The sequence below is a fragment of the Ochotona princeps genome, chromosome 9 (genome assembly GCF_030435755.1).
Source record: "Ochotona princeps isolate mOchPri1 chromosome 9, mOchPri1.hap1, whole genome shotgun sequence".
Classification (NCBI taxonomy): Eukaryota; Metazoa; Chordata; class Mammalia; order Lagomorpha; family Ochotonidae; genus Ochotona; species Ochotona princeps.
In genome coordinates this window covers 15,318,988-15,391,076 of record NC_080840.1, presented here as the reverse complement: position 1 = coordinate 15,391,076, position 72,089 = coordinate 15,318,988, and the positions used below count along the sequence as shown (strand labels likewise).

Here is a 72,089-nt window from a genome sequence, read left to right as displayed (position 1 = left end):
TTCATTATCTACATGCTTATGTTCTGCGCTAATAATCTAAAAGCTAACAATCTCTCAACCTTTCATTACTCCTTTCTTTCATTGTTTTTATTGTTACCTTATCTCTCAATGTGTCCAACTTGGTCTTATTGAAACTGACATACATGGAATCGAATAAAATAAAATTTAGTAGTATTAAAACCACATTTTGTTTTTTTTCAACTTTTGAGATTTATTTGTTTTACTTAAAAGTCAAAATTACAAAGAAAGAAAAACCAGAGAGGGGGACACACACAAACACACACACACATACACACACACACACACACACACACAGAGAAAGAAGTCTTCCATCCTTTGGTTCTCTCTCCAGATAGCCATAATGGCCAGAGTTGAGTGGATCAGAAGTTGGGAAAAGAAACTTCTTTCAAATCTCCCTTGTGGGTGCACGGACACAGGCTTTGGGCCATCCCTTGTTGCTTTCCCAGGCCAGTAACGGGGGGCTGGGTAGTAAGTGAAGCAACCAGGACTCAAAGTGGAACCCATATGAAATGCCAGCACTGCAGGTAGAGGCTCAGCTTGATTTGCTACTGCACTGGCTCCCAAATCATACCTTCTAAGAGACTCCATGCAATATGGCCACTTTTTCCTCACAGTGCTACTCCAGTTTAAAAATTGATGTCTTCAGATTAGTTACATGCTTGACAGTAAACATAGTTCTTCATCTCTCAGCGTAGTGTAGAACTCTGTTAAAATACTGACTTTGCTCTTCTTGTGTGTTCTGAGCTACCATTTTCCCAGAACTGTCTATTTCAAATGTGTTTCTCAACTCTATCACAATGTATTGCCACAGTCACTTACATTTCTTTTTTTGTCTCAATCTATGACCCACTTTCTGTGGCCTGGCAAGAACTCTTATATTTATATATTCTACTCCTTATTTTTGGTTGGATTCGGTTTTTTGACTGCCTTGTTACACTTAACATAGTGTGGAAATATACTCATAAGCAACATTTTCACCTAGGAAAGCAAGCATGTAGTAAGAAATACAGCTAAATATTATATTTTTTCTAAGAGCTTACAATTTTTCATGAGATTAAAGCATTCTTAATCCCTGTACTGAGATTGAAATACTCTGGTAGTTCTTGTCAGATACCTTAGTCCTTAGAGGCTGCTAAGCAGAAATACCCTCAAATATATTTATCGGCGTGAGCAGAGGATCTTGTATATTCTCAAGAAGTTGATGAAATGCAGTGAGTTGATGAACTGCAAGAGTTGCATGGTCTATGATAAGCGGCTCCTAATTTAGACAACATTGGCAGAATGGATCCAACACACAAATTGTGGGGGTGGGGGAAGAATTGTAACAAAAAGATCTAGGCTGAGTCAGTTTTCAACGTTTCATCTGTGTAACAGACAAGGTGGCAGTCCCCAAAGCTGAGTATGGCACCATTGCATTAGCATTGGCAAGGCTTCAGATTACCTCGTGGAAAGAAAAGCTAAGGAAGCATTTCCAGCAGGAGAAAAAGTTCATGAATACAAATATTAAGCGCCTTATTCTGACTTTAATCAATGAGGTGAAGTGCACATTGTTAAGTGTTAATGTAATTCAAATAAGTAAAGATCACCTTGTAGTGTAAAAATGAAGAAAGCCTGCTAGAAATAAAACCTGTGTCTGTGTATTCCTTGTGTGTGTGTGTGTGTGTGTGTGAGAGAGAGAGAGAGAGAATATGAATGACAGTATCCACACAGTTGTGTTTGTGTGTTTTTAAATGATTATTTATATACATTATTCCTTTTTTCCTAAGTTCTAGTGTCCAGTTGTCATGCCTTTTGTAATGTCATTGTCAGGTTTAAGCTTTTCTTCATCATCTGTAATGAGAAAAATGTGACACCTAGCAATGCATTGTTGTGAGATCATTAAGATGATAAATCATAGCTGTGTAATCAGCATCCCAAAAAAGTCTATTATGCTCTTTGTTTGCCATGTCTGCAGCTTCTGATTCTTTTCATTCCCAAGGAAGAGGGGGAAGCTCACCAGGGAAAGTGATCACAGCAAAGAGCAAACGAAGACATTCTAGCAAGGACAGCCTTTCAGGAGTGTGCCCGGACAGTTTGAGATGAAAGGGAGAACTCACTCTTGTCCTCTTAGAGCAACCCGCAGGCCTTTGCTGCTTTTGTCTCAATCCGTAACCCACTTAATGTGGCTTCAGAGAACATTGGGATTTCCTCAGATGCACCACACAGGAGTTGTTCTTATAGCCAGAAATCACTGGCTCGAATGTCATGGTTGTTACCTTATGGTTCAGTGTTCATTAAACACTGACAAAGGGTTCTGTGTCCTCAAAGTCTATTTCCTCATAAGTGAAGGAGGATATTGGGCCCTCTTACCATACAGGGCTTGATGAGAACCGTATGGAATAGTGCATCTACACTAATTTTGAAATACACACTTTAATGGGGTGAAAGAAATTATGCTTTATACTTCATAAATGTAAACCAATTTGAAATACTTTTCTTTCATTGGTAGTCATTTAATTTTAATAGAAACGTTATAGCTATGCATTTAAGGGGTGCAGTCATAATCTGATACATGTGTATAATGTGTAAATATCAAATCATACTAATTAGCATTTCTATTTCTGAAATATGTAGGTTCTATATGTGTTGGATTCCTGTACTATTTTGAGATTTGGTTCATGTATTTATTTACTTTTTTATATTTAAAAGGTAATGAAAGAGAGACAGGAAGAATGAGACAGGAAGAGAATAGTTCACTAGTTTTTACCCCCTAAATGCCCACAAAATCCAAGGCAGGGCCGGGCAGAAATCAACACGTCAAAACTCCATCCAGGCCTCCCTTAAGGTTGCTAGGGAAACAATGACTTAAGTCACACCTCCTATCTCCCAGAACACACGTTACTGGGAAACTCAATTAGAAATGGAAGTGAGCAATCTTGGGCAACTCAATCCAAAACAGTGGATTAAATTCTATGCCACAGTACCACCACTTCTCCAGATATTTTGAATGAAACCATTTTGCCAAAATGATACCTGAACATGTATGTCTATTTCAACTTTATTCACAATATCCAATCTAAGGAACCAACAGAGGTGTCGTCGATGTGAGAATGGATTAAGAGGATGTGATGTGTATATACATATCCACACAATAGAAGATTAGTTGTAGTAAGGGCTTAAATCTTGTCATTGGCTGCAGTGCAGATGGAATTCGAGAATATCACGTCAGGGAAATAGACCAGACACAAGACAAAGCCTCATGTTCTCACTGTGGAAGCTAAACATTTCAGTCTCACTAAGAAATGCTCTTTTACAACATAAAATGTTTCTATCATGTCAAATTCTTTTTATCCTTCATGCTTATGTTGAAAGTTTTATAATTTTACTTTATAAATCATTGATTGATGTTTAATTCTTGTATATTTCATGAGATATAACTCATGTAATATCTCATCACCTGTAGACAGAATAAACTAATCAAATGTGATTATACTTTCAATTTCCTTACTTTATTCATCATTTGATGAATACCAGATACTTTCTCCCAGTTCTCTATACATATAGTATGCATTATTTTGATCTATAATGCCATTGTGTTGCATAATGCTGGAATTATGGAATTCACTGCTGTGTTCCTGTATTCATTGAGGAATCTTCCTCTATCCACTCCATTCCTTCCCTTCACGGACTCTAGAATCACTCTTTTAACATGAGAGATTGCGTAAAGAGTTCTCTGCTTTTCATGTCTAGAGCAATCTTCTCAGTACTTACTACTTTTCACCACTTAAAGATGATATAAGTCACACAGAAACACGTTTATTTAGCCACATTTATGTGGAAAGCATAGTACCTGAAATTAAAAGCCCATAAAGAATAATTCAATGGTAATTCTTTAATATTTATTTATTTATTTATTTATTTATTTATTTATTTATTTATTTATTTAAGAGTCAGAGAGAAATAAAGAGATCTTCCATCACTGGTTCACTCCCAGATAGCCACATGGAGATGAAAGCCTAAAGCCAGGAGCTTTGTCCAGGTCTCCCATTTGGGTGCCAAGAGCCCAAGTACTTGGACCATTTTCTGCCACTTTCCCCAAACCATCAGTAGGGAGCTGGATTGGAAGTAGATCTGCTAGGCACAAGCTAGCATCTATATTATATGTTGCTGTGGCAAGCAATGACTTTTTCACTATACCCCAATGCTGCTCTCTTTATCATGATTTTTTTTAAACTTTCTCTGTTCATACAGCAAGAACTTTGGAGTAGTTGTAGAATCAATCCAGAGAATGCTTATATCCTTTACACAGTTTTACAAAGTGCTACCATGACAAGCCATAATGTATCGTAAAAACTAAGTTGCCATGTCACAATGCTATTGTCTAAGTTGTAGAACTTATTTGAATTTCAAAAGATTCACATGTATTCTCTTTTTACCTGTAGCTCTGTAAGATTTTATGTCTTTTATGGATCTGTGAAATTAACAGTATAGTCAGTATATAGAATTGTCATTTCACCTCAAAGCAAACCCCTTTGGCCACTCCTTTAATATTCTACTCCCCCACCACGTTGAAAGCCCTAGTAGCCGCTGAGCTGTTGTCTATCATTTTTTAAAAAATAATCTTAGTAATGCTAGTATGAATGAAGTAATTCCATGTTTCATCTTTTTAGCCTGGCTTTTTTCTCCTTCGCCTAATTCCCAAGTTGCTTAAGTCAATGGTTTGCTCGAAGACAGGTAATGCTCCCCTATATGTACATACATCCAGTTGACTCCAGGTTTTGTATTTTGCACATGAAGATGTGTACATACATCCAGTTGACTCCAGGTTTTGTATTTTGCACATGAAGATGATATGGACATTCATTCACAGGTTTTTAGAAGAGCTTAACTTTTACTTCTGACTGAGTCATATGCTAAGTACACAAGGGTACTTAGAAAAGTTTGTGGGAAAACAGAATTAAGAGACAAACTTATTCCAGTACAAAACATTTGGAGATCTATACATACAAAGAGCATTCGAAGACTTCATGGAAAGAGTAAAAATGCATGGACCCCAACATTCTGTGAATGAAAACACACTTATTCTTTGAGGGTTGTATATGAGAGGCAGAGAGAGAGAGAGAGAGAGAGAGAGAGAGAGAGAGAGAGAGAGAGAGAGAGAGAGGCTAGCAGACAATGAAAGTTCCCATTGTTTAATTTATTCCCCAAATGCCAACAATGGCTGTGGTTGGGTCAGTGTCAGACGTACAATCCAGGAAGTCAATTCCAGCTCTCTTATGAGTTTTAGGAACTCATTATTGACCCACCATCACTGCACCTCTGCATTTGTGGGAATTAAGGATCCAGTACTGGGAGTGGAACCCTGGCACTCCAATCAGGATGGGGACGCCATGATCTCTAGGCTACACTCCTACTCCCCGACATTATTCATTAGTTCAATTTTTTCATGAATTTTCACAAATATTCTCACATGCTTAACTTGATAATAGAATTCCAAACTGTTTCCATCCTGTTTATACCCATCTTCCATCCCCAGTAACAGAATAAGAGAGCCAGTTGCCCCACATCCTTAACAGTATTGCTTTCATATTTTTTCAAAATTTCTGTTAGGTTTGGAATAGTGATTCATGATGACCTTATTCATATTTGCATGCTAGTTGATGACATTGGACGCCTCCAGATGTGCTTTATGTCATTCATCTATATCGTTCAGTAACGTGGCATAGTACCGTTCTCACGTTCCAATTTTTTGTTAGTTTTTTTTATGTCATTCGTCTGTATTGTTCAGTAACATGGCATAGTACCATTCTCATGTTCCAATTTTTTGTTAGTTTTTTTATTTTCTTCATTTGGAACTCATATCATAAACCCTATATTGCATCATGTATCCTAGATACATATAATGGAAAACATATAAGTTATCATAAATTCTGGGCATGAATCTTTTGAGATATGTGAACCCTGAAACTATTTTTCTGTCTATGCCTGTATTTTTTACCCTTTTAACCTATTATGCTCTATCCTTCTGTACATGGAACATGTATTAAGACTTCAACCAAACCATAATATACCATGCATAATAACCCTGGAATAAATACTATGTCATTGAAATATCTGAAAAGTTGAAAATGTGGCATTTCATAAGTTAACAGGGACATTTATAGTTCATAGGTTTTGAATTTTGATGAGGTTCAGATCTAACATGTTTACCTTTCTTTTATAGTTATGCCTTTGCTATCAGGTTGAACAATTCAACTTGATCAAAAATATTTTCATCTATGTTTTAGTCTGAAATTATTAATAGTTTTAAGTTTTACATTTGGACCTGCAAACTCTCTCGAGTTTACTTTGCATGAGTGTGAAGTTAAGTGATGTGGACTCATATGCTGCCTAATCAAATAGTTTGTAGAAACTGGAGCGAAGTTTGGGAAATGAAAAAGCAACCTGCCAGAAATCAGTCTGTGAAGTCCAGAACCCAGATCTGGGCACTGTGTAACATGAGAGACATTCAGTTGAACCAGCCTGGCAAAACAATAGCTGCACACAGCATTTTGCTGCATGCTGAAGAGGAATTAATTAAATGAAATTATTAAAAACTTCAGGACCAAATCATCAACAAAGTTCTTATTAATCAGAGAAAGCTGTTATGAACAAAACGCAAAGGCAGGAAAAAATCAGCTCTGAGTTTCTGAATAGATTATAATTCAAATTCAGGTTCAGTTAGTTACACATATGTCTGCTGAAATCCAGTGGTGATGAGACTTCAACTAACGCATCATCCAGCAAGCTCCGGCAAGTGCCTGCCCTTCAGGAATCTGAGGGATTTATTTTTCTCAATATTCAGTTCCACCAATTAAGTGGGTCTCTCTGTCATCTAGCAAATGGTTTTCCCATCACAAATCAGAGGAAACCATACTGTTATGGTGTTTGGTTATTCATTTTTTTGTCACCCAACGTCTAACATTCTATGGCGAGGACAGAGCCTATCCTCCTATAGCCTATTCCCTTGGCATAATGAGTTTGAAGCACAAGCACAGATATTTCAGGGTATGAAAATGTAAGATCATTCTTGAGGCCTCCCCTGTAAACAGCCCTAGGGTACCCCTAGTCAGGTTTAGTTATTTGAAATTGAAATGCTACCCACTTACACAAGAAGCAAAAAATGTGAAGATTTCTCCACCTGTATTGGCAGAATAATAAAAGCTTCTTGGGACAAGTTTTGATGGAGAAAGGCAAAGAGGATACGCAAATCCTGAAAAGAAGGCAGATATTATTCATGACAAGAGAATGAGAAGATACTTGAGTCAATACTAAGGAAAATAATGTAATATTTAAAACCTTTACATCCATCCCCTGTAAAACAATTGACACGAATATCATTCACATCCACCAGCTGAGTTCCAGGGTGTAGTAAAAAATACGGTGCAGTAGTTTCTTAAACCGCTGCTGTGAAATGAATGTTTGTGTCCCCCCAATTCCACACGTTAACATCCTAACCTCCAATGTGACAAAAGGTGGATGCCAACTCTGAAGGTGATCTGGGATGAAGAGCGATGCTCATGAATGGATTACTAGCCCTACTAAAGAGACCACAGAGTTCTTCTCACTTCCAACATGTGAAGATACAGCAAAAGAAAAAAGATGCGTGTGAACCACTAAGTGACATCTCCCCATGTAAATGATCTATCAGAACCTTGCTCTTCAATCCTCTAGCCTCCAAAACTTAATGCATGAAAAAAAAAAGTTTTGGATTTAAATTGTCTAGTTTTGATGTTTTGGTGTACTAGATCAAATAAACTAGCAAAATGACTGCTGGACTTTAGAAATTATTGCATTTTTTAAATTAAAATATTATAGTATCTGACAACTGAGAGATTTAAATGAACAAGTAGGGACTGGCACCATGGCCCGGTATGTAACAAATGCTGCAGCTGCATGCGACATCAGCATTCCATTTGGGCACCAGCTCACGCCCTGGCTGCTCCATGTCAAACCCAGACCCCTATTAAAAGCATCTGGAAAAGTACTGGAGAGTAGCGCAGGATGTGGGGCCCCTGTGGGAGCCCATGAGGGAAAATCAGAGAAAAATCCTGGTTCCTGGCCCAACCCTGGCCATCTGGGGAGTGAGCCAGAGGATGATTGACTCCTGTTTCTCCCCTGTCTATCCATTATTTTCTCAAATAAATGAAATAATTTTAATGCACATATAGTCAAACTTATAGTAGTGTTTAAACTATTCAGTTATGAAAGGTTGATCATCACTGCTTACATGAAACATTATAATCTGGCATTATGCATGGCTTTTTACACACTTAAATACATAGCAAACTAAGGATGGGAGATGTTTTTTTTTTCAATTGTTGGTTCATTTCGTTGTCTTAGGAAGATATTATCTTATAATTGTACAATATAAATATTATATTAAAACCCAATAATTGAATTATTATATTGATCCTTAAATATTCAAGGCATTGCTGTATTTCTAAGTAACTAACATTGAATAATGAGGAGTTGAAAAGAACTGTGAAAGATTCTAGCTTCTACAGTACTTGTAAGCTAATAAATTACATTGGCATCTTCTACTTCAATGGCTTACACGAGGTTCTTCCCAGAAGATAAGGAATTCCTGGATTTGGAGCAAATATTAACATTCACAGCACAACAAACATGATGGCATTCATGGTCAAATCAGGTTTTTTTGCTCGCTCAAATACCACAGATAGGATTCAGTAGACGCAGCACATGGGATGAAACGGTGCAGGTGGCCGACAGGAGGCCAGGTCAGGTTTCCACCATATACAGAAGTGCGACTATGATTTAAGGTATTGTAAATCACAAATGGAATTCCATAAAAAGGAGACTATAGGATGGATGAAAGGCACAAGGAAATGTAAATTTAGAAGTAAATATTGTGAATTGCTTAGCAGGAGCTATGAAAGCTCATTTTGTTAAGACATGCACACTTTCAAATGTTCAAAAGTTGTGAAATACTCTGTTTTGTAATGGATTGTTAAACTTTAAGTAGTATACTAGATTTTTGTGATAGATTATTGCTCAATGCCCACAGGGCACTCTCCATTATGGAACTGAGAAAACTACAGAATGCAAACAAACACAAAATTAATATCCTTGGGATCAAGAGAGATACAGATACAGTGTCAGAGCTAGAAAAACTTTAAATATTGTTATGATTAAACATTGGCTAAGAAATGGAAGAATTATGGATTGGTCTACCAAATAAATAAAAGAATAGATAAAAAATTTAAGAACAAATTATTGAAAAAACTTTTTAGGCAACAACATGCACAGACACAATTGGAGGTCAATAAAAGGATGAAGTTAATTTTATAAATTAAAGCAAGCAGAGAAAAACTCACATATTGCTTCTAAACTTAATATTGAAATACCCATAGATAGAGATGTAACAATCAAGTTCAACAACAGATCAAACACAGAAAACAAATGACAAACAAACAAACCAAAAAAAAAAAAAAAAAAACAGGATCCAGAAAGAAGAAAAAAAATTGGGAAGAAAATCAAATAAGCAAATGAGAAAGACATATGAAACAAAAAAGTAGGATCTAAAATGTGTTTAGTTGGAGTCTCAGATAGAGGAAAGAAAAAAGATTGAAGTGGATAATGACTGATTTCTTCTTGTATTGAGTAACAAACATCAAACACTACCTTGTGGAAACAAAAAACTGGACTAATCTTCAGATAAAACTTCACTGGTTACTAGAGAAAATCAAGTAGAAGATTGTAAAAATACAGCCAGAGAATATTGCTTGTGGTGGGGATAAATTAATTTAGACTAGGTTTCCTCTTCCATTGCAAATAAGTAGAAAGCTAAACCTAACATTTGAAAACCCTCCCACTGTTTTAGTCATCAGAGCCTTGCAGGATGATAAGCCCTAAGAACATGATCAAAGGAACTGAGCCCACAATCAACCAGTCCTGGAAGGAGGCACCTGTCAGACCGCAGTGGAAGAAGGCAGGGGCTGCCAAAGAGAAGCAGGTTTGGTATGCGCCAAAGAAAAGCTAGTCTCCATCAAGAAATCATGAGGTGAAATCCAGCAGAACAGGAAGTTACCAAGGACTTTAAGGTAGAAAAGAATGTCCCTAGATTGTTGGAGCAAGAAGAACCTTCAGTTCTAAAGCTTCTCAGATGTGAACATGAAGGATGCTGGTGGTGTTTGGAACAGCAGTTGAAACCACACTTGAGATGCCTGGTGTCTTAGGATTCTTAACCTTGTTGAGGCAAGTCTCCTGCTTCGCTTTAATATCTGCCTGATTGAGACAAAGTAGAAGGCTTGGTCTTAGAGGAGGACACATGGCTCTCCACTGCTCTAAGGGAAAGCAGTGAACCCTAAATCTGTAAAATGCAAAAGTATTTCAGTTATCAGGCTTTAGAAGTAGGACAGCCCCTGCTTTGCTGAACCACCTAATGCCCTGCAGAGCAGGGCACTGCTTCAGTTAAAATTATGGTATCATTGCTGCTGGTGTTTATAGTTGGGCTTGTGAGTCAGCACTCACATTGGTTGATGTGGCAGGATGTCTGTGGGACTCCAGTGAAAGGGATGCATAGGATGAATTCCCACAGTGATCTCTCTGAAAACTAGAAATACACTTGCTATATGTATCAGCAATCCCACTAGTTGGCATATATTCGAAAAACAAGAATACATTCTATTGAAGAGATGCCTGTGCTGTTGCAATTACAGCAGTACTGCTCACGATAGCAAAAAAAAAAAAAAAAAAAAAAAAAGAATTTAACGAAGGTATCCACATCAACAAAGATGTCCACCATCACAAGAAATGATAGAGAACATTTGATTATCAAGGTAATCCTTTACTGTTGTTGTTTTGTGTTTTGTTTGCTAAGTAAGGCTCTGTTCTCTGGGTCTGCTTTAGTGAAACTTACTCATTTTTTGTAATTTTTCCTAGTCCCAAATTGTTGTCTCCCAGCATGGTGCTTTTGTTTCCTTCCATCCCTCCTTCTATAGTTATGTACCAAGTAACTACAATGCATGTGGAGTTGCTTGGGACTTTCTCTCTGGCACTCTGTCTTCCAAATAAGTACTATTTTTTAAAAAAAGAAAAATGTATTACCATATATATTATATGGAATACTGTTTGCTGTAAAAAATTAAATTCTGTCATTTGCTTCAAAGTGAAAAAAAAATATCTGCCTGATTAACTGGCAAATTGGATAAAGTTTTACAGGAAATGAGGAAAACAGCCCATTTAAATGGGAGAAAAGATGTTGGAGTAAGGGCAAAGTGATGATGTCCCAAGTTTTTTTCCTTATATAGAAAAAAATAGTACCAGTGCAAACAAAGCAAAATAGAAATGCTATAGTCAAAAACATCATACCAAAATACAGACAAAAAGATTGATCTGCATTGATATACAGTTAGTCAGCACTGGTGGGAAATTCCGAGTGACAAGATGACCACACTGCAAAGCCAAAGTTACCAGATCAGTAAAGCTGCCTCAGAAGTCACATGATAGCACTGGTTGTGTTAACCCCAATAACCTCTCATAGTTCATTCTTACATTTCACAGGGCTTTCATCTCAGACACTTTTCTTTAGTCTGTCATTTTGATTTCAGGGGATGATTAGGAAAACCTGCCTATGTGACTAACTGGTGAATACAGCAAACGAAGAGTTGCTACTGAATCACAATTGCAACAGCCAATAGTCTGTGATGACTGGAACACAAATTGCAGCCTACAAGTTAGTCTAGCTGTATTGTATGATGAAGTGTACAGTGTAATGCCACTCCATCCACAGGCACTCTCCATGATGTTTCCGCTGTTACTTTCACATTGGAGTTCAGTTTGGTTCCATACCACAAAATTAGTGCAGCTGACAAAGTAAAAACAATCTGAAGAGGCCACAGTTTTCTGCCTTTTCCTCCTACTGCTGGTAATATAGACTATATCACCCTTGGACGTTTAGGGGGAAATGAACCCATTAAAATAACACCAGTGAACTAAGACATGGACATGTTCATGAACCACAAAGAAACAATGCCGTATGTAAGCATTGAGCCAGGCATCAAGCAGAGATTGTTGACTCTTCTACGTAGAAACTCCCCTAGGCAAAGCAGTCTAGTGGTGTTATTAATAGAGGTGCAAAGCAGCAGCCACGAGCAGACAGAAAAGATGCTCTTTGACAAGTTGTTTAATAGAAGCAGCTTTGCAGTGGATGAAATTTGTTTACTTGTTTAATCTCATAGAGTTAAGTCTCCTCCCCGATTGTAAGGCGGAAGTAATGTGAATAATTGCTTCATGTTCACAACAGGACTTGCAAATAAGTCAATAAGAGGGAAAAAATGAAAATATCCAAAAATCATATGCATTTTCAATGATACTGAATGCATTTAAAAATGACGTTTTTATGTTCTTACATGGGATTATGATACTTTATGAAGAAGGTCATGGAATAATTGTGGGAAAACGCAGGTCAATGAGTGCACTGTTGTAAGCCTTTTCTTTTTCCGTGAGTACCATTCAGTAAATGTGTTTTAAATGACCTTCATTTTGATAGTTGTGCAATCTAAACAGAGGAACTTACTTCTCTCAAGCATGGTTTCAAGGAAATCAGTATCTCTCCAAATCTTATCATGTGTAGATAATCTTTTTTCTGTGGTCCTTAAGGATTGTCATCTCTATTCTGTACCTTTTAAAGAACATACGATCTACATGAACCACTCAGGGTAAGCCAGTGCAATAAACCTCATGTTTTGTTCAAGATGTGAATCAGGGTTATAAATATCCCTTAAAAGTAACAAAAACAAAGTCTGGACCTAGTGTCTGATTGTACACTTGACATGTATATTATGAAAGACCTCTGCATGGATTTTGAACACTTTTTTGCACCAACATAAGCTTGTATTACCTTGTTGAAGAAAACCTAATTCAAAGTACTACAAAAGGTAAGACATCAGCTGGAAAAAGTTCCATCAGAGAAAAATTATTTCTGCTAAAATTGAAGTAAAGTAAGCATTCAATTTATGATGATGTGTGAATGGAAGAATGGTGAAATTATCAATGCCTTACCAAAAAAGATAAGGAAATCAGCAGTTTGCACGCGGATACGAGGAATGGATGGGAAAGGGAAGTACTGAGAAAAAGACAGTACAATTTCAGAAACTTCTATGAGCTACATGGAAATGCACATATACCGATAATAAATAGTAAACATGAAAGACATTGCTTTCCTTCATGGACCTTCTTAAATACCATCCAGAAGTAATAGGTAAATCATTGTATAAATGAGAAAACAATCCCAATTAACACATAGGCTGTCAATGAAAATAGCATAGTCCCATGGGATCAAGAGAAAACCATGTGTGTGTGAAGATACCAGGTGACTTGGGATGGGCCTCATTCTTTCTAGGTAAACATTAAGTCACACAAAGGCCAGACAGGAGCCAGTATACTAAAGTACCAATGAACGGAAAACACAATGAAGCAAAATAAGCAAAAATGGACTCTAGTCAAAAGTCCCGATATAGGGCCCAGCACAATAGCATAGTGGTTAAAGTCCTCGCCTTGCACGTGCCAGGATCCCATATGGGTGATGGTTCTAATCCCAGCTGTCCCACTTTCCATCAAGCTCCCTGCTTGTGGCATGGGAAAGCAGTCAAGGATGGCCCAAAGCCTTGGGACCCTGCACCACATGGGAAACCTGGAAGAGCTCCTGGCTCCTGGATTTGGATCAGCTCAGCTCCAGCCTTTGGGGTTTCTTGCGAAGTGAATCATGGGACAGAAGATCTTCCTCTCTATGTCTCCTCCTCTTTGTATATCTGCCTTTCCAATAAAAATAAACAAATCTGAAAAAAAAAGTCCTGATATAGAAAATTTGAATATTACCTGGAAACTCAGAAGACCAACAGAAGAAACATGAACTAGGAGTAGATACATTTGCATAACAGGCTAACCCTCCACTTATGGTATCAGCATCCCACATAGGAGCCAGTTCTAACCCAAGTTTCTCCATTTAGGATCAGCTTCTTGCCTATGATCTAGCAAAGCAGTAGAGGGTGGCTTAAATGCTTGAACCCTGTAACCACATGCGAGACCTGGAAAGAAACCAGGCTCCTGGTTTCAGATCAGCTCATTCTGGCCACTATGGCCATCTGGAGAGTGGCCCAATAGAGAGGATCCTCCTCCTCTCTGTGTGTCTCTCTCTCACTTTCTCTCCCCTTCTCTCTGTAAGTCTGCCTTTCAAATAAAATAAATAATTAAAGTAATAATGAACCATGAACCAAGAAACAGATTAATGATCTCAGTAAAGCATTTGCAGGTTATAATTTCAGAAGCCACTGAAACATGTTTACAGATCATAACTATATTGTCTTTTCCTGCCAGATACCAGATTCAATATTTATTAAACACTGTTTCAAGGGAAAAAGATGACCTTGTATTGAAATTTTCAAAATAATGGAAAGATAAAAATAGCAAGTAATTACAAAGATTTTATTTAAACAATATTTTCATATTCCAAAAGACATGTAGTTTTTTTTTTTTTTTGCGTTCTCACAACAGCTCAAGAAAAAGCTATCCTTTTTATTTACTCAAAACCTCACAAGCCTTTGCAGAAGCAACTAATTATTCTATTCTTACTTCAAGACTAAGGGGGCATGTACAGACATTTGGTCACTCCGTCTGCACTTCAAGGCTAAGCAGGTGCCCCTAGAGATAATTCTTTAAAACACTGTATTCATATTCTTCAAAGCAAGCCATTATTCATTCTTCAACAGTAGCCATGGAGCGGCAGCCAGGACTCCAAGGCCAAGGCACATGCGATTACCTGCTAATCAGTAATACATTCCTACCACATTTCTATCTCTACAATTTGCCCATTATTCAGTGGGAAAATAAGGGGCTATGCAGATAATAAGTAGACAAAAAAAAAAACCAGAAAGACTGATAAGAAACAGATCTATATAGTTATCTCAAAACACTGTTCCATAAAAAGCCTAATAAATCACAAAAAGAAAAAGAATCATTAATTAGTAAAGAAGCCTGGTGAATATCACTTTAATCAAGCAATCAAGATTAATACCACAAGCAATGGTGAAATCATGGGCCCTAACAGGACACACTGAGAAAGACATATCATTTCTGTGATACTCCTACCAAAAATGCATAAAATCAACTTAATTAAGAGGAAACATTCCATAAGGCACAAATGAAAGACCTTCTATAAAACAGTTGCTGGACTGTAACCTTCAAAATTATAAAGATCAGAGCCTGGCGCAGTAGCCTAGCAGCTAAAATCTTCACTTTGCATAAACCAGGATCCCATATGGGTGCCGGGTCTAGTCCCGGTGGCCCTGGTTCCCATCCAGCTCCCTGCTTGTGGCCTGGGAAAGCAGTCGAAGACATGTAGATTTAATTTCCTGGACCAAGAGAAGCCACTAAACCACTGTGACAGTCCATAGGTCAGGCTGTGCTTGCACTTATTCACTGAGCTGGCTGCAGAACTGGATTGCTCAACCTCACCCGACAATAGATGGAACCTTGCAAAGTCATTCTGTGAGACACTCTCGCTAGGGTCATCCATGTCCACCTCCTACTAGAAACTTCGTACCTTCTACTTGAAGAAGTCAGAGAGAATGTGGGAAGAATAGGAGAGCTTTCATTTAGTCACATTTTTCTTTGGGATATTAATTTTATCATGCGATGACACAGGTGAGAATAAATAATCGATGTTTAACAACATGATTAAAACTCCCAATATTATTGAGAAAAATGATGACTATTTATGTTTAATCACCAGGTGAATACTTGATACAATATGCACATTGACTGTTTCATAGCACTTTATTATTATTGGTGCATGTAGAACATAATCATTTCTCAAATATTTTTCACACTGTACAATACTGAAAATTATAGGTATGGCAGACGTAATTATATCATCATAATATCAGGTTGTCCAAGTGTATCTAAATATTGTGTAATACCAATATAATGTGTCTACTAATTTATTGGGACTATTACAACACCTCAAACTGTGTGACTGAAATAACAGAAACTTGTCTCACAGTTCAAGCAGCTGGAAATCTGAGCCCAAGCGATGCTCATCAATCTACTTTGTAGTATCAAAACTGCTTGATGTATCTTAACTCATTTTAAATGTGGGTAAGATTAGTCAATATAAATAGGTAACCTCACAGTTATTTCCCAACCAAAATATTCTCTGTAATAAAACTATGAAGCTAAAGTCAATCCATTATTACAGGGGAATTAATGTAAAGATAAAAAGTATAATAATTCATATTTTATAGACTTTGATGCATGTTTAACTTGCATTATGCTCTTTGAGATGCATAATTGCTATATACATTTTGATAGGAAACTGAGCTACCATGACATTGAGTATCTTCTCTTAGATATTAGCAAAATGAATTGCTTAAAGCTTTAAACCAACTTCACAACCTAGAATAAAATGAATACAATTTAAAAGCCTGATAAGCTCTTAAAATATATTTATTATCCTAGTCAAGATTTGAAATATATTAAGACATAATTAATACTTCAGTCATCACATAACTTTTTGTGCCCTTGTAACCAATCCATCACTCCTTTTCCCTTAGTAAGCCTCTGATACAATTTCCCTCACTTTGTTTTCTTATTCTAGGACTTCATGTAAATGAAACCATACAAAATGTGCCTGTTTCATTTTGCTAACACAATGTGTTCAGATTTATTCATGTTTCATGTGTGATGCATGGCTTCTTATTTTTTATTGACAGAAGATTGACATATTAATGAGCAACAACATGATGTTTTGATTCATGCATATATTGAGTAATGATCAACACAGTATAATTAGCATATCTGTTACCTTAAACTTTGTAAAATGCTTTCATTTATTTGGAAGACAGAGCAAGTGTAACACAAATAGAGGTCTCCCATTCATAGAACTTTTCAAATGCCTGCAAAAACCGAGGCAGTATCCATCAGTCAGGTGCTGTATACCATTCCAGGTATCCCACATGCATAGCGATAGCCAATACTGAATTATCACCTATTGTCTCCCATTGTATACCTTTGTGGAAAGCTTAAGTCAGAAGCTAAAGCCAGAAATTAAAACTAGGAACTCCAGTGTAGAATTAGACATCATCATTGCCATGTTAAGCACTCCCTCCGAACAACAATTCTAATCTGATAACAGTCCAGATACTCATGTACAGGCAAAATGATTCAACAGATTGTGGCATATTCACACAATGAATTACTTGCAATTATATGACAATGTGTCTAGCTTGTCCACTGTGTACATGCACTTGATCTTAGCACTCAGTAGTTTCATACAGAACGTTTTTGTGTTTCTTCCTGGTGCCCTTGTTCCTAAACCTGTCCCTGAAATGAAAGAAATAAAAGGATAGATGAGTGGCCATATGGATAGAGAAATACACAAGAACGTTATGACTAATTCAAATTTAACGACACTTCACACATCTCTTCAAGAGAAAGTGGAAAAAGGAAGCTTTCCCCTTTTAACGGCAACCTATACAGAGGCTATGAAAGCTGATGTAATTGCCCACTTGACACACTGATTTAAAAGCAGATATGGATTTAAAACCTAACATTTAAATATACTTGCATTTAATATATACTTACATTTAAATTTACATTTCTTGCATTTAAATATACTTCTGTATACAGATAAGTATTAAGTCCACTCAGCAAGTGTAAATATAGCATTAAAGAATGCATTATGGTATATGAAGCGTCGATTCTATTTTCAAGCTGTGATTGAGTGTTGGCATGACACCTGTTCTCCCTACAGCAAATTTCAATCATTATCTCAGCATTTTGCTAAGGTGCCATTTTGGACACAAACTTCTTCCTTTTCTGATAAAGTGGATTTATTTGTAATTTGTATTAGATAAAATTAAACTATTTTCCTATGATGAGAGTATATCAGTCTTCAAAAGTTGGCCACAATTCTTATGAAATGAGGATACAGCTGTAAGGGAAAATTTGTCCTCTGTGTCAATGCCCTGAACAGCCTTAGGATGTAACAGACATTTCTGGAAAGAGATTGTCACAGGGAATGACTGGAGATATTAGCACTGGCATTGAATGAATCAGACACAATACAAGAATAGATTTCAAATATTTTGGGCTCTAATTCCAGATATTTATTTCGCTGAGTAGCTCCCACAAAAATATTTCTCATCCTCAGTAATCATACACTATTTTAAACCTTTAATAAAGGTATAATATAGCAGAATTCAAGTAGTTTATAAAATAATCACATAAAAAGCATGTTGTATGCCATAAAATTGCATTAAGAAAATATGCATAAATCTGCATGTCAATGTAATTAGTGCATGTTTATATAATACATATAAATTGTCAATTTATATATAATTTATATAACACATGTAAATTATAAATGAAATAGTGTCATGAATGTATATCTTATAAAACTTCCATATGTTTTCACATGAAAAACTAGTAAAATTAACCCATTTCAGTTTTATGAAGTTGCAATGCCTAGGAGTCTTCAATGTTCTGCAAAATAATGTCATATTTCCACAGCCTTGCTTCATGAAGGCTCACCAGGCATCTTACCTTTTCTCTAAGTCTTCGATGGTGTCAGGAAGTGGGAGCTTAAAGGTCTCTGGGAGTAAGTAGACACATCCTGCAGCTGCTATGGGGAAGATCCCATAAAGAATCATAGGCAGGTGCACAAAGTAACTTTCTGTTGCAAGGACTAAGGCGGAACATGTGCCTGCTAATTTTGAAGCAATCCCAAAAATGCTCTGTAGACTCAGTCTGCAAAAAGCAAAAACATTTCTTCAAAAAGTTAGGTCCAAACCTTTCTCCAAGTGCTGGCTCATGTAAACTACATATACTAAATATCAATTAACATGTCCCATACCATGCATAGTCTCCCTGTTAGACATGATTGTACTCTTTTGCAATGACGTCATAAGGAGTTCCAAGTATGTCTTTTGTTTTACACAGGGTGTCAGCCCACATGTCAGATTCAGTTTTCTCAGTAGCAAATGGGAGGAAGAAAAACATGAATTCAAAGACAACACAGCACATACTATTGGAGTTATCTGATCAGTTTAAGATAGCAAATTAAATTTTAATTTCAGCTAAGCAATAAATAATGTTGTAGATTAAGTAAGCATCTTACAAGACAGGTGCTTTAACCAACTAAGCCATAGGGCCCTAAGTAAGCATCTTGAATACTTCTTCATTCATTCATTCATTCATTCATGATAAAGATGTTATCTATATGAATTTTAAATTTAAATAGCTGTCCCTCTCATCTACCCTCCCTTTCTTCCGCTCTTCCTCCCTTGGGCAACCCTAAACAATATATATGAATGCTCATTGTATAACTTAAAATTAATATTTAAAAAGCAGTAGAAATGACATAATACTTGAGTAATGGAAATTTTTAGAAATTGAGACTTGAAGAAAGATTATTTCAAGAAGTGAAATTATAAAACACAGCGTACTTTCCCAACCATTACAGTCCAATTAAAATTTACTGTTACCTGAGGACTTAATTTCTCTAGGGAAAAATGTATAAAGCAAGCATTTTACAGGGTCAACATTTTCAAAACACATTATGCTCCCACTTGAAACACTGGCATCCCATATTACAGTGATTGATAAAGTCTCTCTCATACACACACAATCGTATTTGCTCTCTTATTCTTACTCTTGGTCATTTTTCTTTCTTTTTTAAGATTTATTTATTTGGGGGACCAACACAGTGGCCCAGTGGCTAAATATTTGCCTTGCACTCGCCAGGATCCTCTACGACCCGGCTGTTCCACTACCCATCCAGCTCCCTGCTTGTGGCTTGAGAAAGCAGTGGAAGATGGGCCAAAGCCTTGGGATCCTGCATCAGCATGGGAGACCAGGAAGAAGCTCCTGGCTCCTGGCTTTGGATCGGCTCAGATCTGGCTGTTGCAGCCACTTGGGGAGTGAATTAGCCGACGGAAGAGTTCTATCTGTAAAAAAAAAAAAAATTATTTATTTTTTATTAGAAAGGCGGTTTACAGAGAAAAGGAGATACAGAGAGAAAGATCTTCCATTTGCTGGTCCACTCCCCAGGTGACTGCAATGGCTGGAGTTGAGCCAATTCAAAGCCAGGAGCCAGGAGCCAGGAGCCAGGAGCTGCTTCCTTGTCTCCCATGCAGGTACAGAATCCAAATGCCTTTGGTCATCCTCCACTCCTTTCCCAGACCACAAGCAGGAGCCGGATGGCAAATGGAGCAGCAGAGACAGGAACCATTGCTCATATGTAATCCCAGCACACATGCAAGATGAAGAATTAGCTACTACTGAGCCATGGTGTGGGACCCCTTCACTCTTGTTTTGTTCTTACTTTCAATCTCCCATTTCAAACCAACATCTAAAAAAAAATAGACACTTGAAGTGTTTTCTTCTTCTTCTTATGCTTGTTAACACTTCCAAGCTTGCATGCATTGAAGTGGGGGAAAGATTCTCTTTATCAAACCAGAAAATTCACCTGCTCCCTATAAGTATGCCTAGGAAGGCAGTGGAGGATGATCCTGGCATTTGGGGCCTAGCAATCACATGGTGGACTCAGATGAAGCTCCTGACTGCTCACTTAAAACTGATCCTACACAACCACTGTGGAAATTTGGCAAGTGAATCAACAAGTAGATCTCTCTCCTTCTCTCTCCTTTTCTGTTTGTCTTCCTGTAATTCTGTCTTCTAAATTAATAAATAAAATTTTAGTATGAATATATTTAAAATTTTCCAAGGACTGTTCAAATGATTTTTATTTCTGAAAGCTATTTTGAACATAATATGAAAGTTACTTTTATTTTATTTCTTTAAGTTTCCTGGAAACTTCCAGCAGGATTCCATATGTCAAATAGGACTATTTTCTGCTGCTTTCCTTACCTGTGTGTTGTTGGTGTAATTTCATTGCAGAAAGCCATATATATAACTAAGAAGGATGCAAGAGATGCTTTTATCAGTATAAAAATAATGAGACGTAAAGTGGACATATCTATGAACAAAATTTTGGAAACAAAAATTGAGATTATGTTAAAATTAATTCATACATTTACTGTCGAATGTTTCATGACTACCACTAGGAAATTATCTGAAGTCAAACTTTGCACAACTAAGTTTCCAACTAAGCAAATAAGAAACAGTTGGGTATCTACAATAGGGAGAAAATGATTTAAAATATTATTAAAAGTAAACCTGGGATACCAAGATGGACTACAGCGCAAAATCAGAAAACAGACAAAAACAATCCAGGGTTTACAAATACTACAATGCTCAATCTGAAGAAACAGTAGGAAGTAGTAAGATCAGAAACAAAGGCATGCTACCAAAGTTGGATATCTGAAAACCAAGTGCCAGAAGAGCCACAGCAGCTGCCGGAAACTGAGCTGGCTGCTGGAGAGAGATATGTTGGCCTTCCTGTCATTCAAAATTTCACTGATCAAGTCAAATGAAGAACAGTTAAAAATTGGGAATGATAAATTTCAGAGATCAGACTCCCTACTGATGAAAAGCAGAACAAAGTAAGAACACGAAATGGAGAGTGGATATTGAGTGGATATTGAGCTGACCAACAAAACCCAGCAAATAGCACAAAAGGATCATATACTGTTGGAATAACAGATTAAGATCAATGTTTAAGAGATGTATGTACTCACAGTACACAAGATCAAAACGTGCAACACATTTCTGCAAGAACAAATACGTATGACAGTCCTTCATTGAAATAGCGAGGTCAGGAGTAGAAAACAGAACAGTGGTTGCCAGGGACTCTGGGCAGTATATGTATATATATATATATATATATATATATATATATATATATATATATATATATATATATACTGTGTGTGTGTATATATATATATATATACTGTGTGTGTGTATATATATATATATATATATTTGAAAAAAGAACTCCTTATTTCATATATATGAAATGCAGAGTTACAGAGAGAGACAAGGGGCAGGAGACACACACAGAGATCTTCTATCTACTCTTTCACTCCCCAAATAGCTGCAACGAACCCTGGAGTTTTCCCTGGGTCTCCCATGTGCGTATTGGTGCCCAGCACTTGAACTGTCTTCTACTGCTTTCCCAGTCATAGTCAGATGGTCAGGATCAGAAGTGGATGTGCTAAGATATTAGCTGGCTTGGAATATCAGCAACTACAGGCAAGAATTTTATCTGCTATGCCACAATGCCAACTCATAATACATTTTTTATAACAGTTTTATTTCTAGTAAATTAAGTAACCTATCATTTACTGATTGCATCATTTCTGTCAAATACATCATATATATATATGATCATATATATATTCACTTTCGATCCAGCTCCCTGGTAATATGACTGGGAAAGAAAGGAGGATGGCCCAGGTGCTTGGGCCCCTACATCCACAGGGGAGATTATAAAAAGGCTCTAGGCTCCTGGTCTCAGGCCTGTCTAGCTTTAGTTGTGCCCATAAGGGGAATGAGTGGATAGAAGACCTCTCTCTGTTTCTCTCTCTCTCTCTCTCTCTCTCTCTCTCTCTCTCTCTCTCTCTCCCTGTCTCTCTCTCTCTCTGTGTAATCTTTCATTAAACAAATCAAACTTTAAAAAAGAAAAAAAATGCTATTAAAGAGTCTGAATGCCATTTTAATAGTAATAACAGAAAAAAATACCAAACATGAAATAAATCAAAACACTTGGCTTCAAAAATTATCATCTGCAAAGAAATACAGCAAGTACTACATAAGAAAACTATGAAACAGAAAAGAAATAATGATCAAAATAAGAAACCATTGTTTGCTAGCAATTATATTAATGTAATAAATTATACTCATCAGTGAAGGGACACAAAGTGGCTGAGTGAACTTAAAAACTAAAGAGAAAAACAGAAAACATTTCCACACACTGATACAAGAAATTCAGCTACATTTAATGCTGAAGTGTTCCATGGCTGTTCCATGCAAATAGCACCCCAAAAAAGAGCAGTAGTGCCTGTACTTTATATGAAAGAAATGGCACATAAAACTGTGACAGGTGAAAATTGTCATCACATAATAATAAAACACTCAACTTAATAGGAATATGCAATAGTTACAACCACATCCAAATCTACGATCAAACTCCTAAAGTTATATCAACAATGTACTGATAGATCTGAAGGGTAACATAGCAATACAATAATAGCGGAAGACTTCAATACCTCATTTTCTTTGTTTTTTTTAAGGTTTATTTATTTTGCAAGAGATACAGAGCGAAGGAAGGGAAGAGGGAGAGTAAGAGGTTGTGGGGAGAGAGAGAGAAAGGAAGAAAGAAAAAGAGAGAGAGAGAAAGAAATATTTCATTTGCTGATTCGTTCCCCAGGTAGCTGCAACAGCTGCAGCTGGGGCAGACTGACAGCAGAAGCCACGAGCTTCTTTTGAGTCCTACATGAGTGGCCATGGCCGGGCAGCTTGGCCACTGTTGCTTTTTCAGACTGTTAGCAGGGAGCTGGATCAGAAGTAGAGTAGCAAGCTCTCTACATACGGGCATAAACAGTGACCATATTGAATACCAGTGCCACAGACTGAATTTTTCTCCACATAACACATGATGTAAGCTTCTGATTTACAATATTAGATATATCATCCAGACTGAAATAAATAAAAAAGCAGGATTTTTAACCAGGTTCAGAGATTAAATGGACGTGGCAGGCACATAAAACAATTACACCCCACAGTAACAAAAAACATATTCTTTTTCCAGTAGTCATGGACACTCCTTAGTATAGAGACATTCTATGTCACAAACTGAGTTCATGAATTTAAAAAGATTGAAATCATTCCAAATATTTTATCCAACCACAGGAAAATAAAAGTAGAAATGAATACCAAAAGACAATCAGAAAAAAAAAACTTACAAATTTGTCGAGATGGAATAACTCTTACATGGTGGGCTAAAGCAGAACTTAAAATGTAAATTAGAGAAAGTTTCAAGAGAACAAAAAATACAAACACAACCTAATAAGGCTTGTGAAGCACAGCAAAATTAGTACAACAGAAAAGCTCACAGCAACGAAGAGCAAGATTTCAAATAAATAAACTTTACAGCTCAAGAAATTAGAAAAAAAAATGTTCCACTCAGATTTATCAGAGCAAAGAAAATATGTACAGAACAAACTTAACACAGCAAAGGTCAAATGAGAAAACCCACAGCTAACATCTCGCTCTGCTACAACAAACTGTAAGATTTTCCTTCGTTATCTGGAACAGAGTGAAGATATTTTGCTGTCTGTACTTTTATACTAAAGAGTACCACACGTTTGAGCCAGAGGAATTTGGGGAGAAAGAAATAAAAACACTCACAGAAAAGAATGAAGTTAAATCATTTCCACTGGAAGATCATATGCTCTTATATAGAGGAAAAACCTAAACACTCCACAGAAGTAAATAGTAACTATTTGAACAACAACAACAATAAATCTATAAGCCTGTAGAACACAAAATCAACTATATGCCAATAATAAACTACCTAAAAAGAACATACAGTAACAGCAAAAGAACAAAATAGCTTGGAACAAATTTAACCAAGGAGATGAACGCCTTTTATACTGTGAACTCCAAACACTGACAAATTGAAACACAACTTCAGTTCATTACTGTGAGAATTAATATTAAGATTCCCATTCTGCTTAAAACAATATAGAGTTACATTACAATTCCTACCAAAATCCCAAACAGATTTTATGCAAAAAAAGTAAAATCATGTGAAATCACAGAAAATATTGAGAAATCAAAATAATTTTGAGCAAGTATAGCAAAGTAAGATACATCATGTCTCTTGATTTGAAAACTTACTGTAAAGCTACAGTGGTCAAAATAATGAAGTATTGGCATAACTGCATGCCTAAAGACCAATGAAATAGATTATAGAGCCTAGAAATAAATCCATACATTTACAGTCAACTGATCTTTGGCAAGAATTCACAGAAATATATTGGCTTCAAGACTGCCTTCTTTATAAAGGGGATTGGGAAAACTCTGTATCTACATCCAAAAAAAAAAAAAAATGAGACTGGACCCTTATCTCATAGTGTATTTTAAAATAATCAACTAAGCCAATTAACAGCTTAAACATAAGAATTTGCTTCACTAGCTAGCCACATCCTGTGATAACAGCCTTACATCCTTTACGTGAATACTCGGTAATATAACCATGCTGTTATTTTGAGAACAGAAGCATAACCGTGTGTGTGTGTGTGTGTGTGTGTGTGTGTGTGTGTGTGTGTGCAAACTTCAGTGAAATATTAGTAACTGAAGAGGAAGTGAAATATTTTCTAGCCAAGTGTCCAACTATTCCTTACCACCTCAAAATTTAGATCCTATAATTTATCTTCAAAATATTTTTCACTCAGATGTTCTCTTTCCATTATCTTGTAAAACTTGTTTTCCTTTCTTTACCAACACATTCCTATTAATCTGTAATGACTACACGCAAGCGCTGTCTGTAGAGTTCCTAAAACGTCACAGTTTCTAATTAACACCTTTCTCCATGATACATTAGTGCCAAACATGTACTGCCACTACATGGGTTTCCAGATATAACACTTCTGTTTTTAGCCTGGGCTTTGCACTACTTGATAAATAATATTTTAAACATTTATCTTTCTGATTACTGATTCAACAAAGTCATAAATGTGAAGTGAGACTGGCTAAGCAGCACATGATAGTAAAAGCACCTAGATGCCAGACTACAGTGTTTTTAGCATTACTGACATGTGAATTACAGTCAATTTGGAAAATCACTGATTACAGAAATATGCATTTCTTATGAGATTTCAGACACTGAAAAAAATCCCACCTTTGGACACAAATATGTTGACTATAATACCAATTCCAGACACAAGAAACGAAAAAGCTATTGAAGGGCGACGACCAACATGTCTTAGCACAAACAATGTAAGAAATCTGGCGGGCATGTCAATCATCCCAAGTAGAAACTGAGACAGGAATATGTCCTTCCCCAAGTTCTTAATGTCCAACATGAGGCCATATGTACTGAAAAGTGATGAAAACCTGGAAAACAAAATACAAAGCCATTCTATAAACCCAACTAACAGAATGTTTTAATATAGTTTCTGTGTATTCCTAATTTTTTATTTCTCTTGAACATATAATTAGTACCAAAATATTTGATTATCAGATGAAATAAAAGGATTCATGATACAATGAAAAGTTACTTAGAAAAACTTGAAAATATCAATAATGGGGGGAACGTCCATAATCATGTAATGGGGGATTACATATATATATTTATCAAAACTGATACAGTTCATCTACAGTTACAATTCAACCTAAATCCTGAGTGTGAGTGCTCCTGGAATCAATGTGAAAACTAAGACCTTTTTATTTCCTAGGCAGGGATTGCAATTGCTCTTTTCCACAAATTTATAGTAAATAATCATAATTGCCTAGATTTTGTTATGTTTTAAAAACATTAAGGCTTAAAATCTTGTTGTAATTAAAAAAACATTTACTATCACACAAAATGTAACTTCTGTGATTTGAGATAAGACTCCAGTAAATGTTTTATTTGCAAATACAGAGGTACACTAGAATGAATCACTAGAACAGAACAATATACTCATACATGGGCAATGTGTATAGAAGCGTAACTTTATATTGTGGTAAGGGAGGCAGCTGATTTAGGGTCATGGGCTTGGAAGCCACTCCCCACCACCACCCATGTGTTCTCTCCTGCCCACTGTGAGCTCTTTGCTGTATTCAGAAACTGAAATACAGGAAATCACCACTCAAGGATCATTTTTTAAACCTATGTGTGTTTGCGTATGTTTATGTATTCAAACCTTGTATATATGAAGATGCAGGTACATACACATGCATGTATTCATTAGATACTGCATATTGAATAATATATAGTGATTTCTATATTTGTTTTCTAGACATAGAATCTTGGCCTCAGTCCACAAATTACCAGCTTCATTCTCGCATTCACAATAATTATGTTTCTTTAGGTAGCAAACTCATGTAACTTCTCTTACATTTTTGCACCCTTTAAATTGTGCTAAAAATAAACTTTACATAACCAAGTGATAATTTTAATTTCTATTATCTTGTATACATATATTAATCACTGTCATTTCATGAAGAACAGTATCCAGGTTTCCTGTGTAGCTGAGCAATTTTATGGAGAATTACACATTTAAAAATATTGGAGATCAAAGAGAGATAATTGTCCAATAATACGTAGTCAAACTTTGTAAAACTTGAGTATGTGTACATGTAATTCAAAATATTGTACTCCATATCCTTATAAAATATTGCTACACATATGTTAATTTTCCAGAAAATAATCTTTCTTTTCTCCATTTAATGGAATCATGTTACGATCCAGTTTTATCTTTGAGACTTTCTTTCCTCCAGGTCCTATAAATCATAACCATCTTCAATAACCCATTCCCAAAATCTGAATCCAAATGGATATTTTTAATCTTCAATCTTTACTACTTATCTTCATATTTTTATGTCTGACAATTTGAACAAAAAGAGTAAAAAGCTATCGCCTTAGAATAACAGTCCTCACATTGCTTAGTGTGACACTGAAGCTGTTGAATAAGTGTTAGAAGATGAAAAGGCAGGCTACTTACCCTAGAAAGGATCCGAAAAGCAATGTCCTACACAAAGTAGGGTGAAAAATGACCTCTTTCATTTTGAAATGTTTTTTCTTTATATTCAGTTCTTCCTTCATTTTCAGTGTCAAAATCTTCAAAGGCAATGAGTAAAAAAATCATTTAGACTGTGTAGAAGGGATCTTAATTTCCAAAAATTATTTCTTTTACTCCCTCATGCACCAATACTCTCAGTTGGAATCATTCAATAAAAAAGTAATCTCCTATAACCACATTGGTATGGATGCTATTTAAAGTGTCTAATAAACGGTAAAGTAATTAAGCCATTAAACAAAATCAATGCATAAATAGATTACAATATATGCTCCAAGCCTTGTAACACAGACTTATAATGGATATAAAAATTCTATAGAAATCCTTTTCCGGACCCGGCGCGATAACGTAGCAATTAACGTCCTCACTTTGAACACTCAGGGATCCCATGTGGGAGATGGTTCTAATCCCGGCAGCTCCACTTCCCAACCAGCTCCCTGCTTGTGGCCTGAGAAAGTAGTCCAGGATGGCCCAGAACATTGGGACCCTGCACCCGCATGGGAAACCTGGAAAGAAGTTCCTGGCTCCTAGCTCCGGATTGGCCCAGCACTGACCATTACAGCAACTTGGGGAGTGAATCATCGGATGGAAGATCTTCCTATCTGTACATCTTACTTTCCAATAAAAATAAATAAATCTTTAAAAAAAAGAAATTCTTATCCAATGTTCCTGATATCATAAAATTATCTGCTGCTCATTGGAAATCACTGATGTTCTCTTCTGCAACACTGACCTACCTTGTTAAATGACATTCCTCACTGAGACTCAACTTGTCATAAAATCAGCAGCAAACTGTCTCCAAGAACCTCTCATGACATTAATCTCAGTGGTGGTGAGTCCTCCCACATTTACTGAAGTACTGGAAGTATTCCAAATAGCTTTTTTCTATTATACTTTCTGATTTATCATGTGAGTTTTTATCTCTATTACTTTTTTTAAGATTTATTTTAGTTTTATTGGAAAGGAGGATATACAGAGAGGAGGAGAGACAGAGAGGAAGACCTTCCATGCATTGATTCACTTCCCAAGTGACCACAATGGCCAGTGTTGTGCCTATCCGAAGCCAGGAGCTCTTCTGGGTCTCCCACACCGGTACAGGGTCCCAAGGCTTTGGGCTGTCCTCGACTGCTTTCCCAGGCCACAAGTTGGGAGCTGGGTGGGAAGTGGAACTGCTGGGATTAGAACTGGAGCCCATATGGGATCCTGGTACGTTCAAGGCTAGGACTTTAGCCACTAGGCCACTGCACCAGGCCCTATCTCGATTACTTCTTAACGGATTTATTAAAACTTTAGCTTCTCAGAGTCAATGCATGATAATTACTGTGACACAATCTTCATTCTTGTGCTAATGTGATATTAATACAAGGAGAATCAGTTCAATATAATTCACAGATATAATTCTAAAAGTGGGCTCCCCTGCTGGACAACAATTCCCACTGGAGAGCATGGGTTGGGTTGGGGGCAGACCAGACCAGGCAGGGTTACAACACCTGTGGGCCTCATGTGAGCTAGATCAGGAGAAGGCTAGGTTGGGCTGACAGTTCTGACTGGTACAAGAAAAAATTAGAGTGGGTGAGGGTTGGTTGGGCTTTGCCACATCCTCAACTGGCAGAGGCTGTCACTGGGGGCTTAATCTGTCAAATTAAACTCCAGAACCACCTGTAAAGGGAGTGGGAGTGACCTAGTAGGGAGATAATGGGCACCTCCCTCGTGGGTAACCACTCCCACTGGAGAGCACGAAAACCAGGACAGGGGCAGGGGTGGCTAGAGAGAAAGGCACCTGCCAGTATGTGTGTGGGCTGAATAGTAGGTTGGTTGGGTTGCACTAAGCTTTAATGTCCATTGACATGTATGAGATCTAAATGGGATGTGGGACAGACTCAACAAGCCTGCAGTACATACTGGCATGCATGGAAACCAGGGTAGGGGGCAGGCCTGGTGGGGGTTATGGGGAGTTGCCCCAACTAGGTTGCAGTTCCCACTGGTTTGCGTGAGGACTGAGTATGAAATAGATAGAATCGAGCTGGACTACAACACTCATCGAGTCACGTGGAAGACAGGGCTGGAAACAGAAATGACCCAGCAATCACGGCCAGCATGTGCATAAGCTGATTGGGGCGACAGACTGCCAGACCATGTACTGGTAAGCACACACAAAAATCAGGTCTGGGATCACCTCAGATGAAGTTTCTTTGGAGATCGTCCCACTGAACTGCTGATCTCAGAACCCCAACCACAAAGAGACTATGTTAACCAGTAGATTCTGAATAGATTTCATCATGCTTGGTACGGCAAGATTGGCAGCAATTTTGAACTGTTGCACTATCTAAACTGCTTGAGCAGGACCCTCGGAGCGTGCCTCACATTGGAGAGAGGCTGGGTGGGGCTTTTTCCCTTTGTTTCTCCCCTGACCCCAGATACAGGGGGAAAAATGATGATATTACTGTGGAGACAATGGTCTTACCCACTTTCCTGTAGCCCTTGATGCTTTGTACCCTCATCAACTAAGTAAGATTATTAAAAAAAGAAAGAAGGCATTTCAAAAGGTTCATGCAAATATCATGGAAGAAAAATATGCAGGGATTAAAATGTTTTTATCAAAGCAAAATGTTTGGATTTCATTTTTCCTCACACTTTTTGTCTCACCGACTGATCCAAGTGACTGGCACACTTCAGTTATCTGTTCAAATAAATTAATACATCTTAAAAAAATAAATGTCATTGACTGAAAAAAATCTTTTTCAAATCTGCAAATACCAAGTATACACAGAAGGAGATAATCGTAACAATAGTGAATCTTCCCTGACTTCTTATCCTTCTTGGCTCTGTACATCAATAACTTGGCTTGTTTCTTTGGTGATTGTATAGCACTAGGGAATGAGATGATAAATGGTTGTGATCTTTCCTTACCTCAGCAGTCAAGCTTTGCGCCACGTCTTTTTTTCCATTAATATAGGCAATTTTCTTAAGTTCTTTTAAGGCCTGTTCTGTTTTTCCAGTTACAATGAGCCAACGCACGGACTCTGATACCATGCTGTTTGGAAAGGAATAGATAGTTTCTGAAGGAATATTTTGCATTCCAGTTCAGAGAGATGCTTTCACTTTTACAGAAATGAATTATCTTTGCAGCTTACATTGTCCCTTCTGTTTACACAGAGTTCATCTGGATTGTCAATCAGCCCTCTGCCCACTCCAATCATTACCTATTCAGTGCTCTGAATCTTGGGATATATTTTGTTTTGATTCCCAAGTAAGTAAAAAAAAATTTCCCTTTTCAAAAATAGGACACAATTTTCTTTTTTTCAGTTTTATTTCAGAAATCATTGTTGTCTACATGTGTGACTATAATGGAAATTTACAATTTTTAAAGACACCCCTTTGTTATCAGAAGTTTGAAGTATAACCAGAGTTTCATATTGTTAACTTTGATCAGTATCCAGCATTTAATTTCTGAAAAGACTAATTAAAGTTTCTGAACACTGCAACAAGCACTTCGGAAGTAAAAGACCATTTGTTCTTATCATAAGCAGAAATCAGAAAAGAAACCATTTCATTCAGGTGTATTTTCTGGAAATAATCCCAGCAACCAAGAGAAAAAAAAAAACAGATGAAATGGAAGCTTGAACGGGAATTTTAACATTTTATATTAACGTATTTTTATTTACTTAAAGGTCAGAGAAATGGAGAAACTGAAATGGACCAAGAGTGCTCATTCATCTACAATTTACTCCCCAGAATTTAACCAGGAGCTCCAAAGTATGTGACAGGAACCCAATAACTTGAGTCAGCATGTGCTGCTTGCAAGGGTGAGAATCACAAGCCACTAACTGACAGCATTTTATAAAATTTTCTGCTGAGCTCCTTTTCTTAAAATTAAGTTTTCAGATTTTAAAACTTCTTTTTTTTTTTCTCAGCATTACACTTAGAGATAGCTCTGAATGCAGGAATAAGTAGCAAACTAGTTCTCAGTGGTAAGAAACAAACCCTCAAGAATCACAAATATTTAAGCAAAATGGTTTTATATTTAACCAAGTCCACATACCACAAAAAGAGAGAGAGAATGAGGAAAGGCACGGATAACGCCAGCTGAAGCATGTGCCAGTCACGGATAGCATAAGCTATTACTCCAAGCAATGCCTGCCCCAGACTAAGCGAGATTCCATAGGCTGTGAGAATTGTGGAATGCCATTTGGATGAAGTCTCTTCTAAAACTGAAGGGAATCAAGGATACTCAAAATCATTGAGGAAAAAGGACTGTAAAAACTCAAGCACAACATGCATGTAGATACCAAAACAAACTTACCAAGCACGATGCAATTTATTTGAAGTGAACCCAAGCAGGCAGAACACAAAAACCTCAAAACACAGTAAATGGAAAACACGGGGGCAAACGCACAGCAGGTGCCCGAGATGCCACACATCAGGCAACAAAAGAGCAGCAGTGGCTTCCGTCCAAACCTATGATCATAGCAGTTGGTTTAGAGAAAATTACATCAAAACACTGTAAATGATTAGAACCTCCCCGACTTCTAGAATTTCTACTTCCTTGCATTCCACCTGCACATTACACAAGAGTGACACCACAAATGCTCATAAAGCTTACCTATCTTGAAGTCCAAGGTTAGTATCAATACTTCCATGCCTTTTCATATAGCAGAATTTACACACTGTGTTTGCAAATCATTAAAATGATAGTTTTGTGAAGAGAGAAAACACATAAAATTGTTGGAGGTAGTATATGTTATCCCACTCAAGGTTATAAAATAATCATTAACTTGACAATAAATCTGCCATAATGTACAGATACATCATGGATCTTTGTCACGCAAGCTTCTACTAAAGCCATGTTCGTCTACTTACCAAATATTTTGTGTATAGCTTTTAAATGAATCACAGAATTTCATATCATTTTTAATCAGTTTTCAATCTAAGCATGAGTGAACTTACTAAGGCAAAAGGGGAAGACTGTCCAGTTCTTTCTGATAAATAATGTTAGTTTTCCAAATTTGACTCACAGAAGAAGGTTAACAGAAAATCCATGGCATAAAATTGGTGATGTCAAAGTCAATAATAGAATTTCATCCTTGAATGAGCCATCCTAGCAGCAAACCTCTCATAGAATAATAGAATTCATGTTTGCACATACTAGCAAATCTTTTCATTGCCTTTGACCTCTTCTCATGTCCCAAATACAGTTATCATATTCTGGTTATTGTTACTAAAAACAACAGTGAAACAGTATATGTGTTCATTCTGAATGCAATCTTTGCTAAATAGTTTGTATTGTTATATGTAATTAACATAGCTGTAAACAAGACGCAAATAATTATAGTTAATATTTCCTCTTACAGAAAAAAGTGATCAAATATTAGTGGTGTATAATAACCAGACCAAGGCTGCTCAGCAATATTTCATAGCAAGTCCTACTCCTTTTGGATCCAAGTCCCAACACTTCTCGTGACATACAGCGGAACTGCATATGAATTTGACATCTCATCCAACTTCCTACGTGTAATGTTAAGATCCAAAAAAGTTACTATTGTCGAACTTATTTGGGTTTCTTAACCTATTGAAACTCAGATTAGAGAATTTCTGTTTCTGGCTCCACTGAAATAGTTCCACCAAAGTGGCATTCTTAGTTGCATCTTCTTGCTTAAACAGTTATATGATTTACTAATTAGATTATTTTCTTCTTTATTAAGAGTCATAATATTAATTCCAATCTTCCTATTTTAATTTTCTCTGACTGCCCACTTTTTAAAGACAGTGCTTCAGTAGTCTGACAAGTTTCTGCACCTGTTTTTCAGTCTATCCACAAGAAACTATTTTAAGCACATCATGTAAATTTTATAAAGATCACACCTACGTATGTATTTTCATATGATCACATTAATTTTACTATCAACTTTAAAAGTATAATAAGGATTTAGCTGTCAAGCAACCTTAGCTTAGCTTTACAAAGATTTATTTATTTATTTTTATTGGAAAATCAGATTTACAGAGAGAAGGGGAGCGAGAGAAAGATCTTCACTCCTCTGGTGCACTCCCCAAGTGGCTGCAACACATAGAGCTTAGTGGATCCAAAGCCAGGAGCCAGGAGCTTCTTCTAGGTCTTCCATGAGGGTGTAGGGTCCCAAGACTTTGAGCTGTCCTCTACTGCTTTCCCAGACCATACACAGGGAAATGGAAGGGAAGTGGAGCAGCCACAACACAAACCGGTGCCCATACAAGATCCCAGTAGTTGCAAGATGATGACTTTAGCCAAAAAGCTACCATACCGGGGCCCTCAGCCTAATTTTCCTTAATTACCTCAGTGGGGCTTTTCCATCCATAACGTTTGTTACTCTTCATTTCTTAAGCATTTTTGTCTACGCATATTTTTAAAATATTTTTTTCCATTGCAAAGTCAGATATACAAAGAGGAGAGACTGAGAGAAAGATCTTCCATCCGATGATTCACTCCCCAAGCAGCCACAACGAACAGAGCTGTGCTGATCTGAAACCAGGAGTCCAGAGACTCTTTTGGGTCTTCGACGTGGGTGCAGCATCCCAAGGCTTTGGGTAGTTCTCCATTGCTATCCCAGGCTATAAGCTGGGAGCTGGATGGAAAGTGGGGTCGCTTAGATCAGAACCAGTGACCATACATGATCCTGGTGTGCAAGGCAAGGGCTTTAGTTGCTAGGCTATCACACCATGCCCTATACACTTTTTTAATCTGCTTTCCTACCTGGTCCTTCTCAGCTTAAGTTTCAATCTTTTTAGAAGCCCAGATGGTGACCTTCAGGTGTCCCAAGTTTTGAATTTCCTCAAATAGTACTCCCCTCTAATTTGGCTGCTGTCCTCTTTACATGGACATGCCTTTAATGTGTACAATACTCAGCATAAATGTCTAGAGATGTCAGAGATGGTTCTTGATCATAAGGCAAAACTTGAACCTGCACAGGTATGCACAGCTGTATACACTGGCTTCCTGGAGGGGAAGGACCACCCTAACCTGGAAGGTTGTGTGTGTGTGTGTGTGTGTGTGTGTTTTAACCTGCACGGGTGCCTATAGCCAGGCTGTGTGGCTCCTCTCTGAAGGGCTTAGCCGGGGCCCAGCCAAAGGCACTTGGTGAAGTCCCTTGGACAATCTGGTGGTGTATCCTCATGGTTCGAAGGATCTTGATTTACAGGGGAATAACAGGATCTCACAGGTGGTAGTGAGAGAAGAGCTGTGGTTTTTATGCCCAGATTAGGAATTATAGCTGAGGAACCTCCACAGACAAGTCTATGACATGTATATGTAAGTAAAGGACTGAGAGCAAATTGGTTTTGGGGGTGAGGGGAGAATAAGAGTGAGAGAAGTGGGTCAGACAACAGAATCAATGGGGGAAATGTGGGCTCATCCCTGCAGAACTGCAACCTCTCCTGGCTCGCCCAAGAACTTCAGTGGGGTTAGGCCTTGCTGGTGAGCTAAGTGAGCACCCCAGCTGAGATTGGGGTTCCCACTGGTGAAGATGAGAGTAGGATTGAGGACAGCTTGCTTGGCTGGACATGGCTGCGGCCTGCACCAGTGCAGGTATGCACTAGGACTGTGGAGTATCAGATTGGGCTAGACTCCAGCATCCACTGGTATGCATGACAGCCAGGTTGGGTGTAGAACAGGCCAGGCTATGTCTTGAATCCTGATGAACTATGAGAAATCTGTGTCTGGGTGCAGAGCAGGTATTGTTGGGCTACAACAACCAACAAGAACCAAAATAGGAGTGGCTGGTTGAACAAGGTTACTGTTCTTGCCAGGGCAGGAAGTGAACAAAATCAACCTGGGCCAATGATCCACTGGTGTGTGTGAGAACTGTCACTGGGAGGAGACTCCATGGAGGAGCTTGGGAAGCTCCTTCACTGGGATGCAGTCCCTTCAGGTGAGTGCAAGAAACAAGGCAAGAAGCAGCCCAGATAATGCCTGGTTACAATACCTGCCAGCATACATTTGGGTCAAGTCTGGGGACAGACCAGTCTGGGCAAGCACATAACACCCACTGGCAGATCTGAGAACCAGGTCAGGTGCAGGAGGAGTCAGATCAGGCTTCAACACCAGCCAGTTCACATTAGGACCAGGACAGCAACCAGACCGGGTTGAAGCACCCACCAGTAGGAGCTGGAATAGGGCAGACTAGACTAAGTCAGGCTGCACAGTAAGATTGCAGATGCTGAGGTGTGGCAAATCATGCCAGCCTGGGCCCAGCGGGGCCAAGTACACAAGTTCCAGAGACGGGAGATCTGACAGGGATCAGATAGCTTAGTTCAGGTCCTGGGATCCATCTACATGGTGGGGGACGGGTTCCTGAACCCCGGAAATGAGGGAATCGGTGGGGTTTGGATTACTGGCCCATATTCTGGGGCTTCCCTTTTAGGTGGACATCAGGTTCATGAACCTTGGGCTGGGGGATCCAGCAGGACTAGGGTCACTTGGCCTGGGTCCTTAGACTTGCCTGCAAGAACATGTCCTACTTAATGAAAAAGATGGAGCAGTGGACACAAGCCCTGTTGTAAAATGAGCATATGGCAGCTCATTTGGTGTTGCAGCAGCAGAACAGAACTAACTGGACAACTACCCCAAACGATGACAGCAAAAAAACTTAGTAAATGGAGTCAATGAACATTGGGAGGATGGCATCATCCTCAGATTTGGTGAAATTGGCAGCATTTCAGAATTATCCAAACCACTTGGGCAGAACCCTTGGAATCTGTACACACTGAGACTCTGCATTGATGTGAGGGGGTGGTTCCTCATCCCTGGGTCCTGGGACATGTCCAAGTAATGAGTAGCTTCCTCTTTGTTGCTCCTTTTCCCAGAAACAACAAGAAGAAATAGCAAAGTTGAAAGCAATGAGTACACCCAATTTTCCCTAAACCTCAATCCTTCCCACCCTGCTCCAGCATGTAATCATTATAAAATATAAAATTTATATTTAAAAAGGAAGACAAAACTTACCTGTCAGAAAGCATGCTAAATAGAGGAGTACCCACCACATACCCTGCCATGTAGATGGCCTGGGCAAAGGTTTTGAATGACTGAAATTTGCACACTAAATTCCACTGCAAAAGATCGGACAGAAAACAATACAACTTAAAATATTAACACATCACTCAAGACGATAACATAAATATAACTCATGAGTAGGTTAAACTGTGTAACTAGTTGGTAAAATGACAAAAAAATGTATAAAAATGACTTACCAATATTGACAAAGGCTGTAGTTCAGACACCAAAGTGAACAGTATAAATAGTAATCCTATTTTAATAAAGATGAAGTTCTCAATAGGAATAGAATGTACTAAGAACATACTAATAAAATATCTCAGTGAATATGATTGCAGTATCCTTGTATCTCACTGTACAAATGACCCTTTCACCACACAGTATAGAGCTTCATTCTCCAACCTTGAATTCTTAGCTATTATAAAAATAGTACTTCAAACACAAAACAAATGCATAAATCAGGAGAAATTTGATTTTCTCTGTGTCTAAATTTTCAAAGATTTTTGTCGAACATGTTCTATAGCATAGTCAATAGGCATCTAAGAAGAAAAGCTCTTTAATAAGCCACCTGAATTAGGACGGGTATGCAGCTAGATCAAAAGGGCTTTTCTTTAAATCGGGGAATACACACCAAGCCAACACAAAGGCAAAGGTATAGGATAACTTTACTAGGAGAGGTGGTAATGTAGATGATGAGGAAGGACTCCTGAACTGAAAGACAAGAGAAAGTGGGAGCTACAGGAGATTAGAACTCAGAATTGGTCCTGGGATAAGATACCTCATAAGCACCATTATTGATGTTTTTGCACTTTTCTAAAAGCTGTGGAATTCCATTCAGAATTTTTGAGCAAATAACAAATAACAAATAACAATAACTATGGCAAGAGGGAGGAAATGAGGAGTCTGCCAGGAACTTGAGAGGAGAGACTTTGTCACTGGGCATTGCAGGGCACCATTGAAGAGAAGGAAATGAAGATTGTTCATGAAATGTTGAAAATGAAAAGTGAGCAGAGCTGTGTATGTAAAGAATAGCAAGTCTCACAATGACACCAAAGTGCTGGACCGACACATTTGCAGTGGGAGGAGCAGAATTTGTGCCATAGAAAGCTGCACAAGGTTAGTGCTGACAGCATTCTCTAAAATCCCTCGCTTGTAGAAAGTATTATGGAGTTTCTTCTTCTGAGGAAGGAGGTTATCAATCCAGCATCTTTTATTTTTCTCAATTGAAAAACAAATGTTCTGAAACCGTAGAGATTTTACCTAAGTTACTAAGGAACAAAGTCTAACGTACCTTGAACTCACTTTTAGGTCAGGCAAATCCTAATTTAAACCACTGTCTCATTTAATCTGTTAATCACTCACATTGGCCAGGGTGATACACTTACTGATTAAATATTTAAAATCAGAATAAAATAGCATTCCAATTTTCACTGCCTGGAGTGTCATATCCATTATGTTATCTATTATAATATGAAATGACCTCGGCAGATTATTGTTTATACGCATTGCTTTTATTCTTCTTTGAACTAAGTTCTTTATGAAATAGTCATTTATTTTTATTTCACAGGCAGATTCCTAGAGAGAGGGGGGAGACACACAGAGAGATTTTGCATCTGATGATTTACTCCCTAAATAACCAAAATAGCCAGAGTAGGGACCAAAGCCAGGAGCCTGGGGCTTCTTTCAGGTCTCCCAGGAGGGTGCCAGAACCAAAGAGTTTGGGCCATCTTTCACAGCTTTCCCAGGCACATTAGCAGGGAGCTAGATCAGAAGAGGTGCCAGGACTCAAACCTGTAGCCCATGTGGGATGCTGGTACCACAAGCAGGGGCTACTTTGCCCTAGCACCAGCCTCAAAAGTACTATCTTTTTACTCTTTGTATAGTGAACTTTTATTTAGTACAACATTCAGCCTTTAGTTACCAATGGAAATTGAAATTTTGTGATCTCAAAAATACAATAAAAATCAATAATTATAAAAGCCTATGTGGCCATGAGGCTCATAGCTGTGAAACTATCCATCTCTCAGGAACAAACTGGGATTCAACAAAATTATAATTCTAAGTGGATCTCTCCTTCATGTTTATTCTCTTCTTCCTTCTTTTTTACAAACTGCTCTGCTCAAATTATTAAAATATTTCTACTTTTTTGAGTTAACATTTGGGAAACCAGTGGTATACTGCATAGATATTGGCATTTTTTTTTCTTAATTAACACAGTGTTTGACATGATACGCAAATGGAGTCATAATATAACGTTTTTTAGGTATAAGAATTAGGAGATGGACTTAATCCTTCCTAATTTTAATTTTCTACATTTCAACTTTGGTGAAGACAGACCTGTATTTTGCACATTATGTTCCAGGCACAAAACCCAAACCAGAAGACATGTAAATAAATCTGTGTTGAGTCCTGTCATGTGTTGATTTTCAAATGTTTTAGACATATTGTTGATCTAATGTTTGTAATATCTCTGAAACAAACACTATCACATAGTGTATAAAATTTGTTTTTGATAATTGTGTTAAAATAAAATAAAAACTAAGATTGTCCTCAAAAGCAAGAAATAATATCATACTGTTTTAAACATTGGGGAACTAAGGCAGAAAACTGCTGCACTGTGAGAGATAAACCTAGGATTTTAACTTTAATTTAACTTAATTTTCAATTTATTTTAACTTTTAATATAAAAATGTAAAATTTAACTTTTATTTTAACTCAAACATGTTTTCCTCTTATTCTCATTTTACATATAAAAATGATGTTGCATTTTTAAATATGAAAATGAATATACGTAAAGCATATCAAGGTCAAACAACTAGTTGTGCACCTTCATGCAAGCTCAGTCACTTAGCATGAGAGATTCCTGAATCTTGACTATCCTGTGTGTTAGGAATATGTCTTCTACTCATGAAATCCTAAAATCTACTCCCAGTTCAATCCTTGTCACCCACTATTAATCTATTACCTCCGTCATGATGGTAGAACTGAAAACACTTTGGTCGTATATCCATCCTTCCAGGCACGGCTCCGTCTCCAGCTGGGTGTTATTGATGTCTGACACATTAAGATGTAAGAGTTGCCACTGTGTCTGGCGGAACCGATGGCATTTCTCTGGTTTCTGACTTGGGTCCATTGGGATGGATACTCTCAGTAGCGCTTCAGTAGTAAGGTTTGCAGGGATGCTGGCTTCAGATGTGAGGTTGTCAAGGAGTTGTACATAGCAACGGTGAGATGGGATTGCTGCTGTAAAATTCTCCATGTAGTCAGGAGGAGATGTGATCAAAACTAAAAGTATGGACACGATCGCATTCAAAATCTGAAACCTCCCACTGTCGCCGACATAGCGTAGAAGTTCTCCAAAGGCCATGGTTTAGGACTCAAATTGTCAGCTGTAGAATATCAGATTTTTCAGAACAGAAATGATATTTTTACAAAATCATTAGTAAAGTGTATATATGAAAGTATATTTCTAAATTAGGAAGTAAAAGAATTAAAGCAAACATGTATTTTCTTTTACATTACAAAGTTTTCTTTCCCTGTCTTCCTATAAAGTTCTCTAAACACTGTATTACTCATTTCACCAGAGGCAAAGTCTTCTGTGCAATGACGAAAGAAATTGTAAAGGGGACATGTCCTTGAGGAAGCATTTCAATTGCATTTACACAATCCCTTGTGACTGTAGTTAATATGCAATGCAATGTATTCTGCAAAACTCTAAGGAAACAGTCTTTCATTTAATATTAATAGACAGATAAAATTGCTTACATTCAAGGTTTTCAACACACTGTACATTACAAATGTGCATCTTAGAATGGCAGATGTCTATCTTGATCCATAGCTTCTCATATCTCTACCTTCAGACTCGGTTACACACTATTCTACTCGTTGCTCCCATAACTTTAATTCTTTTAGTTTCCACATGAGTGTGTGATTATAAGCTGTTTCTTTAAGTGTCTTGGTTATTTCACTGAGTATAATGTCATTGGGCTCATCAATGTTGTTGCAAGTGATCAAATAATACATAATACATATCTCATTGTATATATATATATATATGTATATCTCCCATCTTACTCATTTATTCGTTTGCTCAAGTGCCTAACATCCTTAATCATGAGAGAAGAACTCCAAACCTTAATTAGATATTACCTCATACCTGCAAATTACCAAAAAATGAAAAGATAACAAGTATTGGTGGCAGTATGGAGAAAAGGAAAACGTAGGTGTTATTGGAAACATGATACAGTGGAGCCTTATTTTTTTTAAATGGAGATTCTCTTAAAAATTACAAATAAAAACTACTGCAATATGATTCAGTAATCCCACCCCCAGGTATGTGATCAAAATAAATGAAATCAAAGTCTCAAAGAAATATCTTCACCCAGGCTCATTGCAGCACTATTGAAAATAGACAAGATTTGGAAATGTCTTAGACATCAGCTGATCTACAATCAACCTGTTCACTCTCAGGAAATAAATTTAATGAAAAATACTTTCTGTTAACCTCACATATGACCAGATATGTATGCATTATTGCATTTATATATTCACATATATTTATATATCGCATTATAAAACTATGATTATGTGTCTCAAACAAATTGCCACAACACTCAACCTCTTCACATTTTTCCTCTAAATCATGCTCTTTATGATATGAATCTTCAATGAATATAATCATGACACCTGTCAATTTGTGCTGGTAGTTAATAAAGATGAGATAGAAACTCACCTCTGTATGATTTCTACTCACCACGTTCAGAAAAACAGGCAAACATGCACAATCTAGAATCTCAGATATCTGGGTTGAAGTCAGAGTTCTTTGAGCAAACAGGGTGATGTTAATGGTTTACTTCAAGCATTCATCCCCATGTACTGATTCTTCAAATACCTGATACAGAGCTTCACCCATTGGGTTTTGCATATTCATCTTTATGATGCTCATTTATGTTATAAAAGAGAAAATGGTGACATCCAGGCTTTCTTAAAGAAATTAACCAGAATCTAACCCAATGCATCCTTAAGAAAGCATCAACATTGGAAATGCAACAATGTTAAGTTTTCCCTTCTCTGCTTGTCTGCTTTTATTTGTACTCTGCACAGTATAAATCATGCATACATATTATATATAAAGTATATTTATATTTGATATATATATACATCTTAGCATATATATGCATAAATTACTTTCTCATCATCACTGCTTTAACACAAATTCCGACATATCTGCCTGAAAAAGCTAATATACTTGAATAATTGTCCCAGATAACAATGCTTATCAATGACTCCATTGGCATTCAATTGAAACTCAATCAGTTTTATACTCTACTCTTTAACTTAAAGCAGAAAATAATTTATCTGACTGAGTTAATCATCTTTCCATATTCAACGTTGCAGAAAGTAAACATTAAGTGGACTTTGGAAGTCATTGTGGCATCACCATGTAGTAAGTTAGATCTGACATGAACTCAAGGTCATAGTGATGAGTAGCAGGGGCAGCGACAGCAACAGATAAAATAGCACCATGCCTCAGCAAATATCGCATGCACTAAAGCTCTGTTGGTCAGAGCCAGAAGCATAGTACAATTCAAAAACAAAAACCAAGGGAAGCAAACCCTGGCTCCTCAGATAAAGAAACTGCAGTCACGGGACAAAAGTTAAAGACTCAGAAATGAGTGTGATCCATTGTGTACAAATTGAATATAATCCATTGTGAAACCAGTTAACCACAATGATAATATTAAATAAAATAGAAATCTAAATTATCTTCTCATCTTAATGTGAGTTCATAATTCTTCACTCCCTCTTCATTGAACTACCCTTACAATTTTAGCCATTCAAAACATGATTAAATGGAACATTGTAAGAGATATTTCTTTTTCCAAGAAAGCAAAAAAGTTTAAAACTATGGGTTATGTTATTTTAACCAAATCACTGTGTCAAACCCCTTCAAGAAAATTAAGAGGCTATTCCTGCTGCCCAGTGCCCTCTTACTCTGATATTATTGCCCACAATAACTCAAAATGCATATCCAGAAAGCAATGAAGTTTGAAGCCATTGGAACAAGCAGATATAGTTTTGTGGGTGCCCTATTCATGCTGACAAAAAATTTTCTCCCCAGTGGAAGCGACAAGCACGATTCTTTGCCCTGAAACCAAAGGCACAGAGGTTCCTGTAAAACTATGCCTAAAGATGTGGAGTAGAGTCAACTTCCTACCTGGACTTCTGCTTATGGAACACCTTCACAAAGCCGTGCCTGAGATTCTGATCACAAGAAGAAATGAATACCGCAGTGTAGACAAGAGAGACGCACAGACATTATAGTCTGCCTGCGAGGAACCCACGCACCTGGAATCATCAGGCAGACTGCTTAGGTGACCATTCAGCAACTGCATGAAACTGGATGTCCACTCTCTGAAGAGTGAGAAATTTTGTTGAGCTATAATTTAGAAGGATCTTATGTTTTCTTGAACAAAACCCATAAAGATTCTCATGATGGGAATCTTCAAGAAAGATCTAAGCATGGTTCTTGTGGGAGACTGTTAAACATAATTCTCATGTAGAAGCAAATGTCTAAAAGCAAATATCACTCATAATAATGAGTGAATATTTTCCTGGAGTAGTAATGGATAATAAACCATGTATTCAGAAAGCTTTAACACTGCATAGGGAAAATGCAACACACACACAAACGCATACACACACTGAGCACATTTTTTTCAAACTCAGAAAATAAAAGGTAAAGACAAAATATTTAATAAAGGTGAAGTGAGGGAGTAAGTTATATGGAAATATTCAAGGATCAAAAACACAACGGATTTCTTACTTGTAATTATGCAATCAAAACAAAACACTGGAATAAAATATTTGAAGTATAAAAGGAAAATCTGGGCCCAGCACAGTAGCCTGGCAGCTAAAGTCTTCACCTTGCACGCTCCAGGATTCCAAATGGGCACCATTTGCATCCCGGCCCATCCAGCTCCCTGCTTGTGACCTGGGAAAAACAGTAGAAGATGGCCCAAAATCTTGGAACCCTGCACCCATGTGGCAGACCCGGAAGAGGTTCCAGGCTCCTGGCTTCAGATCAGCACAGCTCCAGCCACTGCAGCCACTTGGGGAGTTATTCAATGGACGGAAAATCTTCCTCTTTGTCTCTCCTCCTCTCTATATATCTAACTTTCCAAAACTAAAATAGATCTTTGAAAAAAAAAAAAGGAAAATCTGTTTACCTTGATGTTTCCATCCAGGGAAATTAACTGTTGTTAGAAATAATAGAGAGTTACTTCAAGAACGCTGATGTGAGGGGCTCTTTAGTTAGACAACCCAGTGAAACAAAGTTGATTTTCAAACAACTATTCCCCCTGGGACTGTGCTAGAGCAGGTTCGGCAGCTTGCAATGCCAGCACCCCATATGAACACATGTGTGTGTCCCAACTGCTCTGCTTTCCATCCAGTTCTTGCCAAGGAGCTGAGAAAGCACGCGAGGATGACCCAAGCATTGGACCCTGCTCCTGTGTGGGAGAGCCGGATGAAACGCTTGACTCCTGGCTCCTAACTGCAGCCTGACCCAGTGCTGGCTGTTACAGGCATCTCACGTTGTGAATCAGCAGATGAAAGACTTCTTTGTCTCTCTCCCTCCCTCTCTGTAACACTTCAAATAAATAAATAGTGCTTAAAACCAAAACAAATATTTTAAAACATACAACAAATGAAAAAGAGTATTATTCAAAAATATGCTAATTTTTAACAAATTATTATGCATAGGAATTAACCCACAACCTTTTCCTCTTCTCTTTCCTGCTAGGTGAATTTCCAGGCATATTTGTTTTGTCTCTCCTGCTCTTATGAGAAGGCTATAGAATCCTCCTTGGATGGATTGGTCATCAACACTTCATGTTCTTCATTAGTCAAGCATTAAGAGGCTAAATTCCAAGTGAAAGAATTTCCAATAATGCTATGCTTTCCTTCCTATATCCATCCTCCACATGCATGGCAGGGATTCCATTGCAGGGATAGCTTGGTGAGAGAATGCTATGACCTTGACACCCCATCCCTGCTCATTCATTGGGTAGGAAGTTCCCTCCAAGGCAGGCAATGCAAGATTATCAGGGACTGTTCACTTTCCCAGTTGTGGCCTTCTTTTCTTTTCTTTAAATCAGCATTTTTTTTTATTTTATTATTGTTAACATTTTATGATACAGTTCCATAGGCTCTGGGATTTCCCTTATCCCCCCCAATTTCCCCCCCGCCACCTAGTTCCTCTATTTCATTACTAAAGTATAGTTCTTCATACACAGTCCTATGTCCATCATTGCAGGCACGGACAATGGCAGAGAGTCCAGCATCTTATTGTCAAGATATAGTAAGCAGTTTCATTGGGAGTCCACCTTTGTCTGGAAGTAGAAATGCATACTACATTGTAGCCTCACATCTGGATATGTTACTCTCCATTTCACAGCTATTGTACATCCCCTCAAATGAAAAATCATAATACAAAATCAACAATAGAAAGAAAAATAGAAATTTATAATGCCATGAAGTTAAATATGTTACTGTGGTCTTCTTCTAAAGTAACCCTATAGGGCAAAAAGTTAATGTGTGCCTCTTAGGTAATACAGTATGCATAAAATCTAAAATATAAATATGAATGTGATCTACTTAAGGCATAATTCATGAACAAATTATCTCTGAGATTGGATTATAAATAAGAGATAGAAGACGCATCCTGGATTGAAGACTATCCCAAGCAGAGAGAAAGAAACACAAAAGGTTGCATTTATGAATGGAGGCAGTATTATTAAACAAAACAGCATTATTCAGTTTGGGGTACTATCACAATACTGTATTTCATGGCATACTACAAGACTGTCATAATCAAAACGACATGGTATTAACATAGAAATAGACATGTAGACCAATGGAAAAGAAACTCCAGAAGTTAAGCAGCTCATCTACTACTACTCAATTTTTGAAACTGACCTAAAATAATTCCTTGGGGAATTAGAGTCTCTTCAACAAATAGAACGGGGACAAAGGGATTTTTACATGTGAAGTTTTTAAATAGGACCCCTGCCTTACACTATATGAAAAATCAAATCAAAAGATACCAAGGATCATCACTTGAAACATCAAATTCCAAGAGGAACACATAGGCAAAATGTTGTAACATCAGAACTTGAAGCTGGAGTAATAGAACTCATTGTTCCAGGACTGAAAAAATTGAATTAGAATGAAGTGTGGTGTGTACCTGTGTATACAGAAATGAATGAGGAGCAAGCAATGATTTTCATGGTCAGAAGGAAATATAAAAGATATGAGGTGTTTCATGAGAGGGAAATAGTCAAGAACAATCCTGAAGCGGCAATGAGGACACTGCCTCAGCTTTGTTCCACAGATTCTATAATGGAAAACATTTGAGAAATATTTGTTTCCACGTAAACATTGAGGAGAACCAAAGAAGGAATTATGTATCTAACAGAAGGAATGAAGGAGCCCAAGTCAAACAGAACCCTGCATCCTTCTTCCATGTTCTTCATTGTTCTCCACCTACCTACCATTTACCTTATTCTACAAGCAGTCTTTGTAATGTTAATGAAAAGTGCATATTATAAAGACTATGAATGAACTTCAAAATTTTGGCACCAAAATAAACATATTTAAATTCCATTTCCCAAGGAACTATTTGAAGTGTCCTCATACATTTTGAACCTATCTCGTAAACTTACTTTCTCACCATATTGATCACTCCCACTTGATCAAATTCTACAATGCTTCACTTAGATGACACTTAACGGATTACAAATAATGGCAAGTTCTAATTCTGATATCCTAGTATGGAATCTTCTCATGAGGACCTGCCATCAAGTGCATCAATTAAGCTTTCTCAGCATGAATGTCCACTGACTGACGAAAGGAAATATGACATTAGCCCTTGAACGCAATTGGCATCTAGCACGTTTAGACTGGAGTGAATTGAAGCCTGACAAGGAACCAAACACAAGATGAGAAAACTCCCTGTACAAAGAAGGCTTTCTAACAATCTACTGAGATTAAGAATGCTTACTCATATACATTACATTTTTATATATATTTTCAGATTTGATCATTGTGTATAACCCTTGTCTATACTCTTGAGGAAGTGGTTTTTCTATATCTTTTTGATTTGTGTATTTAGTGGAGAGTTAGTGTTGTGATTATAAAGTTGAAAGTATGTCAGAAGAAAACTTACAATTTCAAAATAAAGAAAGATGGAAATGAAAAGGAGGGAAGGGGTGTAGAATTGGAACTATTATCCTATTAAGGCTGTACATATAAAATACATAAAATCTGTTTCGTTTATATAAAATTTAAGGAGAGAAAAAATAATGTTTGCCTGAGCAAATAAATTACTACCAACAGAAGGCAGAAACAGAGCCATGAAAGCAGTATTAGGTAGAGTTAAGATTGATTGCAAGCCTCCTATCGCATATTTAGAAGAATAAGCTACAAAATGCAGTGAGGAACCTGGATTTCGTTTACAGAATCTAAGCATACAAAAGCGGGAAGCTTGCTGGCAAGGAAATCCACAATTATGAACAGTTCCACTGCAGCAACCCAGCAGTATTCTGCATAAGAGCCCAAGAACAAGTTGGACTGCTTCAAGCTCTGAATTCATTCAGAGCCCAGGAGGAAGATGTCAGTCTTCTTTCAGGTAGAATACCAGAAAGAGAAAACTTCTCCCCTGGACTCCCATGTGGTCTGAACAGCTGTTTCAGGAATGAATCTAGCCTGTGCTGGCTAAGATAATTAGTCATGATAGCAGGGAACGTTTTGTTTCCAACCAGAGCAGAGAAAGTCCCTGGAGAATAATGAGTGCCTTCATTAAATCAGAACATAATAGTTTGCTTTCCACATGTTGGCTCCAATCAATGATCTTCTTACTTACATGGAAACAAGCCAACCCTCTCTCAATGTAAGTTTGAACACTCCAAGAAGTTGCTCACAATATCTCAGATGCTCATAAGTCAGGGCTTCTTCAGGCAATGCCAGCTTAGCTACTCTTGACAAAGGACAGTGACTAACACACAATAGACACTCACTATGGACAAGAAACACAATTTTCCCACTGCTGAATATTATTCTGGAATAATTCTGCAAGATTATTTTCTTAAGGTGAATTAATTCCCTCAGTTTTGTTTGGCTTTTATTGTCGTCTCAAAATTCAAACACATAATATCAAACAGATGACTTGAACCAGTGAATAAATATGCCATAAAAGAGTTTTGTGTACTTCATTGTTCTGGTTTATGGCTAAACACAGCAATCAGGTTTTGTTGAAATCCGGATAAAATTGCTAGTTTCACTTTGTTTGAGTTCCAGGTGATCTGGAAGAAATAAAACTTCTCCAGGAGCATGTGTTCTTGGAATCCCTTTTTCTTATAATTTGCTCAAGAAATTGAGTCAACCTTTTAGATTTTCCAAGCTTCAGCTTTATAAAACAGACTAATGAGAATCAAGTCTTACCATTCTTCATTCATATCAAATACATTAATTAAGTACTTAAATAGATATTACAAATGTTAAAAGAAAGAGTACAAATGATTCCGCAGGAGGAAATGATGTGATAACCATGAAGAGTTGGTGTGGACACCGCAGATGCAGACGTTGTATCAACAAACACATACAGTGGGCAACTAGCATTGTTAGAGCTGCACTTTCAGATGGCATAGAACTAACAGGCTCTCTGGCGCAATGGAGAGCGCATTGGACTTCTAGCTAGACCCTAGGGTGGTGATTCAAAGATGGCATAGAACATGTACAGGCAACCTTTCATAAGGGATTGCATTTGATTCTCCACTTAAAGAAGCAGTTTTTGCACTGCATTTGTCAATCATAGTCCTTTCTGCATATAATTAAAGTCACCTTATTGTGATTTTATGATTTTGTTGTCATTTGTTGAAGCTTATTTTCATTTTACATATGAAGCTATATGATGCATGCTAGTTAGATAACAGAATGCAATAAATTATAACTTATTAGGAAGTGAGACAGCAGAGCTAATAAGACTTTATGCCTATCTAAAATTGCAGATACTTCTTACTTCCAACTAGTGCTAGGGAATACTACTTCAGGAAGGTGGCATCTTAATGAAACAGCAATGTCTTGATATGATATGATATGATATGATATGATATGATATGATATGATCTCTTTTCCACACAACAGGACAGCAAGAGTTTTTAAAAAACAAAGATAGCTTCAGGGGATGGTTAGAAATAAAACAAGCAGTCTGTTCAATTGATAGCTATGCAGAAGTTCAAGTTCTGTTCTGATAAGGGACCATCAGGTGCATCTGAGGAAGTCAAGGACTTCAGCCGATGGGGCTCAGCAGATTTTGGGTGGAGGCTCCTTGAGGTTCCAAATCATCCTCCAAAATTCTTACGCAAACATGACTACTTACAGAAGAATCACAGGTAATTCCAGCACCAACAGTTGGTTGCTGTATGTAGCTGGTTGAAGAACAAAGCAAAAGAAAACACTTTCGTTACGGTTCTAAGTTCCCCATTGTCATTGTTTTTTGTTTTGTTTTGTTTTGCCTAAATTTTGTATCTTTGAAATAGGTGTATCAGCTCCATTCTGGCTAGTTCTTGCTGATTGGATGAAGTAAGAGGAACTGAACATTTTGACACAGTGAAAGACATTTTCCTTTGTTTCCCCTTCCAAGTGAGCGCAAAGTCAAATTTTCAGTCTCCATTTACATAAAATAATGCCTTTTAACCCTAAGTAAGTTCCCGCAGCTGCTATTGAAAGTTCTAATTGTAAAATTCCATCAAAAATACATCTGATTCCAGATGAGTCCTTGGAAAATAAATTTAAAAAAAACTAGTCTCTAGTTCCTATGACTAAAATATAAATCAGAAATACTAACAATTGTCACCAAGCAATTTTTTTAAAGATTTATTTATTTTTGTTGGAAAGGAGGATATACAGAGAGGAAGAGAGATAGAGAGGAAGATCTTCCGTCCCATGATTCACTCTCCAAGTGAGCACAACGGCCGATGCTGCGCCAATCCAAAGCTGGGAGCCAGGAACCTCTTCCGCGTCTCCCACGTGGGTGCAGTGTCCCAATGCATTGGACTGTCCTGGACTGCCTTCCCAGGCCACAAGCAGAGAGCGGGATGGGAAGTGGAGCTGCCGGGATTAGAACCGGCACCCATATGGGATCCCCAGGGCGTTCAAGGCGAGGACTTTAGCCGCTAGGCCACCTCGCCGGGCCCCAACCACCAAGCAATTTTAACTTCAAGTTAGTAGAGATGTTGATTAACGCTAATTGTAGGTCAGGCAGCATTAAAACAGGTGGGACATTTAGGGCCCATGTTAGTGAGCTAGGAAAATGGTCTCAGAACTATTCGGACTGTATATACAGCATCCTGCTTTTGAGAATGCACACATTTTCTCTTTGGTTATTGTCAAATTGTTTTAAGTCATTCAAGAGAGCTAAGAATCTTGTTTCTTAGACTGTGTTAGTCTAAGACAAAACTGGGCACTGGCATTGTGATACAGGGACAATAACATGCCACTTGCAGGCCTAGCATCTCATACCAAATTGCTGGCTCTTAGTGCTGCAACTCCACTGCCAGTTCAGTCCATGCTTATGACTTCTGAGGAAGCTGACAAAAGATGGGCTAAGGACTGGGGTCCCTGACACCTGTGTGGGAGACCAAGATGGAGTTCCTGACTCATGATTTCAACATGCCCCAAATTTGGCTATTGTGACCCTTTGGAGAGTGAACCAGTGAGTGGAAAATCTCTTTCCCCCACCCTGTCGCTCTGCCCCATTTGCAAGCACATTATCCTAAATGCATGATTTCTGGTCCCCATGTCACTGAATGAGTTAAGAAGAAGCACAAAACTAAGCAGTATCCAGATAAGGTTGGTGAATTGATCTGACAGTTCCACCAATGAAGACATTAACTGCAATGCAATATCCCTAAGAGAGAGACTGATTTCTTAGCAACTTAACTGATTGCTTACATATCCTCAAGGAAATTTAATGTTGAGTTTACTAAATCCTTGCTTGGGTTTATACTCAAGATAGAGACTTTGAAAAAAATATAGATTGCATTTCTGTTTATTTTAGTCAGAGCTAGTGAACTGGAACCACAAAATTGGTGGATTAAGTATTCACGTGCTATGGTCACTAAAAGAAGTTTCCACCAAAAATTGGTACATATAGTGTAGTTTTTATAGCGTGTGATATCACATACATTGTGTATGGCATAAGTGTATGCTAAGCTGAAGTCTGGATTAGATGATAGAAGAGAAAAGCGATCCTCAACAAAACCAGTAAAATCCAAATAAATTTGGTAGTTTAATTATTAGTATTACAATGTTGATAATTTCTTCTTTTTCACAAATGTGCTACAATGATGTAAAATGTTAACATTGAAGGAAGTGAAATGAAAGTATGTATAATTCTGGGTAATATCTTTGCAGTAACCCTGATATCTAAAACTATATGTACAGATTTAAAGTTGAAATATCACCTGAGCATAGCACCAATTAAGGTTAAGTAACTTACAACAAAACTTGGGTTAACACACAAATAAGAAATAGCCAAGTGGGTTGGTGAATTAAAAAAAAAACAGTTTTCTCTTTTTGGCAATAATAAACTGGAAGCATTTCTGGTTCTTTGTTTTCTTTCTATCATTAATTTGATACTCAATAGTGGAGTACCTACAATTTAATAGGAACAACTCTAGGTCATGGAAGTTTCAAGAATAAACAAAACCATCATGATTCCTTCCTTTGTGGAATTTATGTCACTAACTGGACACACAAATATAAGATGTTTGGAAATTAATTTCTCTTAATAATTGCATAACTTGGAGCCAGTGTGATAAATCAAAGGCTAAGTTCTCACCTTGCTCATGGGGATGCAATAGGGTGCCAGTTTGTATCTCAGCTGCTCCATTTCCCGTCCAGCTCTTGCTTATGGCCGGGTAAAGCAGTAGAGAATGGCCCAAAGCCTTGTGACACTGTACATGAGTAGGAGACCTCCTGGCTTTAGATGGGCTAAGCTCCGACCATTGCAGCCATTTGCGGAGTGAACAAGTGGATGGGGGAATCTTTCTCTCTGTGTTTTCTTCTGTGCATAAATCTGATGCTCTTTTATCTTTAAAAATAACAATTGCATAGCTCATGCCCCATAATAATACACTTACAGATATCCAAACAAATTTAAAGTATTTCCTTATTTATGTTTTAACCAGACTTTCTAATACTTAGTTTGTGAGAAAAGTGGAAAATTTAGCATTGACTCTCCCATTTTTTTCGATAGTTTCTTTCTCTCAAATTTAATTTGATACTGTGATTTTAAAATGGCTTATTCCCCTCTAAGACTCATGATAAAATTGATCACTATCTTGGTAGTGGTAAGAGAAGAACCTTTAAGGGAGATGGTGAGTCTTGAGTGTTCTGATCTCTTGAAGGGAGTATGCGTGAACTCTCACTCTGATGGAACCAGATTGTGAGAGTAGTGACTAAAACAGAAGGTTTCTATATACTGTCCCCTCAATCTTCTGTTATTTTCTCTTTTGTTTATGCCAATTCTCTTCCACTTTCTCTCATGAGCTGCAACAGCTTGAGGCCCTCATAAGAGCTGAGAAGATGCAGTACCATGTTCTTACCTTTCACGGCCTCCAGCCCCATGAGTCTGGGTATTCAATCTCCTCTATGTAACGAATTTTCAGATCTCAAGTATTTTTCTGACATTAGAAAAATGGGATATGATATTATAGTCTCAGATCATTAGAACAGGCATAAAGCTTTGCACTCAGAGTCTTTTGTGTGTGTGTGTTGTACATTCTATTATGCATTTCTTATCTGGATAAGATTTTTAAAATCCTACCTGCCTGTGGAGCTGCACTCCCCTGGTGTATGTGCCTTTTGTGTGTGTGTCACTCTTGTTACCTGCATTAGATTGACTATTGTTCCTGCAGTGTATGAATAATAATAATAATTTCTTGAAGTCATTTATGGAAAAAATGGATAAATATCTGCTAATCTAGTATGTAGCTTTCCTAGGGCCATTGTAACAAAGATATCACAAACAAAATCATTTTAAATAACAGAAACATACTCTGTCCTGATTTTAGATACTAGAAACCTAAAAATCAAGGTGCATGTGGATTCTGGAAGCTCAGAAAAGAGTCCTTCCTTACAGTTTCTTAGCTGCTGAGGATTATTGGAAATCTTTGGGTTCTTGCATGTAGCTAACATCACTTCAATTTCTTTGTGTTCAGGTAACTCACTTTCCTCCCTGTTTTGGCATCTCTGAATCCAAACTTCAGGCTTCCTTCCCTTTCAAGGACGCCAATGACTCTGTCACCCTGTCACTCTGTCAGGGCCTATTTTAACCCAGTTTGACAACATATTAATTTAACTAAATCTGCAAAGTCTCTGTACTCAAATAAAGTCATATCATAGGGATTGGGGTTTAGACGAGAACCAATCGTTTTGGTGCACACAATTCGATCACATTTACCTACTTACATAAATACATGAAAACCATCATAGTCTTCGAGTTTTTATTGTTCTAAGCAGAAACTATTCATTTCTGTGTGATTCAATAGTAATTTAACCTCACAAAAGAGAAAACTCTTATTTAGGGTGTTTTCATAAGATTGTACTGAAGTGAAAACTGCAATGGACTTGGAGGGAGAAAAATTGGGGCTTCTATTCCAATTTCCTACTTATCATTCTAAGGACCATAAAACGAAAACCATATGTCAATTGAGTTAAATTTGGCCTGCACCCCAATTCTACCTTCTTGCCAAACCCCAAACCTTCTTCTTGACATTTACTGCTTCCCAGCTGCTTCCTTCCTCGGATTTCTCTCTGACTCAGCACCCCTGCCTCAAGATTGTTGTATTACAGTGCCCACTCCAATCTGAAGTCTGTCAGAAAAATTGCAAATGACTTTGAAATTGGCGAAAGAATCCCTAGGAGTTCCTAACTGTATATCTTTCTCTGTTATCTGTACCCTTCTTGACCTTGAGTTGATTTCCATCGCTTGTGGATTGTGGGAAAAATTATGTAACGCCCACGGTTCCTGTCTACTGAAACATAATTGCGTTTTGATCAATTGGGGCACAATTAATTCCCTGTTGTCATTGAAGGAATCCAATTTTCTGCATTATTGTAAAATAATTTCAGCATTCCTGGCTGACTGTAACTTTGAAGTATCTGAATTTCCATGTAACTCATTATAACATTCACTTTGTTCTCTCGTTCACTAATAAACTATAAAATTTAATTATAAGCTTATTTTATTCTTGCATAGTTCATGCAAAACTACCTTTTTAAAATTAAATGATCATGAAACAAGGCAAAGATCAACACCTGCAATTCAAAATAAAATATGAGAGTACTTAAAAACATTCATGAAAAAAGGAATTAAAAGACAAATTTATTTTGGTGCATGCAATTTTGAAACTAACGATTAGATTTTTGTAATATATATTTTCTGTAAACTTTTTAAAGATCCTGCTTTATGCTGCAGGCATTTCAAAGGTTTAATAAGTTCCCTAAAACCTGGGTAGAGGAAAGAAAAGCATAGAAAAGGAAATACAGCAAAGTTTTAAAAAAAAAATTTTAACAGATTGGCCTGGGACAATGACCTAGAGACTAAATCCTTGCCTTGAACCGCTGGAATCACACATGGGCATCAATTCATTTCCTGGCTGCTACATTTCCCATCCAGCTCCCTGCTTGTGGCCTGGGAAGGCAGTAGAGGATGGCCCAGTGCCTTGGGACCCTGAATCCACATGCAATACCAAGAGGAAGTTTTTTTCTCCTAGCTTCAGATTGGCTCAGCTCAAGGTGTTGTGGCCACTTGGGGAGTGAAACCAGTGGACAGAGGATATTTTTAACTGTCCTTGTTTCTGTAGATCTGTCTTTCTGATAAAAACATATCTTTCAAAATTTACCAGACATAAAAATTATTTGTATTTATGGAATACCATGTGAAATTTCTATATATGTGTGCATCTGTACTGTCCAATCAGCGTCAATGTATCTATCTCGAACATTTAACGTTTCCTTTCATGTGCTTTTTCAGAAAAATATGTAGCAAATTAATATTGTTTACCATTTCCCTATAGTATTCCCTGCAATTTCCCTCAGTAATAACTAGATACCTATTCATTAATCTTCACACACATCTCCACCATCTTGCTTATCTTATCCTGTCACTACATTATCTTTATCCAGCATCCTTAAATTGAAACTCATAGACTGAACAAAATTTTACCCATATCATGTCCTAGAGACTGAGTAGTCACTCCAAATAGTCTTACAGAATGTTCTCAATTTAAAGAGGTGTCTCCCTGTGGCCAGCATGATACCATATCAGGCCAATCCTTCGCCTACGGCACCAGAATCACCTAGAGGCACTGGCTCATGTCCCAGATGCTCCACTTCAGATTTAACCCCAACTTATGTCCTGGGGAGCCAGTGGAGGATGGCCCAAATCCTTGGCACTTTGCATGTATCTGACTCCTGGCTTCATATGGGCTCTGCTCTAGCTGTTATGCTCATTTGGGGAGTAAAGCAGAAGAAAGATTTCTCTCTCTCTCTCTCTCTCGCTCTCGCTCTCGCTCTTTTCTGCCTTTCTCTCTGTAAATCTATATTTTCAATGAAAAATAAGTCTTAAAAAATCAAGTTTCTGCCTGAAAGAACTTGCACTGATTGATTGTAACAAATAAGGTTTCTTCTTCCCAATAAAGAGAGTTACACAATTTTTCTAAGCCTTGGTCACCCTGTTGGCTAAATAGGGCTTATAGTTACTACTCTTTAGGGATACATTAGACTGAAACATGATCACAGGGACAAAGACACTTAGAACAGAGGAAATGGATGAAATTCCTATTAACTCTGATTCTATGTAGATTGGTGCAATGGGATGTGGACATTGTCTAAAATTTAAATTTATTATCCTGAATGCTGATCAGTTATTACTTGCCATTTTTTGTTAGGATAAGGCTGTGTATGCCACATCTATCTCATCAACCAATCCACACTTTGACTCCCCAAAGGAAATGCTTTCCTCCTGCTTCTTCATAAACTAATCAGAGCATCACTCATCTGCCAACCAGCTCTGTTTAGTCTGAGAGTGGCCGCTCAGTTACACCATGATGAAAAGAAAACTAATGGAATCCCTCATTTCATGTCACCACCTGAACTTCACAACTGCTTTTTTCTCCCATTAAAACAAAGAGACTTCTTTGAGAAGTTGAGACTTACTTGAGGAAGAGCTAAGAAAGAATATTCGCAAGGGATTTTTCTTAGATTTCTATTCTGTGTCCAAAGTCAAATTTGGGATAGAATTCTACTACTCAGGTGACCTTATATTTTTCAGCTCTTTTGTTTTCATCCTGGCAAGTGTCCTTGAATCCAATATCCTAATCTGTAAAATGTATACTGTTATCTCTCATTCTCCTTCCAATCACAGGGCTTCAAGTGGCAATCCTATTTCAACATTTCGTATTGCAAGAGGCCCCAGAACCTTGAGGAGAGAGGTAAAGATTGAGACAGTTTACTTTGAAGGAGATAAAAGGAAATACTAGTGGTGATAATATTTCCTAAAACTCAGAGATTTGCTTATCACTAACTTGAATTTTGCTATCTGTGACACAACTCCAGGATGTTTTCAGTGGAACCCACTTTATTTCTGGGAAATGGTTGATAATTACCAGTGTCGACTTCATCAATTAACTCTAGTCAAATATTAACCATTGTTTATATATGTATATTTTCCTGTGGTTTTATTTGAAATAGGATTTTTGCTCATGCAATTAGTTTAGATGACAACAGATTTTCTTTTTTTCCCTCTCAGTTTTGTGAAAGCACCCAGCTTACCAATACCTGGATTTCAGACTTTGTCTCATCGACTTTTGTTCTGAAGGCTGCCCAGCTTGTGGGACTTTGCCAGGGAAGCCCTGGCAAACAAATGAAGTATCTGATAAAAGTGGGCATAGAAGTCACCTCTGCACATCCATGCCTTACAAGAATTTCTCCAGGTTATCTGATGACCAGACAGAAGTATCTACTCAGCATTAGCAGTAACTCATTACTCGAGTCAAAGATGTCTGAAAGGATCAGCACAAATGCGAAGGCTGATGCTAAAATGACATTGATGATAATAGCTATAATTTTCAGTGGAGTTATAATTTGATAATATGATGTAAGATCACTGGATGTTCAACAGCTTTCAGCTTTCAAACCTATAAAAAAGTTAAAGGCAGCCAAAAAATCATCTTCATTATATTTTTTCTCTTTGCTTTATCTAAATTCCACGTAAAGAAATAACTGTGAGGACAATGCATGGAAATTGCTGATTCGTGTCCCCCAGAGTTTACTGAGTTGGTAAAACCATTATTCACATCTACAAATGTAACCACCTAGAAATTACTAGATTGCCCTGTCTATAATGGCATATTATCAACTTTGCATGTACTGTTTGGATAGCAAGGATGGTAAAAGATTTATAAACCTGTCCCATGCATTACATAAATTATTTAAATTACCATACATTCTCTGTAGTAAGCAAATTTCATTAGTAGATCCATTCAGTGCCCTCCATTCATTCATGGTCTTTATGTAAATTGTGGTAATACCTTTCCCCTCTGACTTCAGGCTTTTCTATGAATTATTTTGGAAAATGGGACAGTAATTAAACACAAAGAATTTTAAAAGCATGTGTGTTTCATTTTTAAAAAGATTAATTTAATTTTTCCACCTTTGAGTTCTCTTTCCAATGACGACAATAGTAGGGGCTGGGCGAAGCCAAAGCCAGGATTTAGGAGCTTCCCTGGGGTCTTCCTCATCGGCCCAGGGGCCCAAGCACTTGGATCATCTTTTCCTGTTATCCTATGAATATTTGCAAAGATCTGGGTGGCAAATGGAGTAGTCAAGGATTCAACCAGTATGTAATGCCGAGGCCATTCTATATGGGCATATGTATTTCCAATATATGGCAATGCAAGCCCCAATACATTTATCCCAAGAGATCACAAGCGCTTGAAGGAGAAGTTGAGCATGTTTGACCAGACCAATGCACAATTGTTCTGGAGGCCCAAATTTTGAGCAATTTGGTCTTCCTTATGCTAACAACAAATCATTTCAGTCAACAAATAAATAAATATTACTGAAACAATCTGTTGCTAAGAATAGAATGTGTCCACCAAGAACAAAAAATCCGGGAAACCTTGAATATTCCATTCAAGGATTATTTTGTTTACCTACAATTCATGCCACTTCACTGCTCGGTTCAAAAAGGACTCATCTCTATTTGCTGTTTGTTCTTCTTTTGGCCTCTAGTGGCTGGGGGCACAGGCAGGAGGGAGGAGGGAATGTGACGTATCCCTATGATCTTAAGTCTGTATTGTGAAAAGCATGAAATCTGCTCACTTTGTATAAATAAAAAGTTAATAAAATAACTTTGCTTTTAAGTTTTATTTATTTTTATTGGAAAAGCAGATGTACAGAGAGGAGGAGAGACAGAGAAGATCTTCCATCCATTCATTCACTCCCCAAGTGGCCGCAACGGCCAGTGCTGCGCCAATCCGGAGCTGGGAGCCAGGAACTTCTTTCTGGGTCTCCCACGCGGGTGCAAGGTCCCAAGGCTTTGAGCCGTCCTCGACTGCTTTCCCAGGCCACAAGCAGGGAGCTGGATGGGAAGTGAAGCTGCTGGAATTAGAACTGGCACCCATATGGGATCTCAGCACATTCAAGGCTAGGACTTTAACTGCTACGCTATGACACCGAGCCCAAAAACTTAATAAAGTAACTTTTATACTAATTACATACTGAAATGATAGTATTTTGGGTATACTAGACAAAACAAAATATTATAATTTAAAAAATAAAATGATAATTTAGTTTTACTCAGAGCCTAGCTTCTTCACTTTCAATTTTTCTAATACCCATATGAATCCAGATTTCTTTGCAGGAATGAGATATTAGTGAATTAACTAGAGTTTCCTGTAATATTTTTACTCACAACACATGGATAGCATGTGCTATGGATGTGCATAAAATACAACTGGGCAGAATCCTATCATTTTTGTTTGTTACTTGTTTTGTTCTTTTCTGGGGACACACTTCATGCTTCAAGGAAATAGAGTTGGAGTTGATGTCAGTAGGTTACAGAGAGCAGGTGTGCTAATCCAAGCTGGAAGGGAAGATTGTAAATATCTCGAAACTTTAATCTTCCATTACAGGAGTCATGAAGATAGGCAGATGGGGGTCATTGCCTGATAATAAACATGCAACTAAGAAAAAAAAAATGAAATGTTAGAGGAAACAAATAAGAAATAAGAATAATAAGAAATAAATTGAACAGCTCCAGGATGGTCTGAAAAAGAAGTATTTCACTAATTTATTTATTTGTGGTATATATATATACCACAAATATATATATATATATATATATATATATATATATATATATATATATATATATTTATAGAATCTGTGGATTCCAAGTAAAGACACAGCTGTCATTATTTTGGATCAGAAATCCAACCTAAATAATGCCTAAAAGAGAGAGCTTTCCACAGGCTTTTTCACATGGGATATAGGGAGCATAATGTGAAGGGTGTGATTGGCCTTGGAGCTAGAAAGGCTAGGCTTTCATTCTAGCTCTGCATCTCGTTGGCTAAGTTACATTAGAGAACTGACTTCGTCCCATGGGATAATGTGAATTATATAAGACAACATCTCCAAAACCATCAACAAAGGATGCAAAACATACTCCAGGCTTGAACCATAATATGACCTCTCCTTTTCCGTTCACCAAAACTCCCAACAGGGCTGACCTTCCATGATAGGATAATTTACCTTTATGGAAAGGTGACACTTGTAAGTCAAAGACTTCCAGCAAAACTTGTGAGGAAGGTTAAAGAGCCATCAGTGAAATAGCACACTGGTTATAAGGACTTTATCCTTATACACAGCTGCTGCCCCTTTCCCATGCTTATGCAACCAGTACAGAGTAATGCTGGCAAGGGAAATGGCAGCTCCATGTTGAGAAGACAGAGATTTTTTGGTAAATACCAGTTTCAAATACAATTCAATGAATAATTGGAACTGTCAAGCAATGTAATACATTTATTGTTCCTTCTCAATTGATGTTCACACCAACTGTTATGGAAAGAGAAGAAAAGGCTCAGATAGGAAAAAAGATTTGATTGTTTCTAGAGCTATTAAATACAAGCAAACTTCCAAAAGTTGATGAGAATGTGGCATTGAAAAAATAGATTAATTATTGAAAAGAAATCCACAGTTTTGGAAATCGATGCATGGTTTTTCATATATTTCCATGAAGTTTTTATAAACTCTCTCTGTGTTTTTGTTGCTGAAACTACAGTTTTGCAAAACTCTGTTTTATTCCTTTGGCAAATCAAAAGTTAAAAACGTTATGATACTATAGTTTTCATGATATATTGTTACGGGGTATGAGTGACATCACACCAGACATCTCTAAGGCTTTTTAAGGAGTCTTTATTAACCAAGCTTGGTGATAATAGAGCATAATAGAAATAGCAAATCACAAGTCCATACAGCATTCCAACCAATCATAATCCAACCAAACATAACCCCAAAAGGAGCAAATGGTCATTACCCTTAAGTCCATCCATTAAGACCCATGTCTCAGCTTCCCCAACAATATAAGATATCCTAAGAGACAAGTAATGAATAACCTGGACACACTTACAACGCTGTAGACATTCACCTTTCCCTGGCTTCTCTGCCCATATTCCATCACTGCTAGGCCTCATCTCTCCTGGAACTCCTGATAGTACACAAACCAGAAATAACACTGCTATATTCATTGTCCAATCTAACCAACGGAAGCACCCGTCCAGAAAGAGTGTGAGCTCCTGTTTCACAGGCCTTTTAAAGGGGCTTGTAAGGGGAGTGGTTACACAACAATGCAATACTGCCCCCTCTCAGATGATAGGTGAGTCACAGGAGGGCAGGAGCGAGTACCTAAGTGGTGTGCGGGCAGTGGCAGAGGATGGAATTAACATTCCATCATTGTTAGGACCCATCTTCAGGACGGAGGGTAGGGGACACAGCCACATTCATTTGCCCACTGTCAATAGGTGCTGGCTATCATTGGCTGCACCCCATAACAATATGATCACTTTATTGTATGTATGTGAAGTAGTCATTTTTCTCTTCAGTTATGTTTATAGTTGTTATCTGTATTACCATTAAATTAGTGTGTTTGGTTTTCACTGGTTATACTTCGTATTTGGTAAAACATTGAGCCTGTTCACTTTACATTTATATTTAAATGGTGGTTACCTCAAAAAACAAAATAAAGCAAAGAACTAAAGAAAGGAGTAACAGGGAGAGTGAAAGCAAGAAGAGGTTACTGTTGTGTTAGAACTATATTGATGAACTACATCGAATGTGTTAAAAAACAATTAAAATTTAAAACTTTTTAAAATAAAATTCAGTTTTCATATTGTTTCCTCTGTACAACTGACAACTGGTGTACATACTCTGACTTCTGACTTGACCTTTAGTTCACTAAATGGAGGGTTTTAGAGATCTGTGTGCAAAACTTAGTGCTGAAGGCCGTGAATCGCTTATGAAGAGAGTTCGCGAGAAAGGGGAGGTTTAGCTTCATCGTGATGCAAGCCATCTCTTCTGGGTAAGGGTGATGATATAGAACTTAGAAACAATCTTTTTTTAATGTTTATTCATTTTCATTTCAAAGCCACTTTACATAAGGAAGGAGAGACTGAGGGAAAGATCTTCTATCCACTGGTTCACTCCCCAAGCAACAGCAGCAACTAGAGCTGAACTGATTCAAAAGCCGGAGCCAGAAGCTTCCTCCAGGTTTTTCACATGAGTGCAGGGTCCCAAGGCTTTGGGATGTCCTCTACTGCTTTCTCAGGCCACAAGGAAGGAACTGGAAGGAGAGTGGAGCCACCGGGATACAAACAAGTGCCCATATGGGATCCCAGAGTGTGCTACGCTACTGCACTGGGCCTGAAACAACCTTTGTAGATAATGAAAGAGAAACAATGGATAGTCGGAATATTTTTTTAAAATCGGAATATTTATATTGTCTATCTTGCAAGCAATAGTAAGGGTTATAATTTGAAGGTTTGTGTTGGGGAATCAATTCCAGCCTGATAATATTAGAAGTAAAGCCTATAGCAAGTGATTAAGTTACAAAACCTCAAAACGAGAGTCAGAAACCTTACAAAAAGCTGGAGGGAACAAGCTAGACCCTCTTACCCTTCTGCCTTCTGCTATAGAAGGGTGCTCCAAGCTATTATCTTGCAAGCTGTTTTCTATGTTCATTGTAAAAATAACCTTTTGTGTGACTGAGCCACTGCCTTGGACCCTCCACCACATGGCAGACACAGAAGAATCTTCTGGCTTCACCTTCAGTTCAGCTCAGCTCTGGCAATTGTGGCCACTTGGGGAGTGAACCAGCACATGAAGATGACTTACTCTCTCTTTCTCTCTCTCCCATTCTCTGTGTAAATCTGCCTTTCAAATTAAATCAATAAGTCATTTTTTAAAATAAAAATAAAAATAAATTTTTTAAAAAGTGTTTTGGAAGCCTGAAGTTGAGAACAGTGGACTCGGCCCAGTGTTGTATGAGAGGAAGATGAAGAAACGTGAGACAAAGAATTTTGCTCTGCATTGTGGATGCCATCTCCCAGCTAATACTTTGTGTAGGGCGAAGTGTAGTGAAAATATAAATGCATTTCATATTCAAATGTAGAACTGACACCTCTTAGAATGCGGCACCTACAACGCCCCAACCTGTGCACAGGCTTTGTTTGCAAGAATTCTTTCCAGCAGTCGTGGATTTTCCTGAATTCCCTAGAAATGCAAACCAAAGACAAAATAAAAGAGTCTGAATTGAGCCTGAATAGAACTGACTGTGGTTTATTACTGAAACGTGTCAGACGCTCACCCACTCACACAATACAGTCAATGGTTGCTTCAGAATTTACTTATTCAGTCTCACCAACAGGGGCACAAGAGACCTCCAAAATCATTCATTCATTTTCTCAGCAGCCTGATAACCACAGTATCTGCTGGACAGAAATTAGCGCCAAGCCTAATATGGACAAGCGCACTTTGTTAACCACCTCCATATGGGGCTCATTATTATTCCAAGCCATCTCAGCTGTCAGCAGATTTAGAATATAACTGTATATACCACATTCATTATGGCCTTTTCAGATTGTGTGACAAGATCAATGTCCTGAGAAAAATATGTTATATGCTTATTATACATTCATGCTTAGACCTGAGCATTTATGAGGCCTATAAATTAATATACATGGTAGATATGTAAGTAGGTGGGTAAATAAGGATTCATATCTAAATGCATGCATACACAGACAGTGAGAGGCATAATGTGAATGTTTGTGGACACTGCCAACTTCATTTTGGAATAAAATTAAGTACTTGATAATATTAAGGCATCGGGTCTTTAAAAGATGAGTACATTAACGAGCTCACTAATGGGAGTACAGAGATTATAAGAAGATGCTAGAAAAGGGCCAAAGGGAACAAGCCAGCCTGTTCTTGCCATTTCACTTTCTGCCATATAAAAACCAAAAAGCAACGAAATTCTCATTTTGTAATTAGAGAGTGGTTCACTCCCAGAATCCAAAATCTGATAACTTAATCTTGGAGTTTTGACGCTCTATAACCCTGGGAAATAAATATCTGTAACTTACAAATTATCCAACATATTTTGTTACAACATCAGCAATAGACAGATACAAACAAAGATACAGAGAGAGAGATGACAGATACATAGCTAAAAGCATGTTCAGGACCTGGCACAGTGGCCTAATAGCTAAAACACTCACCTTGCATGAACTGGGATCCCATCCATGTTCCTGATCATGCCCTGGCTCTTCCACTTCCCATCCAGCTCCCTGCTTGTGGCTTGGGGAAGCAATAGAGGACGACCCAAAGCCTTGGGAGCATGTTCCCATGTGGGAGACCTGGAGGAAGCTCCTGGCTCCTGGCTTCAGATCAGATCAGCTCCAGCCATTACAACCACTTGGGGAGTGAACCAGTGGATGGAAGATCTTTCTCTCTGTCTCTCCTTCCCTTTAAAAATCTGCCTTTCAATAAAAACTGAATAAATCTTAAATATATATATGTACATATATATTTATATAGAAAAACGTGAGCATAGAACATGTGAATTCAATCACAGACTCCTATATATGTAACTATTACATTTCAAAAAAAGATAGACTTTTATTAGAAAGGCAGATCAGACTTATGAGAGGAGAGACTGAAAGAAAGTGTCTGCAGTGGCCACACTCTTCAATCACACCTCAAGCTCACATAAGAAAATCTTTTTTGCAAAATTGCAGAGTATACCAATAGGACGTCACCAGCAACATCTGTATGTTTCAGAAATCCTGTATCATTGGAATGGATACTCGCCCACGTGTATGTTTCAGAAGACAGTTACTGATTTGAGCAATTGTGTGTTTTATGAAACTGGAGTAATTTCAAGGAGGAGAGTTTACCCATTATGCTTTGGGTCAGTACTGCCCTCTAACACATCCCCTCTGTCTCTGTGTCTGTGTGTATTGTGGATTTCTGGTTGTTCTGCCTGAATCCCCAGCTTTTGGTTTATCTCTGAATCAACTTCCAATACCTCAGTCTATCTTGCTCTGTAACTCTTTCTTACAAACTGCTCTTCCTCCTTGGTATAGCATTTTCCTTATGCTGAAATAAATATGGCCACATTCTCTACTATCAATTCATCATTGTACTTTCCATGTAAGGAAGCAAATTCTCATCTTCATCTTTACTTTTTGCATGCTAGTATATCATAGAAATATCATTTCTGCCAATTCTTAATATATTTATTACTTTTCAATTTAGTAGAAGTTTCCCACAGAACTACCATGAACTACAGAGTGAACTCTAATCCCTAATATATGAACATACTTTTCACTTTTAAAAGCCCTAAAATACCCATGTAATGTTTCTTTATTTTACAAAAATGAGCATAATTTCAAAAGCTGATTTATGTTCTTTGATGTATAACTTCATTGGTTAATTCTTATTTCATCTTGTAGATTATACAGACTCAAGAATATATTATATTAATTCAGGCCCTTTGATAGGGAAAATCTGAAGTGTGCTTAGAAACCAAAGTGAACATGCTCATTCAAGTCCTGTACAAGGCCATAAAATAAGGTCTAATAGCCACTTTTAACAAAACCATTAAAAGAGTTGAGCTTTTTTTGATAGATTACACTCATCCAGCAAAATTGTTTCAGTCAAGCTAACAGATGTCCCCCTCAAAGTCAAATTGACTTTTTCTTTTAAAATTTGCACTTGAACACCAATAGATCATCCAAGTACTTTTGAAGTTACTGTTAGCTGGTGGTCATGGACCCCACCTGCCCCAATAGATGACTGAATCATACTTTAGTATGATCGAAGTTGGAAAAAACTGGAGTGAATATAGAATTTCTCACAACAGGTGTGTTGTACATTCATGTCTCAGTACTTGCAGGCAGATACCTAAAAACCATTTTTCAACCAAATACTGCAGTAAGATGATGAGATCAGTGATTACTTGTACTGCCATCTCCAAAGCATAAGACATTCCCATTTTTAGGAATTTTAGGAACCCTAGCCTTTAGGAATTTTTTAATGCATACTTAGCCTTTCTTGACGCTAAGTATCTCCATGCAAAACACTCATTGTAATTCCTCTAGCCTTCCTCCAGGCCCTGGAGAAAACAAAACCTCAAAGCATATCTGGGTCATTCTTTACTGCCAAATTGACATATTTCTACTCATTTGTTGATTCAATACTGATGAATAATTACTTGGCATTCTTTCATTGCTTTAAATATATTACTATAACAAAAAAGTAAATAACACATGCAAAGAAGTCTCCTTGCTCTTCTGCAAAACTTACTGATCTGTACTCCAGTATCTGTGTTCTAGAGAGTTATACTGTGTTTGCATGTTTCACTACCCTAGCTCCAACTCACATTGTCCCACAGAGAAAACTCCAATCTTGTGCCAGTAAATGATCCTCTTCTAGAGCTAACCACCTCAATGGGTCCAACACACTCTTGTGCTCACCACAAGCAGGTTGGAAAACCTTAGCTTTCACCAGTTCATCAAATAATTAAGATTCACCTGCCTACTTCACATACTAGTTCTTATCCCAGGATGAAACTCTTCCACTTGAAAAACCAAGGGAACTGAAAAGATGGTCTAAAAAGGACTGAAAATGTCAGATGCTAGTGTAACAAAATCAGTTGTGTGATTGACTTGGAAAATATCACTAGAGACTCGTTTCCCTGTGTTATGAATGCAAATTTGAAATTCAAGTACCCAAACTTGGTGACTCAAATGACTGTATATATTGTGATAAATGCTTCTTAAAATTTAATTTTCAGGGTTTGTGTCTTGCCTATAAGGTATGATTCCACTTGGAAGACTTACATCCCACATTAGAGTGACAGAATTTAAGTTCTGGCTCCAATCCACTCTGTTTCCATCATTCTGCAAATGCACACATTGAAGGTAACAGGCAATGGTTTACGTTCTTGCGTACCTATCACCCACATGGGAGACCTAAACGAAGTTTAGTGCCTACTGACTGGGGAGTGTCACATCGCGGGCTTGTGAAGGTATTTGGTGGGTTTGACAGCAATTAAGGGCTATAAGTGCCACTTAAATTGAAAAAAAAGTCAAAAAATTTTTGGTCAAAAATAATTCTTCTTAAATTACTTATGTAAGGAGAACAGATTACACATCTTCATATAAGGAGGTTTAATCACATACTGATACTTTCAACCTTACCCTCCTTTCTTCTGTTACACCCTCCCTTCTCCTTGCTTTTTTGTTTTTACTTTTATTTTTTACAACGAAATAGTTTCAGTTGACTTTATACTAACAAGCTTAATCTTCCACTAAATAAATAATACAACAAGAAATAGAAAAGTCACGGTCCCTCTAAGATATAGCAAAGAACTATAAACAAACAAACAAAATCTCAAAATGTAGGTTTTACTCATACACATTACTTCTTCGTACTCTATATATTGCTTATCAAAAATACCAGGGAAAGCATGATATTTGGCTTTTTGGAACTGGCTTATTTCACTAAGCTTAATGGATGCTAACTGCAAACCTTTTGTGGCTGAACAGTCTTTCATTGTGTGTGTATATGTATATGCGTATGTGTGTATCCATGTGTATATATCACAAATTTTTAACCAGTTATCAGATATTGATACTCCAGATGGGCTTTCTCTAGGATAGAGCACATGCTAGGCCTTAAAACTAGTCTCAACAAATTTTAAAAACTTTGGTTTTATATTGTGTGTCTTTTCTGACCACAGTGCAATTTGGCTAAAAAGTAATACTTTAGGAAATCTAGAAAATATATACAAACACATGGAGAATGAAGTTTGCCATAAAATAAATCAAAAGGAGATCACAAAAAATCTAGAAACGAAAGATGATAACACATCAAACTTATGATACATAAAAGCACTGTCAACAAAAAGGTTTAACACATTCATATCTCATCTCAAAACCGAGAAGACATTAAATAAAGGATCCAACAATGGATCTTAAGGACCTATAAAAATAAAAACATGCCAAATCCAAAATCATTAGGAAGGAAAGAATAGTTAAAAATTAAAATAAATAAAACCGAAACAACAAGATACAAAGAATCAGTGAAAAAATAAACAAAATTGATACATCATTGACTTAACTAATGAAAGACCCAATTAAATGAGTTATGAAAACAACAGGAATTATGACAAACCCCGAATGCCAACAAATTGGAAGATCCAAAAGAAATTCATAAAAAAAAAGAAATTCATGTCTGGTCACAAAAAAATGTAGCAAACTTGAGTCATGAAGACAGAAAAGCTAAACACACCACAGACAAGATGGTTGCTGGATCAGTAATGACGACCCTCCCAACAAAGAAAAGCCCAGGATCAGATGGCTTCACGCTGATGTCTATCAACATCTAAAGAAGAGCTGATTCCAACTCTCCTAAAATTACCCAAAGCAATTTAAAAGGAGGTAAGAATCTGTGAGGCTAACATCATCTTAATTCCAAATCCAGAAACAAACAAACAAAAAAGATACAAGAAAGAAACTGAAGACCAATATCCCTGATGCACACACAGATTCACAAGTCAACACAGTGCTACCTAATTGAACAACAACACACCAAATAGAGCATTCACCCAGACCAAGTGCAATTTATCCCTGGTATGCAGATACATACCAACACAAATCAATAAATCTGATATAACAGATTAGCAAACTGAAGATTACAGATCACACAGTTATCTCAGTACATGCAGAGAAGATCCTTGCATCTGGTACGAGGACACACAACAGGAGTTTCTTCTAATGAACATCTGATAATACAAACAAAACATTTTGGACTTCGAACATCAAAAAGGACCCTTAAGAGCTGATCATATAATCTAATCCTCTGCTTCCAGGTAAGGCTATAGTAACAGCTGTCTAAAGCCAAATTACCTAGGGAGATAATGGAAATGTATTAAGTCATTCAAGAACTTTGTCTGCTTGACATCAGTCATCAATGTTTTGAAAATCCACTCTCTTCGTATTATTCCTTGTCCAGTGTGTAGAGCTGTTACACAATCATTCCAATGGGTTTGAGGCCAAGACAGTTAGACTCACTGTAATTGTAACATAAAAAGCCTGCAGGAGATAAATTCTTGTTGAGGTCATTAAGGTAAATTCATTTTTGCAGCTCTTCAAATATCCAGATGTTTGGCATCATATAGGAAAGAAAGATCAAAATAATTGCCTGCATATTTCCACAAACATAGCAACCCTTATTTAACCCACTCAAGGAAGGGTCACCTGTCAAAATCTAAGACCCAAACCTCCAAAGCCTTAAGAGTCTGAGGGCAGAATGACTACTTCCTTAGGGAATAAATGTATTTTAATCTGACAGCAGATATTAACCAAGTAATTCCTCCTCATGCAAAATCTTATGGAATAGCAAATAACTCTCTTTTTATTAAAATTCATGACAAGTACAATTAACAAAAGGGAATGGTTGAACTTTCATTTTATAATAACTAGTTAAATATTCTCAAATTGTCAATGAGTTTAAACTATTTCATAATTATATATTTTTAAAAATGTATTTATTTTTTTTTTTTAGCAAAGTCAGATATACAGAGAGGAGGAGAGACAGAGAGGAAGATCTTCCATCCGATGATTCACTCCCCAAGTGACTGCAGTAGCAGGTGCTGCACCAATCCAGAGCCAGGAGCAGGAACTTCCTCCAGGTCTCCCACATGGGTGTAGGGTCCCAAGGCTTTGGGCCGTCCTCTACTGCTTTCCCAGGCCACAAGCAGGGAGCTGGATGGGAAGTGGAGCTGCCAGGATTAGAACTGGCGCCCATATGGGATCCCGGCATGTTCAAGGCAAGGACTTTAGCCACTAGGCCACTGCGACAGGCCTCATAATTATATATTTTAAAATGAAAGATGTTACTACAGCTCTATCGCCTGTGTTAACAGCCCCTGGAAAAAACCCTGATTTTGTCATCCTGCCAGCTCATGAACAATAAGTGACCTTTGGGATTTCTTGAGATGGTAATAATAATGAAGAAAAATACATATGGCCTGGAGTCTCTGGGACGTTAAATTACAAACACTCAGGTGCAGCAAGTAAACATTATGTGGAACAAATTATATCTTATATTCACTTGAAAGAATATAACCATGACTGCCATGCCATCTTTGCCCTGACTTCTCAGACCACTCAGTAGTGATTAGCATCATCTTTCATCCTCATCTTTCACCTTTCAGCCCTGCCCTAGTCCTAACCTCATATTCACCAGGACAGGACAGTTTTGGGAGCATCAGCTTCTGGGAATGAAATAAGTGATACCACAGGCTTAAATGTCCTGACAATGGACGAGATCTAATCCCACACTTCCACTGACCCACTATTTTTTGCTTGTTTATTTTATTTATTCTCTATGACCTAACTATAAGGAAACGGAGAATAAAGCATCCAGGATTTGCAACTTCTATATTTGAAAGTAAGGTCTGTATTACACTAAGATATTCATGAATTCTTCTTGTATATTTAAGATTCAGGTGTTGGTACATTGCAATCTGAGGAACTGTCACTCTTGTCATGTTCTTGGAGAGGCCAGCCATTCCCCCACAGTAACCCACAACAGATGTATGCACAGAGAATGCAATGAATAGTGAATTTCTTCCTTAAACTACACTCCACTTTTTCTGCACATCAGCCCACATCATTACGATATTCAACCTAACTTAATTCACTGAGAACTTAAACTCTTGAGAATTCTGCCTATATATGACTATATATAGCCATGACTGCACCTGTAAAAATTAGGGGAATTAGTCAATCCCTTGTACTTCTATAATCTTTTCGCTACTTGATTTTTAGAGATGCTACTATATCTTTACCTAAAAGCAAAGATAAATAATTTCAGCCAATTCAATACACACTCTCTAAAAGATCTATTTATTTATTTATTTGACAGAATTGCAGAAAGAGAGAAACACTTTCGATTTGCTGGCTCACTCCCTAAGTGGCTACAACATCTAGGACTGGGCCAGTCTGAATCCAGGAGTCACAACTTTCTTCCATTTCTACCACATGGGTGGCAAGGGATCAAACACTTGGGCCATATCTGTTGCTTCTGTCAGGTCTTTAGCATAGAGCTGGATCAGGAGTAACTGATTCATGAACTGTGCCCATATGGGATACCCAAGTCACAGGAACAGTTTAATGTGATACTCCACCACGCCAACCCTGGCACTTGCTTTTTACCTGACATTTACCAACTGAACAAGGATAGCAAAAGGGCAACATGGATGTTTTAGTGTTCAATTCATAGTAAACATTAAACATTTATTTATCCCTTCAATATTCCAAGGTCCAAAGAACTGCAGTCCAAATCTCCAAGGGAGAACAACATGTAGTATTACCTTGACATTTATAAATACAATGACTTTTAAGTGAATGGCAAACTGAAGAATCACGTTGGTATTAGGCTCTTATTGAATCTTTTACTCTGTAAATGCTTCCCACTCCAGGGTTTTTATTAAAACATCCATAAAGTCCAATGTTGGCAGAGTTGACAAAAACTAACAGGTAACTATAACAAACATAAATTCTAATATTTGTAACTCTTGCAGAGAGAATAAATCACTGTAGCATTAATCATAGAAATGCTCCATGTAATAAATTTATACTCTGGTGGTCAACAACACAGCACAGTTTTTGGTGTAGTGGGAGTTCAATTATAATTCCATGAAAAACTTGGGGAGGTAATATGCACAATTCCAATGTCTATGTAAAGTCATTTTCTACAAGTCCCACTGGGCAAATAGAAATGTTCTCATGTTCAGTTAACTAACCACAATTACATTTCATTTAGCCTTACTTATGAATTGACTGTACAACCCAACATTTGCTATGACTGTGATAAAAAGTTCCCAGAATTTCCTTGTATTTTCTGATCCTGTTCATCTGTAATTCTGACCACTCCGACCTGATCATATAATGCTGCTCAAAAATGCCTAGCCACACAGTTAGATAAAGAAAAATACAACTAGTGAGAGACAAGACGCTAAGGCAATGTTTATTTTCTGTTTTGTCCCCTGTTTTATCTTTGGTAATTATAATAACACCTGACCAACAATAAACATAATAGTGAATAAAAGAAATGAGGCATTCCACTGAAATGCTCACTTTTTGTATCATTTTGACATGGTCATTGTCAAATTGAGTTCAACAATAAGTTAAGCTATTATTTTTTTTCATGTTACTTATCAAAAGAAGAAAAAATTTAAAAGCTGAAGAATATTTTTCCTCAAAGGGTCTAGCTTATGTAATAAACCAGCTTTAATCAGCATCCTTGATATTTGGAATATTATAGTATCTTTGAATCAGAAAATATAAGTAATAGAACTGGGTATATTAAACAATCTTAACAGTTGAAGGTGATTTGGTCAATACCCAAAGGCAACCACCTTAGTATCACAAATAGTTTATAATAGTGAGATCGGATATATGTTGTTCTCATGACCTAAGTTATTTCAAGAAGTGTAGACCCTTGTTTGGAGTATCAGTTTGAAGAATAAACAAGTCAGAAATCTTTTAAAGCAAGATTGACTTCTCAATGCCAACTTTCAAAGACAATCACAGAAAGTTGCATATTCATCAAATTCTAGACAT

General features: G+C 37.4%; 1 protein-coding gene across 1 annotated transcript; it reads right to left on the bottom strand.

The window, feature by feature from the left end:
* Positions 1–17,312: 17,312 nt before the first annotated feature.
* LOC101529520 (solute carrier family 22 member 22-like) lies at positions 17,313–40,138 on the bottom strand. The gene is made up of 10 exons (XM_012925614.2): positions 39,737–40,138; positions 36,724–36,827; positions 32,053–32,207; positions 31,792–31,960; positions 30,660–30,783; positions 27,675–27,790; positions 25,868–26,082; positions 20,929–21,037; positions 18,604–18,807; positions 17,313–17,382 (listed from the first exon to the last, which is right to left on the bottom strand). The coding sequence occupies exons 1-10, from the start codon at positions 40,136–40,138 to the stop codon at positions 17,313–17,315; spliced, it is 1,668 nt and encodes a 555-aa protein (XP_012781068.2).
* Positions 40,139–72,089: the final 31,951 nt, after the last annotated feature.

What these genes read in the sequence shown, in the direction of transcription:
- LOC101529520 (XM_012925614.2), bottom strand. Translation starts at nt 40,138, where the DNA reads ATGGCCTTTGGAGAACTTCTACGCTATGTCGGCGACAGTGGGAGGTTT. An exon ending in CGCAAAGCTTGACTGCTGAG is followed by an intron (nt 27,791 to 30,659) that starts GTAAGGAAAGAT and finishes TTGCCTTTGAAG; the next exon opens with ATTTTGACACTGAAAATGAA. An exon ending in ATTACACCAACAACACACAG is followed by an intron (nt 18,808 to 20,928) that starts GTAAGGAAAGCA and finishes TGCTTTTTGCAG; the next exon opens with ACTGAGTCTACAGAGCATTT.